Here is a 54913-nt window from a genome sequence, read left to right as displayed (position 1 = left end):
TGGAAGATTTTTAATCACTGTTTCAATTTCATTACTTGTGATTGGTCTGTTCATATTTTCTATTTCTTCCTGGTTCAGTCTTGGAAGGTTATACCTTTTTAAGAATTTGTCCATTTCTTCCGGGTTGTCCATTTTATTGGCATATAGTTGCTTGTAGTAGTGTCTTAGGATGCTTTGTATTTCTGTGGTGTCTGTTGTAACTTCTCCTTTTTCATTTCTAATTTTATTGATTTGAGTCCTCTCCCTCTTTTTCTTGATGAGTCTGGATAATGGATTATCAATTTTGTTTATCTTCTCAAAGAACCAGCTTTTAGCTTTATTGATCTTTGCTATTGTTTTCTTTGTTTCTATTTCATTTATTTCTGCTCTGATCTTTATGATTTCTTTCCTTCTGCTAACTTTGGATTTTGTTTATTCCTCTTTCTCTAGTTCCTTTAGGTGTAAGGTTAGATTTTTTATTTGAGATTGTTCTTGAGGTAGGCTTGTATAGCTATAAACTTCCCTCTTAGAACTGCTTTTGCTGCATCCCATAGGTTTTGGAACATCGTGCTTTCATTGTCATTTGTCTCTAGGTATTTTTTGATTTCCTCTTTGATTTCTTCACTGATCTCTTGGTTATTTAGTAATGTATTGTTTAGCTTCCATGTGTTTGTGTTTTTTATGTTTTTTTCCCTGTAATTGATTTCTATTCTCATAGCGTTGTGGTCAGAAAAGATGCTTGATATGATTTCAATTTTCTTAAATTTACTGAGGCTTGATTTTTGACCCAAGATGTGATCTATCCTGGAGAATATTCCATGTGCACTTGAGAAGAAAGTGTAATCTGCCTTTTTTGGATGGAATGTCCTATAAATATCAATTAAATCTATCTGGCCTATTGTGTCTTTTAAAGCTTGTGTTTCCTTATTAATTTTCTGTTTGGATTATCTGTCCATTGGTGTAAGTGAGGTCTTAAAATCCCCCAGTATTAATGTGTAACTGTCACTTTCCTCTTTTAGAGCTGTTAGCAGTTGCCTTATGTGTTGAGGTGCTCCTATGTTGGGTGCATATATATGTTTATAATTGTTATATCTTTTTCTTGGATTGATTCCTTGATCATTATGTAGTGTCCTTCCTTGTCTCTTGTAACATTCTTTATTTTAAAGTCTATTTTATCTGATATGAGTATTGCTACTCCAGCTTTCTTTTGATTTCCATTTGCATGGAATATCTTTTTCCATCCCCTCACTTTCGGTCTGTATGTGTCTCTAGGTCTGAAGTGGGTCTCTTGTAGATGGCATATATATAGGTGTCGTTTTTGTATCCATTCAGCCAGCTTTTGTCTTTTGGTTGGAGCATTTAATCCATTCATGTTTAAGGTAATTATTGATATGTATGTTCCTGTGACGATTTTCTTAATTGTTTTGGGTTTGTTTATTGTAGATCCTTTCCTTCTCTTGTGTTTCCCACTTAGAGAAGTTGCTTTAGCATTTGTCGTAGAGCTGGTTTGGTGGTGCTGAATTCTCTTAGCTTTTGCTTGTCTGTAAAGCTTTTGATTTCTGCATCGAATCTGAATGAGATCCTTGCTGGGTAGAGTACTCTTGGTTGTAGGTTCTTCCCTTTCATCACTTTAAATATGTCATGCCACTCCCTTCTGGCTTGTAGAGTCTGCTGAGAAATCAGCTGTTAACCTTATGGGAGTTCCCTCATACGTTATTTGTCATTTTTCTCTTGCTGCTTTCAATAATTTTTCTTTGTCTTTAATTTTTGCCAATCTGATTACTATGTGTCTCGGCCTGTTTCTCCTTGGGTTTATCTTGTATGGGACTGTCTGCGCTTCCTGGACTTCGGTGGCTATTTCCTTTCCCATGTTAGGGAAGGTTTCGACTATAATCTCTTCAAATATTTTCTCGGGTCCTTTCTCTCTCTCTTCTCCTTCTGGGACCCCTATAATGTGAATGTTGTTGCATTTAATGTTGTCCCAGTGATCTCTTAGGCTGTCTTCATTTCTTTTCATTCTTTTTTCTGTATTCTGTTCTGCAGCAGTGAATTCCACCATTCTGTCTTCCAGGTCACTTTTCCATTCTTCTGCCTCAGTTATTCTGCTATTGATTCCTTCTAGCGTATTTTTCATCTCAGTTATTGTATTGTTTATCTCTGTTTGTTTGTTCTTTAATTCTTCTAGATCTTTGTTAAACATTTCTTACATCTTCTCGATCTTTGCCTCCATTTTTTTCCTGAGGTCCTGGATCATCTTCACTATCATTATTCTGAATTCTTTTTCTGGAACGTTGCCTATCTCCATTTCATTAAGTTGCTTTTCTGGGGTTTTATCTTGTTCCTTCATCTGGTACATAGCCCTCTGCTTTTTCATCTTGTCTATCTTTCTATGAATGTCATTTTTGTTCCATAGGCTGCAGGATTGTAGTTCTTCTTGCTTCTGCTGTCTGCCCTCTGGTGGATGAGGCTATCTAAGAGGCTTGTGGATGTTTCCTGATGGGAGGGACTGGTGGTGGGTAGAGCTGGCTGTTGCTCTGGTGGGCAGAGCTCAGTAACACTTTAATCCCCTTGACTGTTGATGGGTGGGGCTGGGTTCCCTCCCTGTTGGTTGTTTGGCCTGAGTCAACCCAACACTGGATACTACCTGGGCTCTTTGTTGGGGCTAATGGTGGACTCTGGGAGGGCTCACGCCAAGGAGTGCTTATTATTTCAGTAATCAATAATTATGAAAGCTATTAATTTTATATTAAAAACTGAACAATTTTCAGTTATTGAGTAGGGAAAGAGATTGACAGTTAATATGAATGTTGAAAGAGTACAAATACTTGATAACTTTATGATGAACACATATCCTTGAGTCAACAAAAAATGTGTGGTTGTTCTGTGGCATTATTTTGTTAATAGATTACTACAAAAGTTAATACATACAAGTGGGGAGCTGTTCAACAAAACCCTGAAAATATGGTATTGGCTTCAGTAGGGAGTTGAGAAAACTGTTAGCAGAGGTTGAAATAATGACGAGGAAACTGCTTTATTAAAAAGCTTTCATGAAACATTTGATAAAACAGCTGCCTATGGTACCTTGGAAAACAGAAAATACACCTAATTAACTTTGGGGTTTGGGCAAGTTTATCTCCAGGCAAAATGTAGAAACCGCCACCTGGTGGCTTTTAGCTACATGGAATATACTACATACAAGAAAGAGTTGAACTTTAAAAAAAAAAAAAAGATGGTTAGGTTGCAAGCAGAATTTAAAGGTAACATAGAGAGCCAGAACTGCTAAATTGGAAAACTTGTCATCTTATCTCCAGCCACCCCAGTTAGCAAAGTCTCAAAGTGAGATGTGAACATGTGTCAAACATCAAATGAACACTGTGACTATCAGATATTTTGATAAGACTTCTGAGAGAGTTAAGGTGGTGCTGAGATCTTCTGAAGTGGACAAAAGCCTAAGGGTGTGGTTGCACAGAAGTCAGATCCAAAATTAGCCATAGGAAAATCTAGAGAAGTATATGTTGGTACCAGTTATGGGGGTGTGGCTTTTGAATATGTAATGGACCATAACCAGACAGTTACAGAAAGCTCAAAAGTTTTAAAGAGAGTACTACTAGCAAAAACACCAACTGACTGGATGAAAAGAGGGGTCAAGCTATACAAAGGTCTCTGGGCTCTTGACTTTTGGGGTAGGAAGTATCCTGAGAAAGTTATTCAGCTGCTAACAAGGATCATTTCTTCACAAAGAATAAAGGAGGGTGATGGGAAAAGGAGGGCATCTCAGATAGTGTGACAAAAAGCTGGAGAACAATGAGTCAGGGAGCAGCTCCCAGAGAGCAGGGTTGGGTCTAATCAGGGAGCATTTCCCCGTCATCAGAATGGCAGGCCCAGTGGGATATCAGAATTGTTATGAACCAGTGACTCTATGCTTCCCGTTCTTCCTCCTTTCCAATGGGACTATTCACTGTGGTTATCCTGTTCCTTTTCTATTATTGTATATTGGCTGCGTGTGTGTTGAGGCAGAGGGCTAGGAAACTTGTTTTTATTTCATAGGTCTTTGGACCAAGAGAAGCTGCATCTGGACCTGATATATATCACAAAGTTCTAGACTTGAAGTCTGTTACTGTGATTGTATGAGACCTCTGTGGGTCTTGGGAATGAGTGAGTATATCATGCATGTGGAAGGAATGTGATTATGACCAGAGGGTGAAATGTCATAGATCAGCTGAATTAATGGTCTCACTTCTTCACCTCTTGTATTCATACTCCTTTACCATGGGACTTTACAGTTTCACTAAAAAGGCAGATTCTATTTCTTTGCTTATATAGGATTACAAGTTTGGCGGAGTGACTTGCTTTGCCAATGGAATGTTAGACTTGAAAAACACGTAGTCTTTTTCCACCTCCAGGCAAGGCTGCTGGAGGATGGAGACTCGAAGCAGAGCTACGTCACTCCAGTTGTTCCAGCCCAGGCCATCCTTTATCGGATGACCCACAGCCGTTTGCCAGACTTAAGATAAATAAAGTTAATTGTATGCCTCTGAGGTTTTATGGTTGTCTATTAAACATCATTATTGTGGCAACCAATAGCTATACAATAATTTACAATAGTATATATAAGTCATCTTGATTTATGAAAAAGATAAAGTACGTGAGAAAAATGTTAGTGAAAAAAAGTGGTAGTGAAAAACAACTTATTTTGTTCAACCAATTAAATCCCCAAACAACCTTCAACTGGAGGATAAAATTTAAAGCAACTTATTAAAGTGATTATTGTAGACTGCCATTTTGCTAAAGGAATTTTAAGGTTTGCCAAAGCTATGAATCCTAAATCGAAGTTCTTTTTTTTTTTTGCGGTACGCGGGCGTCTCACTGCTGTGGCCTCTCCCGTTGCGGAGCACAGGCTCCAGACGCGCAGGCTCAGCAGCCATGGCTCACGGGCGTAGCTGCTCCGTGGCATGTGGGATCCTCCCGGACCGGGGCACGAACCCGTGTCCCCTGCATCGGCAGGCAGACTCTCAACCACTGCACCACCAGAGAAGCCCCCAAAGTTCGTTTTGAAACTCACAGAACTGAAGAAACTTTTCCCAGATTTTATGTCCAAAGGAGTTAGTAATATCATTATGTGTGCCACTTGAGGCTGTGTATTGAAGGGGTACAATATAGTGACTGTAGGTATAGTCTAGAAACTGACAATACTGAGAAATTATTTTTCCCTGCACACTATTGTCAAACTTGAAAATGTAGACTTCTAAAAATTTTAAACAAAATTATAATACATATTTTTTGATAAAACTTCAGATTTATCCTTATGTCCCAGTTCATTCTATGATGGTGATAATAGGAGCTGGCCTTGATTTGGACAAATACTGATTTTAATACTCACCTGTTTGACCAAAATGTATATTTAATTCAATGTACTTCTATTTTTACATAGTTTAAAATTATAAATTTATTCTATTGTTGTTAGATATCTTAAGACATGAAAGACATTTAGGATGAAGCTCATTTTCGTTGACAGTGGATGCAATTTTATATTTCAAATAGTCTTGATAATTTTTCTAACTTCTTATGAGATCTAATTACATATATTGTTATTGTTTACTTTATAATGTTGCAAAGACCTCACATTAATGAAATGTCAGCTCTGCTATATTCTCGTTTTTGCTTTCATTATTTGCATTTTCAATCCTTAGTTTCTTTATAGAAATCTTTTAAATTCACTTCTCCATTTTCCAAGGGTTTTTCTTTCATTAAAACTGTATCAACTTAACTGTAACCCTAGAAAACCCAATTTGTCAAAATATACTGAAAGCCAACAATCACTTTCAAAACTTCCACATTGTTGAACTTATTCTTACTCCTCAGAATGTCTTTTATAATATGTCTCAGGACCCTTTCATAACTGGTGAAGTGTGACACTGTAGGCAAGGTACACAGCATATATTAGGAATTGATTTTTTGAAAAAAATGAACATAAGTAGAAGTTGTAATATTTTATTTCTGCACCCCAGTAGAACTTCCCTTTTTCTTTTTCTACTACAGATGCTAGAATACCTTCAGATGCCAGGCCTGGCCGTGTGTTCCACTCTTGGCTAATGAGATGTGAACATCTTGGATTGAACGTGGAGGTTTCCAAAAAGGCTACGTACCAGGATGAAATCAGCTAAAATGTCTTTTAGCTTTTACCCTTCTTTGTCCTGCTTGGAACCCTGAGACAGTGCCACTGGGACAGAAAGACAGAAGCTACAATCGAAGCAGAATTGAGTGATGTAAAGAGCCTCCCCGGTCCCAATTATTATTAGCTCTGTACTGCACACTCCCAGAGTTCCTGTGTGAGAGCAATAAACCTCTCAACATTTATGTTCTCTGAAAGTCCTCTTTTTTTGCACCCAAATATTTTCTTAACTGATATAATCATGTTGCACGGTTCTGGTTCATTAATGTTATATGTCCAACATCACAGTTAGATAAGATCCAAGATTTGAAGGTGCATAGGGAATAAGCATTTCATTTGATTAAATATAAACATTTTGTTTTGGTAATTCCAGTAATGTCTGAATATCTGAAATTATTAGGAAAGCTGCATGATTAGAAAGATTTAAAATATTTAAAGAAAAATCTAAGTTTAGAATTAAATTATTTTTATTTTTCATATTACTTGGATGACAGTATTACCTTCAAACTTTTGCGTTATATAGGATTTTCGTTATTACAGATGACACCTTCCATAATACTTCTTCATAGGGTCTTTCTTAGAGCATACATTTTAAATTTTGATGAAGATTAATTTGCTATTTTTCCTTATATGGATCATACTTTTGGTATCCAGTGTAAGAATTCTGCCTAGCTGTAGGTTCTGAAGATTTTCCTCCTAGGAGTTTTGTAGTTTAATGTTTTACATTTAAGCCCATGTTCCATGTTGAGTTAGTTTTTGTACAAAGTGCAGGATTAGGCCTTTGGATGTCAGTTACTCCAACACCATTTGCTGAAAGGCTGTCCTTCCTCCAATGAATTGCTTTTGTACCGCTGTCAACCATCAAATGTGATTTAATATACTCCTGAGAATAGCATATGACATTTGACATTTTCACCTCTTTTTACCCATTCTGATGTTCTTCTTTCCTTTCCAAAGGACTCTGGATCCTATTGAACCTTCCATCTCAGCAGGCAGTCTCCTAGTTGAGCTGTAATGCGAGGACTGGTGGGTATGTACATTCAGCTCCCCACTAGGCCCTGCTCTCACCACCCTGGTGAAAGTAGAGCACTGACCGACCCTCATTGCAGATGTGAGGGGGCAGCTCAGCTCCCCTTGCTGGCAAAAATGGGCACTGATTTGCATAGACTTGTTGCCTCCAAGTGCAAATATAAGCTCAGCTCCCCACTGGGCCCCGATGACACCAGGGAGGGGAAGGGGAAGTGGAGTGCTGACTGACCCCATGTCCCACACCTTGCTTCACCTTGTTGATGCAAGCTAGGAGCAGAGGCCCAGATTCCCACTGAGCCCTGCTGACACCAGTGAGGGTATATTAGTTTCCTATAGCTATTGTAACAAATTACCACAAATTTGGTGGCTTAAAGGAAGAGAACTTTATTCTCACAGTTCTGGAGGCCAGAAGTCTAAAATTAAAGTGTCGGCAGGGCCACACTGCCTCTGAAGGCTCTAGGGGAGAATCTTTCTTTGCCTCTTTCAGCTCCTGGCAGCTCTAGGTGTTGCTTGGCTTATGGCCGCACAACCCCAATCTCTGCCTCTGTCTTCACATGGCCTCCTCCTCTCCACATGTCTCTCCTTTGTGCCTCTCTTATGAGGACACTTGTGACTGGACTTAGAGCCTGATAATCCAGGATGATCTCATTCTGAGGTCCTTAACTTAATTACATCTGCCGAGATCCTTTTTCCAAATAAGGTCACATTCAAGGTTCCAGGGATTTGACAAGGATGTACCTTTTGGGGGTCACCATTCAACACACTAGAGAGGGCAAAACACTGATGCTGGGTGGGGATGGAGGCTCACATCGTGCTGGGCCGTGGTGGCGCCAAGGATCAGGGAAGCTGACTGGTGACTAGCTCTTCCTTGACCTAGCTGGTTAAATCTTGCTGCTGCCAGGTGCGGGTGGAAGCTCACTCTGCCACTGAATCCCACTAACACTACCCCAGCAGGGATATCAAAGCACCATACCTGCCTCTGCCTGATGGAAAGTGGAAGATGAGCTCCCTGCTCAACCCTGCCGACACCACAGGCTGGGGGTGTCCAGGCACCACCGCCTGCTTCTGCGCCGCAGAGATGAGGTGGGGTGGAAGATTCGCTCTGCTTTGCCCACACGGTGGGGTAGGTGCAGCTTTTCGGTTGATGTTTGGCTGGTGTTCTGCGGGGCCACCCTTTTGTTTGCAGGCACTCCTATGGCAAGGAGGAGAAGGCTTTTTCCTAAAGCCTCCCCCCTCTCTTTTTTCTTCTTTCCTGTCAGCAGTTCCAGATTGGAGGCTTCGGCAGCGCCCTGTCTGGAATATATGGATGGCAATAAGGAAACCCAGAGAACTCGCTGCTAAAACATTCCTCAAGTCTCCAGATCCTTGGCCAGTTCGCCTTCTTCTTGCCACCTATGCTGGAGTCTTCCTATGCTTGTCTGTTGTGGTAAGTGCAGGTCTTCTAGTTTTACGAGGAAGGACTTGGGAGGAACGGGCTACTACATTCTGGCCAGACCAAAAATTGACTCATGATTCAGCTGCAGATTCTGGATATCAGTTGTCAAACATTCTAGTGGAATTCTTTTCGATTTTTATGTTCATGCTTCCTACAGTTATCAATTTAAGCAGTAAGTGAAAGAAAAACAATTTAAAATATATTTTAATCTTTAATTAATGCTGACCTCTGCCTGTATATGCTTTCTTATTGATGTTTTCTTGCCGGGCATTTTCCAGGGGAAAAAAGCAAAAGATAAAAGTGCATTAAGATCACTTGTTGTTTAACATTATTCTTACATGAGATTAAAAACTATATTTAATGCTTCTCTTGTACAACTATGAGCTCTTATTTTCACAAAGTACCTTCAGTAGTTTATTCAAGAATACAGTTTAGAATAGTGTAACAGTATTTATGCATATTGACTTAGAAGTAAAAGGCAGTTAACTGCCACGCATGATTTTAAATGGCCTCATTTCTTCTTTAGGAATGACGAATGCCCATCATGATGACATCCACGTCCTGATGGAATTTTGTGTCTTTACTCCATCCTTTACATTGAGGAGGAAGCTTACTAAATTGGAAGGCATGGTTGCTTCAATTATTGATGGGGCCAATTTTCCTCTCATTTCTGTCTGGATAAACATCACTAGTTTGGAATATGCTGGGTTCCTGTAAACAAAGGAAGAGTTAAAAAATATAAAGAATTTTTAAGTTTATCTATGGAGTGTACAAGTTGACAAGGAGCAGGAAGCTTGTCTTATTCGCCAGTGATTGCCCACATAGCGCTTATGACAGTGTAGACAGCTACTGAAGGAAGGAAGGACAAAATGTAGAGTGAGTTGCACACTCATAAATAACTATTTTACATAAAAATATTAAGTAGTCAGACTATATCGTAAAGTCTTCAGTTTTAGTTATCATTTCCTTTTTGTCATTTTATTGACTTTTTAAAATTATAAAAGTAATATATGCTTATGAAAATTTAAACTGTAGAGCATTTTCACAATTCCCCCTCACTCTGTTCACCAGAGATAATCACTATTTATAACTTTGACTGTATCTTTTCAGGTTATTGTCTATGGATATACAAAGATAGCATGTATGTACATATATGTATATGTACCCCACATATACGCACATGTACATTCTTGGTTTTACAAAAATGAGACATATTTATTTTTCTGGAACTAGTTTCATTTTCCTCTTAGTATGATATCATGCACCTCTTTCTGTGTCAATCTATATAGATCAGCTTAATTGTTTTTCATGATTGCACATGGTATTTCATACTCTATTAACCAGTCCTCTATTGACCGTCATGGGGTTGTTTCTCACTTTTTGCCACTGTAAATAAAGCTGCAATAGGGCTTCCCTGGTGGCGCAGTGGTTGAGAATCCGCCTGCCGATGCAGGGGACACGGGTTCATGCCCCGGTCCGGGAGGATCCCGCATGCCGCGGTGCGGCTGGGCCCGTGAGCCATGGCCGCTGAGCCTGCGTGTCCGGAGCCTGTGCTCTGCAACGGGAGAGGCCGCAACAGTGAGAGGCCCGTGTACTGCAAAAATAAATAAATAAATAAATAGATAAATAAAGCTGCAATAAAGCATCTTGTAATGTATCCATTTGCACTTCTATAAATACTTGCATTGAGTTTCTAGGTCAAAGTTTTTGTGCATTTAACATTTTGAAATGTTATCTCCAAATTGCCTTCCAAGAAGACTGTAGTATTTTACATTCTAACCCAGTGATCTTCAAACTAGAGTATATGAAGACTTGCCAAGGGGTATGAGAGACTGAATAACATTTAAGGGAATAAATTTTCAAATCTCTAACTTCCATGTAACTTTTCCTTAAACTGATCTGAGAATACGTCTCTGATGGAGATGCTGGCTTTTCTCTTGCCACCAGCCTGTTCACACCACCCTTCTATTGCTTTACAGAACCAAGGGATGCCTGTCATTCCCCACTGAATAATACTGAATGGTACCAAGGTGCTTTACTCCGGCATATAAAAATCTTTGAGATGCTAAAGGGAAAATTCAATCTATTGGAAGTGAATTGAGAAAGTGAATGACACATGACTGGGTAATAAAACCTTACCAAGTCACGTCAATTCTTTGCTTTCAATAAAATGTAAGGATCTAGTTGAGCTGTCACCTGATAGGTCGTTAAAAACAATTTTTGATTATAGGTCACTATGTAATTCACAGCACATAACTCAGAAGAATTTCAAGGGATTGAATGACAGTGCTAGGGTTGCACTCTCTCCATTTTAACTCACTCATTTATGTGAACAAAGTATCCTATGCTTATTTTATAAAAATGCAAAGTAGAAGTGGACTTGATAGTCTCATTTTATTAGATGGGACATCTAGATCAGCATTTTTGTCCCATGTTTTTTACAGTTAAATTAGTGTAATTGATAGAAGCATGGACTCTGAAGCCAGTCTGCATAGTTTGAAGCTGAGCTTTGCTATTACCTGTGTGTAACCCTGAGAAAGTTACTTAATCTCTCTGGGCTTCCATTTTCTTTTCTGCAAAATCGGGACAGTAATACAACCGACTTCATGAGGTAATTGTGAGGATCAAATAATTGACTTATTTGGTATATGTAAATTGTTTGTAATGGTGTCTGGCACATAGTAAGTGCTAAGTTTTGCTAATAATATGTGTTTCCAATAACAATTTGCTTTTTTTTTTTTTTTTTTTGGCGGTACGCGGGCCTCTCACTGTTGTGGCCTCTCCTGTTGCAGAGCACAGGCTCCAGACGCACAGGCTCAGCGGCCATGGCTCACGGGCCGCTCTGCGGCATGTGGGATCTTCCCGGACCGGGGCACAAACCCGTGTCCCCTGCATCGGCAGGCGGACTCTCAACCACTGCACCACCAGGGAAGCCCAACAATTTGCTTTTATATTGAACAACTATGTAATATATTTTTATTTTTATCAATGTGTAGTAATAACAATTTAAACCAGTACACATATATATATTTTAACATTTAGATACTTGGGGTCATAGAAAATAAAACAAATTTTAAAAATTAGGTACTTACTTTTGCTGAGGTATGATTGAAAATAGATAGATAGTGATTAATAAAAGAACCCAAAGCATAAGATATATTCTATTAGGATAAAATTATGCAAGGGAAAAAGAGTAAAAATATGGGATCAAGGAGAAAAGAAAAGAAATGACACAAACTTTCTGACTGTTAAAGGTTATATGTATTTTGAAATTGATAATGTAATGGTGGGTTTCAAGTTTTTATGGTATTTAGATTCCATTGGATGCACTTAGAAGGGTGATATAAACATTTTTTTTAAATGTCAGGATTTAGAGTATGCTGGACATTGCACCCTCTTAATATAATGCTATGAAAATTTTTAATATCAACTTAAAAATGTGCAAGGCAGTATACAGTTTTACAAAATTCTCTTGGGGGGTTTGAAGACCACTGCTCCAACAAACCGTGAGTGTCTATATTCTTACACCCTCTCTATGCAGAGTTTAGACTATTTTTACATTGTGTCAAATGGCTGGACTCACTAGCAGTTTGTATAGTCTTAAATCTCTATTTGAGTTTACTAGGGCTTTACACACTTAACCAAGCCTTTCCAACATTTACTGTAGAGTACCTTTACTACAGATACTATGTTTTATAAGTTTACTATAGGACTTGGGCTGCATGGAAAGAGAAGGTACAAAATTACTTTTTTGTCAGTACCCTTCTCCAGCAGGATGCTAGAGAGTTTCCACCCTAGGTGGGATATCTAAATCAGAGCTTTTATCCTATGCTTTTTGCAGTGGAAAGGGAATGGTGACAAGGTGCAAGAAGGGGACTTTGCCTGTGAAGCACACTTTAGGTTGTGTAGCTTCCCAACTAGAGTACCCACCAGCAGCTGATGTACCTAGCTGATTTGGAGTAATAATCCTTCTCTGTTTTGTTCTTTCCTGCTGTGGAGAATAAAGTCCTGGCCATAGACACAAAACTGATGGATGGGCAGAAAGGCCATATCGTCATCAACATCATCATCTGCATCAATGATCCTGTCCATTAATGTAAATATTTGTGAATATCTTTTAGTTCTCTAATTCAGTAGAGAAAATATTAAGGAGTACGGAATACGGAATACGGAAAATATTAAGGAGTATTAACATTAACACAAGTAAATGTAATTTTATTTTGACTTCCTTCACAAAAATATTTTTCTCATATTGAGTGGTTTATATCTGACCACTATAAAGTTTTACACCTGTTTCTATGTGTCGATATCTTTTATTTAATATAAAATCATTTACCAAAAATTAAAATGTAACGAATTTGTAGAATGATATACATTGAAATAATATATAGGCATTTAAAGACTATGTGTATTGGATGTTACCATCTTATCCCGAGGCTGGCCACCTGTGGGCAGTGACTCTAATTTCTCCAGCTCTTCCCTTTCTGAATTTACCTACTGGATGTCTCATTCTGCAGGTATCTGTTCTCAGTAGGTAGTCCATTAGAAAGAATTTATTCAAGGTAAAGCATTCATTGCTGATAAACGTAACTGCATTATAATTCTAGAGAATTTATTTTTAATTTGCAAAAATTCCCTAATAATTCACAGAAGTGACTCTAATGGAGAAACATAAAACATCAGGTTAAGGTTAATAGGAGGGGGTGAGGATGTTTGTATATATGTGACTAGTGCCAGAAACCTCAAATCATACTTTATAGGGAATTATCCATTCTGATTATACTTAAGACAAAAATGCTTAAAAAATTATTTTAAAAATTGTATTTAGGGGCAATTTTTTTCCCAACAGAATATACCAGAACATATTTCTGGTGAGTTAGTTAACAAATTACAAATTGAACTAAAAAACTGTTAAAAAATAAATATATGGAAATAAGACTTACTCTTGCAGAGGTGAACACATATAGCCACAAGCATGGTTACAACCACGGATATAATTTGAAGATGGAGGATATGCTGGAAAATCCACACTAGTAGCTAAGTGATTAAAAAAAATTAAAATGAAACTTATTCCACAAAGATGAAAAATTCTGTTTCCAGTAGCATATTTTAAAAAATGTATGACATAGCACTTGATTTCACTTAGTTATTATCAGCAGTGACATTAGTTTTATACATATGTATGTATGTTTGCACATTTGAATGTGTACATAGGCCAAAAATGAAAGAATATCAGTATGATCACTATTGTCCTCTCACACTTTTTCATGTAGAACTTCGAAAGATGCTGTTATCTTTCACGTACAGGAAAAACTGTTAAAAGTATTGTTCAATTACTTTCTGAGATTTGAAGCAGAAATCACAAAGAAAGAGACTATTCTATTAGGATAGTGGGTTTATAGATGTTTTGGTTTATAAATTTTTAAAATAAAATATTTGATGTAGTTATTTGGTCTGTCAATAGAAGTAGTTTAAATGCCCCTTTCTGCCAATTCCCTGTAGCTAACTTCAATATATAAGTAAAAATCAGTAGATTTTGTTTTAGGAATTATGCAGCATAACTGCATATTGTATGTGAAGTTAGAAGGGAGGTGATCTGATCATGATTATGTTTATGATAATTATATATACTCTTCCAAATATATTTGTTTACTCTGTGCAACTGTTTATTCTGTGCAACAGAATATACTGTTTATTCTGTGCAACTGAATCCTGATTTTGTCAGAGAATTTTCCTATATGATTTTAACACAAGCAATCACTTCTGTAGAAATATAACGTTAAGCACTAGCTTAGGACTAGCTTAGGAGACAAATGTGGTGGAATCAATTTCCCATTTTCATGACCTGTTTCATCATCTTAACAGAGCCAATTATGTTGGCAAAATGGTACTGCCAGAAGTGATATTAACATATTTTTTCACTGTTTAAAATATGGAGATTATATTTGTCTTTATTTTTAAAAATTTTGTTATATTCCACAAACAAGTATGGGTCTTTTGTGAGGCACACAGTATGGTAGTTAGTACAGATTTTGGAAAATCAGAAAGACTTGAGCAGCTTATTAGCTATGTAACTTGATTTCTGTGAACTTCGGTTTCCTCGTTGGTGAGAAAATGCATGCAAAATATTTAGCTCAAAGCAAGACACACAGTAAGCTAGACAACAACAGAAACATTAAGAAGAAAACTATCAGTAATCATCAAAAACTCATTCAAAGAAAATCACTTAAAGCAAATTCAGTAGTGATCACTGAATGACTGATTATAACTATTTATTGATTTTATCTTCCATACTTTTTACCTTCCCTCTGACCACTAAAAATGAGATACAAATTGAATGCTTTAAAAATATAGATAATAACAGATCTATGATTCAAATGGACAGCATTTTGTGTTATAGGCAGTGAATAAATTTTTATGTGCCCTCATTTAAAAATGAGATGACTAAATGACAACTGTATGAAACTATACGAGACGAATATGTGAAACTGATGAACAGCAGTCCCCAGTGTTATGGGCAAGAGAGCTAACTGTGCGCATGAGTGCTATCAGCAGAGCAATGACTCAGTCCTGGACTCGGAAACTTAAGAGTCGTACAGATATATCAAAGTAACTGCAACCTTGTTCGAAAATAATAATTAACAACACTTAACTGTCCCTCCCCAAGTAGTTTACAGTAGGGGAAACTATTCACATAGGAATAGTGAGATTAAATTGAATTACAGGGAAGAAAAAGGCTCTAGGTCATTGTCCTACCAAAGTCCCTTCACCATGAATTATCTTGAGTTCTTGGAGTCCAAAGATCTTTGGGGTGTGAACTGGTATGTTTTAAGTGAATAACGCAAATTAGGAAGTGGTTATGTATTTGTATTTTACAGAGTGACACTTTTTCTTTGGGCGGGGGGTGGATAAGGGTATATCAAAACCTCCAGTTTTTAAAAGAAATATAAGCACATTTATGAAAACACCTATCTATTGAAATTTTCTTCATGAGTTTTTTCAGTTTCTAGATATACCCATTCTATGTAATTTAAATACAAAAGTATATATCCAAAGATCAATTTTGTTTCTTAGTAGTTTTATAATGTATGCTGTGACGTTTTAGCCTGCAAGTATCTATCTATACTGAGCGCTGCAGGGTATATGCTGCAAAAAGGCCAGGAGATGCCATAATCATTGACTATGATATAAATGGCACCTCTAGAATTAGGTAAAACTTCAGGCTTATCTATATTAACATGCATTTATTGGCCTCACTAAGTAAATACAAAAATAATTAATTGAAAATATTGTTTCTTTCAAACTGTGAGTTAAAAGTAAAAAAATTTATTAATGACTCACAGTAATTCCAAAGTGTGGGCAAAATGTTTCAACTTACAACTGATAATATCCATATTCCCTTCGCAGTGCTTCAAATACACTAAGTCGATAAAGTCTCAGGGGGATATTGAGCCCATGGCAAAACTTTGTGTAATGGTAGGACATATGAATGTGTCCTGAAACAAACTGCATAAGGTTGGACTGTATTTGGAAAAAGCAGGGCTTTGAGGTTTTAAGAATTTATCACCAAGTCAACTTGCATTTTCAGTGTTAAAGAAACATTAGATGTATAATTATAAGTGTAAGGCAACAAAAGCAAAAATAAACGAGTGGGACTACATCAAACTAAAATGCCTCTGCCCAGAAAAGGAAAGTATCAACAAAATGAAAAGGTGAACTACAGAATGGGAGAAGATATTTGCAAATCATATATCTAACACGGGTTAATATAATCATAAGTGTGCCAGAATCAGAAAGGAATCTTGATATTATCTAACCTTTGAATTTTTTGATGAAGAAATTGAAGCCTAACATTAAATTACATGTAGAACTAGAGATATGTATAGAACTAGAACCTGGATTTCCAGTACAATATTGTGTCTACTACCCCACACTGACTAGGTAATATATTCTGAAAAATATATTGACTTAGCAGCTTGTGGTGTAAGGCCTAAAATTAAAGGCCAATATATGCACTGCTTTGACATCTGGTAAAACTGGGAGGGTTGTGAATGGCCTAACTGCAAGTTCCTCTCCCCACTCTGTTCCCTCAGATAAGAACCCTTAGTCCAACAACCCTCCTTATCAGCAGGATCAGACACAATGCCTACTTATACCTGAGTAGTGCGTTTCAGTTCCCTGCTACCCTGCAGAATTATTCCAACAACCAATCAGATCCTCCTGCAGGAATCAGGGGTCACCTCAACCTCTTGATACTACAAAGCCTGCCTTGCACAACCCCTAGTTATTCACTCTGTTCCTGAGTGCAGCTCCCATGTCACACTGCATGACATGGTGCATCCTTGAGAGTTTAGCTAAGCTACTCCATGTACTGCTGCCTCAGTATCCGTTTTGTTTGTCCGAGCAGCCTGCAGGGGCCTTAAACTAACACTAGTCCTCTCATGTAAGGACACCCCCAGATAACAGCCCTCAGAGTCACAAGCAAGTGTAAGTTCCTGATATGACTTCCCCAACAGCGCTTCTGATCAACTGTCTCTCCCACTTCCCAGGGCCTTCCCCTTGTGAGCACCTTAGGTAAGATGGCCCCTGTGGAGCTCACCAAAACCCTGCTCTTTTTGGTTCCAATTGATCAATCTGGCCTTAGCCCAGGAACCCCAAAGCACTCCACCCACAGACACTAATAAAGGCATGTGCCTCAGGTCCTGCCTCTCTTGTCTGCAGCCTGCCTTGACCTCCCCACATGGGGCCCTTGAGGCGTGCTGTACACTTCCTCCTTGACCTGTGAGTAATAAACTTCTCTATTTCAATTTCTCTTGTGGTCATTTGTTGAACCTGGCTCACTATTGGCACCCTGTGCTCCACTAACAAATGTTAATTTAACAAAGTCTTAACAGTCCTTCCTGGGCTGTGATTAAGGATTAACAAAGTGCTGTGGATCTCATTTGTCTAGTGCTGGTGTCATGTGTTTGACCACCACCATAACCCTAGAGCAGGAATCCCTTCCTCACCAATGGGGTGAATGAGTCAATTAAAATGCACCCCTGGAAGTGAATGCTACAAACATTCACTGCAAGGCAGACTAATTCTTCTCACAGTATAATGTGATTCAGAGATACTGTGGTATACTGGAAAAGGCATCAAATTTGGAATGAGGAGATCAGTATAAGTCCTGGTGATACCATACATTGGCTGTGGTGACCTTGGGCAAATCACAAAATTCCTCTATGTTTTCAAGTTTTTTGATGCCAAATCTAGTATACTTTCCATTATTACAGCTGACTTCAGCAACAGCAGAAATATCTGAAATGCTACTGAAACTGTATAATTAGTATCATACAATCATGAATGAAACAGTCCAATGTTTGGATTTTCATTTGTGATGGGCCATGTTCAAATCCCAAGAAGGTCACAGACAGGCGTTCTTTGTGGATAAGAACTTCAAGGCCTCTCTACAAGATGAAACTGCTTTACCTTTCTGGGCTTTTCTACAATCTCACCCCCATCCCAGATTTCAAAGTCAGTTTAATAAAAGGCGGTAAAGTTAACCTACAGAGTTCTAAATACATGATAAGGTGATGGCAGATATGTGGGCCGTTTGTTTTGATGAGTGAAATGCGGCTTGGAGACTCTAAGAACCAAAGACTCAGTGATGTGGAATTTTACCAATGCAACTGTTTAAGTTTGCATTACTCCAACAGTCACATTTACCAGCTCCTTCTAATAAAGTTATTATTAGCCAAACAGTAGGACTCAATTTTTAAAAGCCGCTTATGAGGTATAATTTACATACCGTGAAGTCTATCAGTCTTAATAAGTGTCAGACCTATACTGCGCTGTACCAGAGTTCAGAATCCCTCACCCCACTCCTGTCTTCTTCCTGGTTCCTCCTTCTTTCTACCAGCTAACAGTCTTTCTCATTTCATTCATGTTTTTCTCCTCCTGAGCTTTCACTCTACCCTCAGCTCACCCTGATCTTCTCTCCCCTTTTAAGCCCTATTTGCCTCTTGCATTCTGTCTTTCTTTCTCTCACCTCTATGACTTTAGATTTCTAGTCCATTACCTATATTTTTCTTTTCTGTTTTTATTCTCTCTCTTCATTTCTGAGATAATGTATTTGAAAGTGTTTCTAAAACCACAATATAATGTTATTTCACACTTACTCTTTAAAAAAGTCACATGATGTTTGTTCTTAAGTCCTTACAGTAAGTGTCTACGATGTTCCTGTTATCTAGTGTATTATGACTAAGATAAATCTACTGACTTCCCATCAACAAGGCATGCTTAATCTTTTTATTCCACCTAATGGAGGAGGTGAATCCATGAGTTCAGTCCCCTCAGTAACCGAAGGCACACATCTGCAGGAGAGCTGACCAAGTTCAGAATGTGGTATTCATTTAAAACAGAATAAAGGTAATTGGAATTGAACTCTTGACTAATAAAGAAGGAAGTTTTAAGCTTTTTATAAAAATTTCAACTTGGTTTGAACCTATAAAATACAAAGTGTCCACATAATACAGATTTAATAAACTCAAATCACTAAGATAGAAAACTAAAAGTGTACTCATACAGTGAAAGTCCAATATTAAACAGTAAATTACCAAATCAATTTTTTGTACCATGCTGTACATTTTCAATGATTTGTCCCATGTGACCCTGTTTTCAGGTTTGTAGAGGAAATCAGATAGTTTAGATGTTGATTCTGGAATTATTCCTTCAACATGATATCTATAGTTAACAAAATAAAGAAAATTCAAAATTTAATAAGTTTAGTCTAAGTTGAAAATATAATGCTATCACAGTATAAAGCACACTAATTTAGCAAATAATGTAAAGAAAACTTGAAGGTAATATCAGCAATTTAAAATACTAATATTCAGGCTTCCCTGGTGGCGCAATGGTTGACAGTCCGCCTGCCGATGCAGGGGACACGGGTTCGTGCCCCGGTCCGGGAAGATCCCACATGCCGCGGAGCGGCTGGGCCCGTGAGCCATGGCCGCTGAGCCTGCGCGTCCGGAGCCTGTGCTCCGCAACGGGAGAGGCCACAACAGTGAGAGGCCCGCGTACCGCAAAAAAAAAAAAAAAAAAAAATACTAATATTCAATTGGAAGTAGCCAGTTTATAAAAATATGCACTGTAATAATTAATATAAATTATTTTTCTACATTTTCTACAAATTTTGTTTATAATGTTTCTATAGTTGTCTTTTTAAAGGGGCTACTTTCATTTAGAATTTTTCTAAACTCTTTCTCATAAACATTTACCTACTGTATTTATCATAAGCCAACAGTAATTGATGAGAAGTTTGTGTGGTTGTGCAATATCTTGTGGCCTTAATTCTTAATTGAAGGATGTAATATGGTCTAAAGCAGTAGTCAGCAAACTTTTCAGTAAAGGGCCAGATGGTAAATAATTTAGGCTTTGCAAGCTTCATGTTCTATGTTGCAACTATTCAACTTTGCTAGTGGATCAGTGAAGCAGCCATAGACAATATATAATGGTCACTCTTATGTTACAATTAAACTCCATTTATAGACATTGACTTCTGAATTTCATTTATTTTTCACATGTCAAGATTTGGAGAAGAAACTAACCTTTCTGTTAATCCATCAATAGAATTGGGTTGGGCTATCACAACCAATGAAGTTAGGACAATGTGAGAAAACTGGATTAAAACCCACAATTTAGCAGTAGGTTGTTAAATGAAAATGAAATCTGAATAATATTGGCCATACTTTCTCTCTCTGTTAATCATTCTTTCTAAACTAAGGAGATAGGTTTAGGTAAAATCAAAATTTTAAACCTCTAAAAAGTTAAAATTTTTGGAGGAAGTGAGGTAAAAACTAAATGCTATTATTACAGAAAATAGTTGTTATATTTATGAAGAGTTCTTCCTCTGAACCTTGTTTTTATGATTTGGTAAACACGTAAATCATTAGACTATTTTTTTGTATGTTAGTCTCTCTTTAAAAGCTCAACTGGTCCCTAGTTTTCTCTGTGAGATATCCTAAAATTTTCTTAGTATGTAAGGTTTCCTTCCTTCAGATCTACAAAGTTTTTAAGAGCTTATTATTAAACTCTATAGAAGACAGTTGCAAAACAACCTGAATAATTATCAGGTCCTTTGAAAAAGAAGGCAGATATAAAACAGTTAAAATTTAAGCACAAAACTATTGTTAAGGGGTTTGTACATACCTCCCTAGATTGCTTTTTTTTATTAATTTGTTCTCTAATTATATTGTAAATTTTGAGGATAAAGAGTTTTTGACCTTTTTGTATTTCTAACTAACATCGAATTAGGTATCTTTTATTAAGCACTTACTATATATTTACTGATAATGACTACCCTTAATCTTTTAATAGCATTCTTTTATTGACTGAGTGATCAAACATTTACTATTTATTATGTTGACGCTTGAAGAACATGAAAGTTAGCAGTACTGAGCCTCATGCAGTCAAAAATCCGTGTAGAACTTTAGAGTCGGATCTATGTATCTGTGGTTCCTCCATAGCCACAGTTCCACATCCAAAGATTCAATCAACTGCAGACACTGCGGTACTGTAATATCTATTTATCAAGAAAAAATCCACGAAGCTAAAACCCGTGTTGTTTAAGGGTTAACTATATATATACTTCAGCCTAGCAGAGAGTCAGACATATAATCAAAAATTATTATATGGTTTGATAAGTGTTGAAGAGACAGAAAGCAAAAAAAAAAAAAAAAAAAAAATCAAGGTAAGAAGGGGAATAATGTGCTGAAGCTCTTTTTGGAAGGTTTGCCCAAACCCTTTCATAGTTATTCACGATAAAATTAGGGATGGACAATATTGAAATGGAGGACATTTAGGCATCAGCTGCTTTGTTTCTTCTATTTTGGAGAGGAAGTTTCGATTTTTAACTTTAAGTAACAGTACACACATTACATATAATTTACAAAAGCATTTTCTTTCAAAACTTTGTTTTAAAATTTTATGCATATGGATAGCTATCCTTCTTGTATAATATTTTAAATGCTTAGTATAGAAGTTCTCTATATTTTGAATTAAAATCCTTTATTAATTATGTATATTGCAAATATTATATCTCTGGCTACAGCCTACCTTTTCACTTATTTCTTTTGCTACAGAAGTGTTTCACTTTACCATAGTCAAATTGACCAATATTTTCCATTATGGTTTGTGCTTTTTTATGTCTTCTACAAGATATCCTTCCCTACTTCAAGATCATTAAGCTACTTTCATACATTTTCTTCTACAATTTTATAGTTTGTATTCATATTTAGGACTTTAATCTACCTGGAATGGATATTTGTGTATAGTGTGAGGTCAGCATCTAATTTTACTTTTTACATATAAATAATCACTTATGTTAGCACAACTGATTATAAATAGTTCATCCTTTTCCATTTTTTTGTAATGCCTTATGTTACATATCAAGTTTCCACACATGTGCAGGGCCTGATCATACCCATATGTTATTGCAGAGCCTCCCTGACATTTGAAAGAAGCTCCCTAAAAGAGACAGGAACTTATTAAAAACTCTCTTGATTGAAGTTAGCTTGTAATAATTCTAATAATACTTTACACCTGTATCTGCATAGTTCTTTACACTGAGATACTTAATATTTGATTTTGCTGATGTTTCATAGTTGCTAGTACACACAGGCAATAAAGTTAAAATGTTAGGAGAGTAGCATATAGAGTCAGCCCACCTGTTTTCAAATTCTAGCTCTTACCAGTTATCTGACCTTAGGCAGGTTACTTATTCGAAGTCTTGGGTTTCTCATATGTAGAGAGAGTAATATTTACCTCATAGGGCTGTCATGAGGACTGAATAAATTAATATATTTACAGGATAGTACATGGCATGTATTAACTGTTCAATACATGTTAGCCATTATTATTTTACATATATTGAGTCTTTTATGATAGACATCCCATTCTGCCTTGTATTATAGGTATTTATGTACTTTTCTCTCTTACAAAGACTAAAAACTCCTTGAGGAGCAAATCTGCTGGATAAAATCATGAAAAATTAACTTTAAGAGGTTTTTTTCTTGAGAATGTCAAGATTATAAGCTTTACAAGTATATGCATTTTGTTTTGATCATCACTATACTACCAGCACCTAGAAAGTGATTAATGAATAACTGAATATAATGAATGAACAACATCATTTTAAATAAGTCTAGATACCTTGCTGAACCTTGCCAACTCCTGGTTTAGACTGTCTGTCTACTCAATGGCTAATTGTTCATTTTCCAGTCATTTGTAAAGGTGAGAGAAGTTTGAGTTATTGGTATTATATGACTGTAAGGCAGAAATTATTTATTTTGCTTCCTATAAGATTATGAAATATAATTAAAGTTGTGTCTTGGGTAGAGGGTAGGTTACTAGTTTAAAAGTACCTTACCTTGGCCTTCCCTGGTGGCACAGTGGTTAAGAATCCGCCTGCCAATGCAGGGGACACAGGTTCAAGCCCGGGTCCGGGAAGATCCCACATGCTGTGGAGCAACTAAGCTCGTGCGCCACAACTACTGAGCCTGTGCTCTAGAGCCCGCGAGCCACAACTACTGAGCCTGCATGCCACAACTACTGAAGCCCGTGCGCCTAGAGCCCGTGCTCCACAACAAGAGAAGCCACTGCAATGAGAAGCCCACGCACCTCAACAAAGAGTAGCCCCCGCTCGCCGCAACTAGAGAAAGCCCGTGGGCAGCAAAGAAGACCCAACGCAGCCAAAAATAAACAAACCAAATTTTAAAAAATGAATAAAATCTATCTTTAAAAAAAAATACTTTATCTTAATTCACTAGTTAGAGGTGTATTGGAGTTACTGGCTTTTAAAAAATATGTAAATATCATGCCTCTTTGAAAACATAAAACATCTCTATGTCTTGAATAATTGAATCTATCACTGAATGAGCAATTCAGTATCTACTGTGTTCAAGACTCTTCAGAGATATCAATTTTGTCATATTTGAATCTAAGAACTATATTTTTATATCTATTGATCATTAAAATGATTGGTTCTTTGGATATTTTACTAAGATCTATAATAAAGCTTCATGCTCATTATGAATAAAGTGACCAAGTCAAATTAAAAATATTTTAATTATTCTCTCTTGTCTCTCACAGTTTCTGACAAGCTTTAGCTGGTATGTGGGATAATTGATACATAAAATTATGTTTCTTACAGATCATTATTTCATGAAGCAATGAACACCTTTTAGTAAATGTGCATTTGTTTCAACATGCTAATTTGAGCATGTATCTCTAAATCATTTTATAGCCTTTTATGGCTTCTGTGAATGAGTACTGCTGAACAGTAAACTAGGAGGATAAGGGAGGAGAAAAACAGTGGAAAGCGCCTGTTTTTACATACTAGAAATTTAAACCTGGGGAAGCACCTGTAAGATGATAGGCTTTTTAGTGATCTTATTTTTGGCATTTCCTATGTGATAATTAGAGTTGGGAGTGGGACTTCCAGAGTGGCTATGTGAGGAGCTAAGGAAACCCTCTTCTACAGTCATTGAACTGGGGAACATTACTTTTAAAAACTACTTAAATTCCCTAGAAATTGACCTAACAGCACACAGGAAATGAAGAAACATTTATTCAAGAAAATCTACTAAATCTAGGTAGGAAAAGTCAGAGTCTGTAGCATTTGAGCCACGACCTCCTTCCAGCCACCCCCCTCCCTCTTCAGTAGCTCTGCTCCAGCTGGGTGCAGACTAGAAGACAGGGGCTCCCTCTCCCCATGAGATCCAGGCTAGGGCTATGGTTTCATCCTGGGATCAGCAGGACACTGACATCTCTCATCACCGAAACTCTCAGCTCATGTTGTAGAAGCTCTATTCCCCACATGCACTGCTCAGAAGACTAGGGTTTCCTGACACCCTGATCTCACTGGTAGGGTGAGGGCTTTGCCTAAGGCACAGTAGGCTGTGAATCCTGGGGCCTAAATTGCCCCTCACCCCTAGAATAACAGGAGCAAACTGAGAAAGTCATGGTACCATCCTTCCCCTATGCTACCCACTTGCTCATGGAGTAAAAGTGTTACTTGGCTTCAGTGTATTAGTGCATAGGTCCCTACTCAGAGCAATCAGAGTGAATGTTAGGCTGCCCTTAATCAGAGTAATGAGAGTAGATATACGAGGTTGCCCACTCAGGAGAAATCAGAGTGGGTGTACTAGGCTGCCCCTACTAAGGAACATTCAGAGTGACGTACAGTCCCGGACCCGGGCTGTCCCTAACCGAGAAGCAATGGGAGCTTTGTACTAGGCTGTCCTTACTCAGACAAATCACGCTGGATATGCTAGGCTGCCCCTACTTAGGAGCAATCAGTCCAATATGTGGCTTCACTGACTTGCAAGCATTCCCCAAGCCATACACAGATTAAGTAGCGAAGGGCTGAAGTCTTACTGGCTCAGGAGACTTAAGCATAATCTCTGAGTCATCACTGACTGAGCAATAAGCTATTCTGACCACTTTAAAATAAAATCATACTCATCGCTGGTGGTTTGGAAGAATGTGTGCACCCCAAGGCTATGTCCTGTGGGGAATGACTGGTGACACAACTTCCAAGCTACCGGCCCCCTGGCTACATGCAAGGCAAAACCACAAAACTCTCTGAACTGTGCAAACAGTTTCCAAGCCACACACAGAATTGACAGTAAAGGGTAAAAATCTTACTGGCTTTGGGTGCTAAGCACAACTTGTGACCAATAATGGCTTGTGTTAACCTAGGGATGACCTACAGGATGCCAGGCTGAAAGATAAAGATAAGGACAAAAATCAGGGCAGGTATATCTGAGGCTGCAGACTGGGGGGGAACAGACTTCATGGAATTAGCCCAGACAAATCACTAAACAAATAAATGCCCAAGCAATAAGAAGCCCTGGGTGAGTGGGTGGGATCTGTATCCAGAGTTGCTATATTACCTAAAATGTTCAGTTTTCTTTTTTTTTAAGGATTAAAAAAAAAAATTGATTGATTGATTTTGGCCGAGCCATGCAGCATGCAGGATCTCAGTTCCCCGACCAGGGATCGAACCTGCGTCCTCGGCAGTGCAAGTGCAGAGTCCTAACCACTGGACCTCCAGGGAATTCCCTAAAATGTCCAGTTTTCAAGAAAACTGTGAGGCATGCATGCAGAGAAACATGGAAAGTGTGATCTATACACAGGAAAAACAACAGGCAATAGAAAGTATTTGTGGGATATATGGGTTAAATTTAAAAATGAAATTATTTAGCTTAGTGTGTGACATACAGTAGATTAATAGGGGAATTAATAGGGAACATAGGGGAATGTGTCAGCTGAACTGTGTGCTGGTAGGTCTGTATTTCATCTCTTGAGAGTAGAAAGGAAAAAAATTCCAACCAAAGAACTGGCCCCCTTCTCATGCATATAGGCAAGTGCTCAAAGCTAACCACAAAAGGAGCTTTTTGGGTGGGAAATTAATAAGAAAAGGTGAAAGTGCTGAGAAAATATCTTCAGGTTTTGTTGTTGTTGTTCTGTAGTTATAATGGAAACAAATATGTTTAAATGCTTTCTATTTGGCAGCCAATATAACATAACTAAAGTCCATAAATTCATTCAGGAAATATTTATTAAGTGTTTATATGACAGACACTGTTCTGGTGTTAGGGATACTACGATGAACAAGAGTTTATTTCTAGTCTGCTTCTTGTTCAAGTTCCTATTCTCAAGTTTATATTCTAATAAGAGAGACGTAATAAATAAGACAACAAATGAAGAAGATAAATTTCATCTAGTGATAGATGCTATGAAGAAGGTAACAGCAGAATAGGGTAGTAAACAGTGGTTTGGTGTATTTGAGAACTTTGACCAATTGGCCAGGAAGGTCACTCTGAAGAGAAGCAATGAAGCTGAGATCTTGAAAACAAAAATGACATCAGCCTTCATTTGGGTGAAGAGCACGCTAGGCAAGAAAAGAGCAACTACGAAGGCTCTGAGATGTGCATTCATGCCAACAGTAGTCCTACGTGGCTGTAGCATAAGGAGAGCAAAGATGCAGTGGTAGGAGAGGTCAGAGAGGTAGGTGGGGGCCAGATAGTGCCTTGCAGAGCATAATAAAGCCTTTAGAAGAGTTTAGGCAGGGGAGCAACACTGAATTATATTTCAAAAATCTACTTTAACCATTGTGTGAATAATAGGATGTAGTTGAGTAAAGCTATATATGAGGAATCCACTAGGAAGTTACTGAAATAATCCATGAGATGCGAGAGAATGATAGTAGGGAGATAATGAAAAATAAATCACTTCTCTCTGTACATACCTAGTCAATTAGAGCTTCTATTAGAATCCAAATCTGAGATGAGTGACCCATTATCTATCTAGGTCAATGTTTTGCAAGCATGTTCTTTGTTGAAAACATTTGGAAGAGTCTGAATTACAGTTTGACAGATGGCTTTACTTTAGGACTTCTCCGAACCTTAGAGAAGAGAAAATAGTCTAGAGTGTTTTGAAAAACTTGACAATGCAACCCATTTTTCCCACAGGGCATTTTGAAGGATAATTTCTCCCAGACACTAGCTTGGCAAACCATATTAGACCATGCTACATATCCCCAAAGTGTGCAATGTTTACACTTGGTTGTCCAGTCTAAATTAACATGCATATGTTTCTTGCTTTGATTATTTATAACCCTATAAATAAAACTGTGAAGCTTGAAGTACTGGAAAATTTTAAGCTTCCCTAGCTTTTTCCCTTGATTTATTTGACGGCAATCTCACCTTCTTCTCATTCCAAGCTGGGGGAGGTAAACGTTTCGACTGAGGCAGACCAACCTGATCAACATGTTCAGATTGATTTCCTTTGGAAGAACCTAAATATCTGCCCCAGCTGATTTAGAATAATATAGATATTTTGAAAAATATTAACTGCTCCAGTCACACTCTCCTTCTGTACATAAACATGCTAAACTTAGAAGGGTCAGTGGGCCGTGCTTGACAAAAGAAGCATGCAAGATTGAGATTCGTGTATCTTCTAGCAGTCTTAATTTTGAAGCTGTGCTTGATATTTATTGGATGATAGTTCAACTGTAAAAAAGAATTAAAAGAGAGTTTGCCAAAATCATCGTGTGATAGGCAGCCTCTAAAATGGCCCCCAGTGATCTCCACTTCTTGGTATTGACACACTTATGTAATCCCCTTCCCCTGAGTCAGGGTTGGATCTAGTGATTCACTTCTAATAAACCGAATACTGCCAAAATGATGGGGGGGTGGTCCCTTCCAAGATTAGGTTACAGAAAGACCCTGGCTTCTATCTTGTTTGCTCTTTCTTTGGCTCTCTCCTAAATCCCTCCCTCTGGGGGAGGCAAACTGGCATTTGTGAATAGCCCTATGGAGAGGCCCATACGTCAAGAACTGAGGAAGGCTTCCAGCCTAGAGCTGGCAAGTAGCTGACGTCCCCAGTCTAACAAGCCCACGAAGAACTGACTGCCGGTGACTGTGTAAGTGAGCTTGGAAGCAGAGCTGCCTTCAGATGCGACCTAAGCCCCAGACCACACCGTGACTGCAGCCTTGTGAGAATCCTTGAGGCACAGGCACCAAGCTAAGCTACACCTGGATTCCTGATGACATAAACCATGAGACAGTGTCTGTTAAATCACTAAGATTTGGGATAAGATATTACTATTAATAAATAAACTAGTATGCAGTGCATATAAATTTCTCTTAAAGCAAGTGCAAAAAGTTTCAATTTTTTTTGTCTGCGTAGTATGGCATGTAAGAGTACAATATCGTTGATGAAATATTTGAATAAAGCTTTAAAACAGCCTTATTGAGGCTATTTTTTGAATGGCTCTAGGCATTGTGTAGAGCACCTTGTATAAAAGTACCCAGCAAGTATTTGTAGAATAAATACCTTCCAAGGTTTCTTTGATGCATAGGTTGCTGTCCACACTGGTCTGACCTGGAAGGCACCAAAAAACTACAACATCCAAAAGTTTATTCCCATAGTGTGCCTGGGCTTGACGTTACCCACTCCCTGCTCAATCTCTTTTTTCAAGCACCACTATTAGAATCATTAATTATTTAGATAACAAAGGTAGGGATTACCTTCCTGATAATTATTAAAATGAATAGGAGAAAGTATACCAGCTTTGTCCTACAGTAAAAAAACTGAAATGAAACACAAGATAGATAATTATAGGCAGATGAAAACAAGAGCAATAAGCACAAAACAGAGTAGTGAAAAGAAGGAGTGGAACCCTACCCCTCAAAAGCAAACTAAATAATATTTGGTTTTCTCAATAGCATATGATGATCTGATGGCATTAATGTGATATCACGAGCAACAAAGGAACAACTCTTAAAAAGAAGGTTAAAGATGTCAGCACAATTTCCCTTAGAGTACTTGTATCTGAAATAATAGGATCCTCAAAAGTATCCTTAAAAGCAGCTTACAGAATAAATTATATATGTTAGCAAGAGGAATATATTGGGAAAATAAACTTTATCTTTAAGTGGTTCATTTAATGGAAAGGTGAAGTTTTAAAAGACCACGAAATACTGTTAGAAAGAAAATATCAATCTAATTTTATAGTAATTATTTCTTGAAGTGGAAATTTCCTATCTTAGTGAATTATTCACTAGAAGTGATTTTCTTTTCTGATTGTCTTCCGATTTGGAAATTAGATGGTACATATTGCTCATTTTATTAATTTTGCATTTCAAACAAGTGGCTTTATAATTAATTTCTACTTCCTGTTCACTATCAAATAATGTTTTATAGCTAATGAAGTAGCATTGAACTCTAGATACATCAATGTCATTGAATTCAAAACAATGATTGTAAACAGGAGATTGTACTTACAGATCTCCATGGAATTTCTTAGAAGCCTTGCTGGAAACACTTACCTTTTTCTCAAAGGGGAATAAAAATCCACAAATACATTAACTGTCAGATACAGAAAAAATGAAAAACAAAAAATAAAGCAAAAGTAAAAACTTTTTTTTGGTTTGTAGAAGAAAATATTTTTAAAAATGTCCTTGCAATGAATTGTTTCTCATTAAAAAACAAACTCTTGAAACATATTTAACTTCTCTTCTTACTGAAGTCTTAACCACTTTCCAGCCTGATGTATCTTGATAGTAACCTAAAATTTCTTGAGCAGTTTGTTGGGCAAGTGCCTTATAGTCCATCTACCTGCAAAGTTTTAAAAACAAATGACTGATGAGAATGTAATCATACAAAACTTTTTTAAATGCTGTGTTACATTTTAATACTATTTCTATGTCTGTCACATAGCAATGAACAATAACTACTTTTGGAATGCATGCATGCATGAATCTCTTCCTTTTTATTCATAGTCTTTCAAGTGAGAAAATGTGATATAGTAAAAAGAGCAGGCTTTGGCTTTGGAGTCAAAGAGACCTGGGTCAAATCCTGTCTCTGCCACAGACTAATTGTGAACCATGTTATTTCATATTTCTCTTTCCTCATTTTCTCAAGTTGTAAAGCTGGGACAATACCTAACCTGGTAGAACTGATATGAGGATTAAATGAAATAATGCACTTAAATGTCTTACCCCTTTGCCTGGCACATAATAGTTATTCAATAAATTGTTATTTCTAACAGCTAAATCATGCTTCCTTTCTCTTGTAAAGCAGCATAATCTGTTGATCATGTGTTACTGGGAATTCATCTTTTTAAAGTGAGTGGCAGTGGCACTAAATGATCTGACCCCTGCCTTCCTCTCCAAAGACAATTCCTACCTGTCTCCTTCTCTCCCACTTAGCTCCACTCATACTGACCTCCTGGCTGTTCCCCAAATACAACCAAGCAACTTCCTACCTCAGGGTCTTTGTACTTGCTGTTCCCTATGTTTTTAATGTTCTTCCCCAATATGTTCAGAGGACTGACTCCTCTTCATTGGTGTCTTTGCTTAAATGTTACCTCTTCAGAGAGGATCAAATTCACATCAGTTCAACTCAAACACATTTACTGAATCCTTGCTAAGGGTTAGATATTGTGGTAGATGTGGCAAAAAAGGTTGAGTAAGATGCTGTTTCTGCTTTGAATGAGCTCAGGAAGGTAGAGTCTCATTGGTCCTTTGGCCCATCACCCAGTTTTCAATTAAGGGAAGCTGGCTGGTGTGGTGGAAAGAATATGAAAACACAGAGCTGGATTCAAATCTTGGTTTTGCCACTCACCACCAGCTTTATCATTCTGAGTAAACTGCTTAAACTTTGAACTTTAATTTTCACTTCTATAGATTGGGGATAGTAATACCTATCTCATGGGGTCATTGTAAGGATTAAGTGAGTTAATATATGTAGAAGTGATTGAAACAGTGTCAGGCCCCTTCTTGGTGATCAAAAAGTTAGGTTTTTTTCTTAAAATGGACACATTTAAATCTACCTTAAAAAAAACTCTCCTAAGACCTGCCTGAATAAACCTTCTTAAAGTTTAATTATCAGCACACGTCTTCCTTAGCTCTCACCTAAAGGCCTTCAGGTGGGATCATAAATCTATTTTCTCGTGTTTAGTTCTCCAGCAAGGCACAGCACGTAGTTGACATGTGTATTTGAAAAGCATTAGTAAACCATTATAATTTCTCCTTCCTAGTAGACTCATGGTTACTTCACCTTTCCTAGTAGATCTAGTCCAGAATTTTAATAATTATTAGGACTCTTCTCCAAATCCTTGTGGAGATCTCCATAGCTTTCAACCTGTGAAGGAATGACGTGGAAGTAGAATTATTTTGATCCATGAATTAGGTAAATATATTTGATAATTTCCTTAATATTTTCTCAGTGTCCTTTATTTATACTTTATGTACTCATTTGGAAACATTTGATATATCTTTCCTCAATGAAGGAAAAACGTAGTAAGAGATACATTAAAGATAATGTTAATGAAAAAGAACCTTTAAGAAATTATCTTTTAAAAGAATAGGTTAAAAAGATACTTATGTGGAATGTGGATAAAAATGTCGAAGTTTTTAAGGTCACGCCATTAACAATCCTAGCTGGTCCCTGACCTGGGCTTGTTCCAGCATATATAACACGGTTCTTTATTTCCTACCAGCAACATACTTGATACTGAAGGCTCAAGAAATTGCAGATTTTTGGAACAAACCACTAGCATGTAAACTTCCTGCAGGGACTTTGTCTTACTCATTTTCAAAACACTAGCACTACTTACTGCCAAAATAAACATGTGTTTAATTGAACCACTCAACTAAATTTTGTAGCTTCTGGACTTTTTCATTTGCTAAGAAAAAAAGGGAAGGTTAAGCTTACTGGGCTAGAGAGGGTGAAGAGAAGAAAAGAGCAAACAGCAAGACTACAGTTGTATTACCTGGTGATGTAACATCGGATGAGCTGGAACATATTCAGATGGAGTAATGGTCAAGGATATCTTCACCCATAGGGTCAGTGGAAAATAAACACAAACCAACACTGAGATGGCATCTTTTTCCGATACACCACTCGGTTGAAACTGGATTCTTCGCAACTCATATCCCGTCCCAGCCTTGTAGACAGGTTCACACATGTTGTTAAGTGGGTCTTTACATCTGTTTGTATAATCTCCCTGTTTCTGGGCTGCCTGCCTGGGTTCCCAATCCGTGCTGGGTCACTGCCATTGTTCCCTGCGAATCAAGGTCCCCAAGGAGTTTGTTAAGTCCCATCCCTGGCCAAACTCCCTCCTCCAATCCCGCGTCTGCTTTGAGGGTGAGGGGCCGGCTGGAAACCCAGGAAGGCCGGGCTCAGGGATGGGAAGGGGAAGGCCCTGAAGAGGAGGGAAAAAAGTGGTCGGGGGATCTGCCCCCCCCACGGCCGAGTCGGTGTCTTATCCGGGGAGGGGGTGCTCTGAAAGCGGAGAGGCCGAGCGTGTTGGAAGGACTGTGGCTGTAGAGCTGGCTCTCAGCGACCGAAACGGCAGCCGCCGGGGCCCCAGTCCCCATCCCCGCCCCGTCCCGTCTCGAAGCCCCGGGAAACTGGCCGAAGGAAGCTCAGCCTGTCATATGCGCAGACCGGCCGCGCACAGCCGTGACCGAGGTGGGGAAGGCACGCGGGGTAGCGACGCGGAGGTAGTCGAGAACCTCCCCGCCCAAGAAAGACCGGGAGGGAGAAACTACACTTCCCAGCAGGGAGAGCGACCTAACGCCCCGCCCCGCCCCCTGCCCCTCGCCCTGCTAGCCCCAGCCCCCGAGCGCCACGCATGCGCACCGCAAGCCAGCGCCATGTTGGGTCAGTTTGAAAGGGAGCGCGGGATCTGCGCTCGGCTTTGACGGCGGAGGAGCCTGCGAGCTAGCGGAACCTGAGGCCGGGCGGCGTCCGGGTCTGGGTGCTTTGTTACGTTTCCCGTCGGGTGGCAGGACAGGGCCTTGGGTGGAGAATTGAGGACGTCTGCGCTTTTCTCTCTTTCCAGGCCTTCGTCGGTGAGTTTGGCCGGAAAAGGGCGTGTGTTTTCGAAAGGCGTCCCATCTTTTGACAGCCCGAGGGGAGGGGTGGGCTGTCTCCCGAGGGAGGGGGCGGGATGAGAGTCCCGGTGGAAAGCGGGCAACTTTAGGGGGAGGGTCGCGGAACGGGAAGGAGAGGACCTGACCTGGACCTCGAGGCGCTGTCGGCGATTGAAGCGGGCGGGGAGGCAGGGTCTTGGGCCTTAGGGGCCGTCACCTCGGCAAAACTGGCTGCTCGCTCTTGTTGTCTGATGAATGGTTTGTGAGAAGCCTGTGTCTGGGACTGCGGTGGGGGGTGGGTGGGTGGGTGGGTGGGTGCTGGAATCCCCGAGGGAGGTGTTTCCTAGTTAAGGGCGGAAGCTTTGAAGCCGAAGATGCTCCGCTGCAGGGGCGCCAGCGATCTTCGCTTTCCAGGGTCATTAATTCTTGTCTTTTTGCTGCAGAACAAGCACATGTTCATTTTCATAACATAAATCAGAGCTGTTATTTCTAAGAGTTGTTCTTCATTTCCTGTGAGCTATTCTCATTGGTAATTTAACGCTCTACGTTCTGTTTTTGAATGAAAGGTAGTAGAGATCTCTGGCCACTCGTGCTAACGTTCTATTCGTCGGAATGATGGATTTCCTTTTGGAGATACACCCGGAAGTGTTAACGGAAGAAATGGTAAGATGCAGGGAATTTGCTTCCAGATAATTCTGTGGCAGAAGTGAGGAGAAGTGGGTGGATAGAGTTTCGTCGTGTTGGTAGTTGAAGCAGGATGATGGGTGCATAGGAGTTGATTAAACTTTTCTTTCTTCTTTGGTGTACTTTTGGAAACTTTGCACAATAAAAATTCAGTTGTGGATTTTCTTTTTGCCTTTTGTGAATTAAAATAAATGTTATTACCCACTTACTGAGAACTGTAATCCAACAGCTTTCCTTTTTAGGGTTTTGTTTTCGTTTTCAAGGTTTTGTAAAATAAATTATAAAATCGGTAACCTGTCCTGTGTTGGAATAAGGGAGGAAACGTTTGGTCAAGTTTGTTATCCAAGCAATATTTACTTGAGAAAAGTTAAAATCATTAGTGAGAGGGGTGAAGAAAGGGCAGAGCTGACTTGGCCTAGCCATTCTTTAGAGGTATACCAATAGCATCACAGCATTCAGGGAAAGCAGAGGCTAAATAACCATTATCTTCTGTTCTGCTGCTGCTTTGCACTGACTAGTGTCAGCTCTGACCTTTTACTCTTTTCTTCGTAAACGGAAAACTTTCTCAGTATTTTAAAGTCAAATTTGACAGTTATTAAGATTACATTAAAAGTTGTTAAAACTTTAACATTCCAAAAATTATAGCCAAAAATTAAACATTAATTTTATAACATCATAGCATGTGTTAAGTCCTAGACATTAAGCTTTCATTTTTACTTCAGAAAATCCATTGATTTAATTCTAAAAGAATGTCATATTATTTACTGAAGTAGTACCTGTTCACTCTGTTATTTCTTAGGTTTTCAAATATAGATCCTATTGTTTCTATATTAAGGTAGACTGGAATTCTCTCAATTTTAATAATGGAAAAACAGATGAATACATTAAAGCAATTTCCAAACTATTGTCTCCTTTGAAAGAGAGGTGGGCTGAATCCATTTTACATAAGAATTGAAAATAGTGAGGATAGTATCAAAAATGAATGTCAGAAAATGATTATTGACAGTGTTATTTTAGGAAAAGAACATTTTGCTAGCTCATTATATGGTAAGACTTGCAGTTTATTTCTTTATAAATGAATATTGTAAATTGTTTTGTTTTCTCAAGTCTTGGGGGAAGGGGTTGGCTAAAGTTACAAATTGGCATTTAAAATGTTGAAGGTGGGTATTCTCCATTGTTCCTTCTTGTTTCAGCTACGTCATTTGATGCCTTTTAAAAATTTATCAAGCACCTACTATGTGCAGCACGTGGTGGTAGGCTTAAGAATTGAAAAATATTTTGTATAGGGGAATGTTAGGTATTGTGATGTCATAGCCTATATCAGCATAAGAAAAGACTGTGCATCGTAGTTTTTAGGACTTTAAAAAAAAAGTGAGTATTCTTCCCTTGGTACTTTCTATACATAGTCTTAGATGATTTTTGTATACATAATTCCAGGCACATAATAGGTGATCAATAAATGTTTTCTAAATTGATGATGAAGGAATTCACAGTAATTAAAACAGATAATCTATAATGTGCATTACCTAAAAATAATTTATAGATAATGGATTTTATTTTTTAAAGAAAGTTATAAAACGTTTACAGATTTAGTAATTTCTCTGTGTATAGCTATTATTCCTTTTAATTGGAACTTTAACCTTTTGTTTTTGTATTACAGTTGTTTCTAAGAGAAATGAGTGGAAATAACCCATTTTGAGGAAGCCATGGCAAAATTAAATACAAAGCGCAGAGTTTGTTCTCGGGAATCTTCAGTATCTTCTCTGTTAGCAAGCTGCAACCTGAGTGGTAGTAATTCCCCTAACTCTGATGGTTCTTTTCAGTATAAGGATAGACTGTACGGTTCTGCATCTCAGGCTCTACAGGCCTATATTGATGATTTTGATCTAAGCTGTATGTATCTTGGTGCAAGCACTGGAAAGATTAACATCGATAAATGTTCTGCTAATATGCCAGAATTCTCCAACTATGTTTATAAACCAAAGAATGGTATGCTTTATTCTTTGTTTTCTTTTTGCCTACCGATTTAAAGCATTTTGAGAGATGTATTGCAGCCTTGGAAAACTAAATGCTTCTTTTGGGGTAAAAATGACTTGTAATATTGAGATCTGGTTATATTTCTTAAATGATTCTGTAATTTTCTGGTTCTCAGGGGTTTTCAGGTAAGATCCCCTTTTGACCTTAGAGGAGAAGCTCATGAAATGTAACTAATAATAGTAGATGGCTGATCCTAAACCCTTAAGCCGTTCTATTATAGCGTAACAGAAATAGCATTGACTTGGTGGTTCTAGCTTCCATTAATTAGCTTAATGACTTTAAACAAATCTCAGCCTTTCAGAATTTATACTTGATCAGTTCCAATTGATGGACTAGGGCTATATTAGTCTTCCTGATCTGTATTCTGTAGGACAGTAATATTCACAAGATGTTAAGGGTTTTTCCTTGGTAAGGTTTCCATGAATACAAGTTTGGAAAATGCATCTGTTGATAATCCAGTTAACACTTTACTGAGCACTTACAGAATGGCCCCTAGTGTGGAAAAAGGTTACATTCTACTTTTAGAAGTGGAGAATATATTCCAGAAGGGAAAATGGCAAACATGATTCTTAATTCTTAATTTTCATTTACTGTTGAATATTATAAAGTATTTTTATATGTGATACAGGAAGGTAAATAGACCTATGCTTTGTTTTTCAGCTTTTGAAAATCTTGATGACAAAAAAGATTTGTCCTTATCCTGTAGAGGACAGACTATTAATGACATGGACTCCATTAGCCTAACAACTGATGATCTATTAAAACTTCCAGCAGATGGATCATTTTCTTTCACTTATGTTGGAGCAGGTCATGGAATTAGTAAGAAAAGCAAAAAACATACTGGAAGACTGAGTTCATCCAACAGTGAAAAGAATCAAAATTTTCAAGAACCAGCCACTCTCCTGGGCAAGGATAACTTAGTTACCCCGGTTGTATACACAAATGTAAAAGGAAAGCAGTGTGGTAGGCTGAAAAACCCAAAACTTGTGAATAAGGTTAATAAATGTGTTTCTGTACCATCTTTATCTTTTAACAAGAAATCATCTTTTAGGGACAGTTCAGAACACAAACTTGAAAAGAATTACCCAAGATGGCTCACTAGCCAGAAGTCTGACCTTAATGTTTCAGGGATAACGAGTATACCGGATTTCAAATACCCAGTCTGGCTCTACAATCAAGACTTGCTGCCCGATACAAATAGTCAAAGGATTTATCAAATATTTAAAGAAGATCACTGTTCCCCTAGGCATAGTTACCAGGCACAAAGAACTTCTCAGCTAATGAATAAATTAGATTGTTTTGAATATTCTTTTGAACCGTCAAACAGTTCACATTCCTTGAGTGGTGATAAAGGATTAGTTAATGAATATGAATGTGATTCTGAACATAGCCAATGTCAGTGTGACAATCCACTTCTCCCAGGATCCAAAAAGCCATTCAGTGGTAATTGTTTTGTTGTTGTTTTTAAGAACCAAAGAAAGTGCTATAAATTTGACCTCACATCTAGGAGTTTTTGTGTCATATTCTTGATGTAACCATCAAGTGATATATCTATTTTGAACTCTTAATGGTCTTCATTTACGTAGCATTTTGTGACTGGAAAATGTCTTTTCTGTTTTTCTTTGTGTCACAACAGATGTCACATTTTTTTTTGTGTGTGGTACGCGGGCCTCTCACTGTTGTGGCCTCTCCCGTTGCGGAGCACAGGCTCCGGACGCGCAGGCTCAGCGGCCATGGCTTACGGGCCCAGCCGCTCCACGGCATGTGGGATCTTCCCAGACCGGGGCACGAACCCATGTCCCCTGCATCGGCAGGCGGACTCTCAACCACTGCGCCACCAGGGAAGCCCCAGATGTCACATTTTAACATAGCTTGCTATTACAGATATGTGTGTATTCCAAATTATCTGAATTCTTGTTGCCTTTGTGAGGTTTTGCTGTGCTTTGCATTTATTTCTTTTCTTAAAGAATTAATGTGATCTTTTAAATTAGGTGACAGAATTGAATTGCTTATCCTGAAGGCCAAGAGAAATCTAGAGCATTGTACTGAAGAATTACCAAAGTCTATGAAGAAGGATGACAGTCCTTGTTCATTAGATAAACTTGAAGCAGAAAGATCATGGGAAAATATTCCTGTTACTTTGTAAGTAAGTTACAAAGAAAAACTATTCAGTTTTCCAAATGAAGAATGTCATGTGAACATCTGATTTATCTTTTAAATAACAATGATAATTAACAGTGGTAATAACATGGTAATTCTGTAGATCATAGCTTTCAGTGTTGCTTGCTTTAAATTGCATTTTTCATTTGTTACCACAAGATGGCGTAATATTTCATAATCTTAGGTACATTATATAATTTTTGTCTTTGTTACATGGTCCTTTTGTTGCACTGTAAAATATTAATATATATTAAATATGAGGAATTAGAACCAAAAGCAACTGTTTTGCAAATGGAGAAGGCTTGAAATTCTTGTTACTTTTTTTACTTTAAGTTTTTTCTTCCTCTATATTCTCTCCATGTATTAGAGTTATTCATTTCTTTTCATTTACAGTTTACTTTCTTAGTCATTATTTTCTGTAAATAATGGTGCATTTTCTTGTATGGTAAATGTTTGCAGTTTCTAAGATTGTTTTCATTTGTGTACTTAACCTTTCTATGCCATAGTTTCTCAGAATAATTTAAAAAGTGTTTGCCTAGATACTGTGAATATGAGTATAGAGGAGGAATCGAGAGCTTAGGTAGGAAAGTTTCTTTTAGTGATATTATTACACGTATATTCATCAGAAATGCATTCTTGGTAATCCTGTGTCCTGCCTTAGGCTCTGATAATTTATTATCTTCAGTTGTCTAAGCCTTCATTCTGTTACAGACAGTCTGTTAATTCCTGAATCCTTTTTTTGATTCTTTCTCAGTTGAACATCTTATTCTTTTGTAAGTGGACACTGACTAATTCTAGTTTGGAATCTTGGCTCTGTCACTTCCTTGCTGAGACTCTGTACAAATCACTTCTACTTTGGGGTTGTGAGGATTCAGTTGATTAGAAAATAAATATACAGCACTATTTACAATGGCCAGGACATGGAAGCAACCTAAGTGTCCTTCAACAGATGAATGGATAAAGAAGATGTGGCACATATGAACAATGGAATATTACTCAGCCATAATAAAAAGTAAAACTGAGTTATTTCTAGTGAGGTGGATGGACCTAGAGTCTGTCATACAGAGTGAAGTAAGTCAGAAAGAGAAAAACAAATACCGTATGCTAACACATATATATGGAATCTAGAAAAAAATGTATGGTTCTGATGAACCTAGGGGCAGGACAGGAATGAAGATGTGGAGAATGGACTTGAGGATAAGGGGAGAGGGAAGGGTAAGCTGGGACGAAGTGAGAGAGTAGCATTGACATATATACACTACCAAATGTAAAATACAGCTAGTGGGAAGCAACCGCATAGCACAGGGAGATCAGCTTGGTGCTTTGTGACCACCTAGAGGGGTGGGATAGGGAGGGTGGAAGGGAGACGCAAGAGGGAGGGGATATGGGGATATATGTATACATATAGCTGACTCACTTTGTTATACAGCAGAAACTAACACACCATTGTAAAGCAATTATACTCCAATAAAGATGTTAAAAAAAATAAATAAATATAAGATACTTAGGACAGTTTCTGATTTATGATGCTCTCTTAAAAATTTTAATAGTGGCGATGATCATCCAGAGTATTTTTTGTTTGTTTAGCTTCATTTCGCACTTGTTGGTTCATTAATATCTTTTAAAAAAAAAAAAACTTGGGTTAGTAATTAGCTCACTTAATTCTTAAACTTATCTTTCATCTTTACTAATTTCTTATCTTCTTATCAGTTGGTTGTATTTGTATCTGTATTTGTAAAGTCCTATAGCTGCAATACTTTGCTTTCAAATGGAACCAAAATGGGTGAGCAAATCATATCAGAGATGCTTAAATTAAGAGTAAAATTTTTGAATGCATCAAATGTATTTTGTAATTAGATACTATGACTTCTAACTTGTATAATTATTATTAATGATTTGCCCTAGTACCTTATGGTACAGTAGTTGATTTTTGGAAGATTAAATTCATATTGTGATGGATATGTTTTACATTAAATTAATGATGGTGTGAGAAGAAGGGATAGACCTTACTTCACTGTGATAATGACAAATTATTATCAATCTGTCATCAGAAACAAAATTGACTGGGAAATACTCCAAGTAGTGTACTGAGAGATAGAATAACTACAACCAGACAATTTTTTTTTTTTGGTTTAACTTTTTATAATGGAAAATTTCAAACAAATACAAAAGTATAAGAATAGTATAATGATTCCCTGTGTATCCAGCACCCATCTTCTATAATGAGGTAAATGCTTTTTTGTTGATAGTTGGTGGATGTACAAACTCTTTGGTAAAGAATGGGAGAAAAGACTACTTGGAAGCGAGAAAAAGTTCCTAGTAAATTACAAATCAAATGAGTCAATAATGAAGTGCTGCTAATTATTGAGAAAAAAGCATTATTACATTTAAATGTTTTAAGAAGATTCTTAGATATCTGAGTATCTGAGTTAGAGATACATCTTATATTGATATATAAATGAAAAAGATAAAATGAGTTTCTTTATTCTCTGTAACTAATAGAATTTGGTTTGGGGAAAATTTTTACTCTTGCTGGGGATCCCCTTTCCTTCTGCTTGAACATCAAGATAGAAACTATTATTTATTGAGCTCTATTCAATGTACCAGGTATATTGAGTTAATTTATGCAATACTTCTGTGACATAAGTGGGGCTACAAATGTAGAAACTGAAGATAAAGTTTTGTGAAGTCATATAAGTGAGTGGGACTGGTATTTGAACTTAGGAATTTTAATTTCAAAATTGATCCTTCTCCCACTTTAATCTATCCTCTATATTAATATGTGCCAGTTCTGGGGGAGAAGTCTGTCCTATTGCTTTGACGTAGAAGAGCATGTAACTGCCATCCCAGTAGAAACTGTTAATAAATTTCTGGCAGTTTTGTGTATTAATATTGAGTAACTAACAATGTTTAATTGGAAAAATGCACTGCTTATTTCAAGCAGATGAGCTTTTGGAGGATACTTATATTTGAAGGCTTATTTGTTTAGTTGAAGACTAATGTCTTCAGTTTCTATATAGTTTTTCCTTAAAGCTTTAAAGGAGAAGCAAGGAGATAGGGCGGGATGAAGGAAGAAGTTTAGGGAGAAGGTGAAGGAATCACTAAGCAGCATCAATATGAATCCTAATGGTTATTTAGTGGTGACCACTTTAAATGATAACCATCAGTTATATACTGTCTAATTTTTGTAAATTGGGAACTTATTTGCTGTCTCGTATCCTTAAATCCTAGCAAATCTCCTGTTCCGGTTAACTCTGATGATAGTGTTCAACAAACTTCAAGGGCAAAGTATGCTGACGGGTTCCTTGAAGACTTTTTAAATAATGATAATCAGGTGGGTGATGTTAAATCTTTTTAACTTATTAAAAGAATATTTATGACTAATATATATAGATAGTAATTTCTAAGTTATTTAGATAGTGTAAAACAAAAAATGAGTAAAATCCCTTCTTCCCCAACACACTTCCATAAAACCATCACTCCTAGAATTATTGATAATTTTATTTTAGTATTCTAAAGTAGAGTGACCTGGGATTGAACTCTACAGGGAGCCTAAATTGTTATTACAATGGTTTTTTTTTTTTTCTTGTGAAAAACATACAAAACAGAATCTTATAGAGTAAATTATATTTTCCCATAGGGCGGTTGCTTATTGAGAGTTATGTTTCTAAGATGCAATTATCACCCCTATGATTTAAAATGGGAAATTTATTATCCAGTTTTATAAAATCAGCATATGTGTATCTTGCAAGTAACTCTAAAATGAAGTGTAAATGTGTATATATACACATAAGGAATGATATATAATATGATTTAGAAGTGTAAGACATGGCTGTTAAATATTGAAATACACTTTTGATATTTCAACATCTGGAAGATTTGAGAGATTGAACACTCAAAACAAAAATTAGCTAAAATTTTTAATACAATATATATCTTTTCCTTCAGTGAAATTTACTAGAGAAAGTAGAGGCTGTCAGAATATGTCTGACCTTAGAGCTTTTTTTTTTTTTTTTCAATATTTATTTTGTCCGTACCTGGTCTTAGTTGTGGGATGCAGGGTTGCAGACTTCTTAGTTGTGGCATGCATGTGGGATCTAGTTGCCCGACCAGGGATTGAACCCGGGCCCCCTGCATTGGGAGTGCAGAGTCTTACCCACTGGACCACCGGGGAAGTCCCTGACCTTAGAGCTCTATATAAGATACTATAGCAGATGCTGATTAAGTGAAGCTTAATTATCAAATATTTATTTGGCAAATATTTGGATACCAAGCACTTTTCTAGGAACTGTATTCCTAATAGTAAATAAGAGAGAAGAAACCTTGCATCTTGGATTTTTTATCCCAAATTGGAGAGATAAGCTGTATCAAAATGTAATATATAAGGGGATACTACAAAATGTTATAAAGAAAAATTACTTGGGATAGAGAAATTTTAACTAGAGTAGGTAGGAATCGCCTCTCTAGAGAGGTGATATTTGTGCCAAAACCTAAAATGAGTGAATAAGCCGTGTGTGTACCCATAGGGAAGTAACTTTACATGTAGAGGGAATAGTAAGTGCAGAAACCCCAAGGCAGAAAAGTGTTTGGCATGTTCAAGGAATATCAGAGTCCAGTCAGTGTAGCTCAATCAGAAAGAACAAGGATGAATAGTTAAGAGATAAGAAGGAGAGGTAACCAGGAGTCAGATCATGTAGCTATGTAAGTAATGGAATGAAGATTTTATGTTTTATTTCAGCGAGATGAGAAGTCACTGGAGGACTTCGGAGGAATGAAATTATCAGATCTACATTTTAAAATATAAACAGGCAGCTGTATGGAACATAGACCTTGAAAGGAGCTAGAGAAGGACAGGGAACCCAGTTAGGAGGCTTTTGCAGTCTTCCAGGATAGGGATTGTAAAGGCTTGGGTTAGGTGGGTACATTGGAGATGATCAGAAATAGTTAGACTTGGGATGTGTTTTGAAGGTGACCTCGTAGGATGGAGATAGAGAGGATTCAAAGGATGAGTCCAAGATGTTTGAGCCAAGCAACTAAAGGATTGGGTGGTGCAATTTACTTGGGTAAGGAGAGCTGGTAGAGGCACAAATTTGCATAAGTTTTTCAGAGTTTGAGATGAATGACTGTTGAATACTAACCAACTAATCCCTTTTCTTATGCCTTTACACACACAGCCTCACTACCACGGTGTTTTTTTATTTTTAAATAATTTTAGATGTACAGAAAGTTGCAAAAATAATACAGGTCCTTCCTGTCACCCTTCTCCCAGCTTCCCTAATGTTAACATCTTATATCATAATGATCACATAGGCCCAATACTGTTACCTGAACTACAGACCTTATTCTGATTTCACCAGTTTTTCTACCAATGTCTTGTTGCAGGATCCAGCATTGCATTTAGTTGTCATGTCTTCTTAATTTACTTCACTCTGACAGTTCCTCAGTCTTTCCTTGTCTGTCATGACCTTGACACTTTTTCAGAGTTACTGGTCGTTGGTTTTTTTGTAGATAGTTCCTGAATTGGGTTTATCTGAAGTTTTCTCATGATTAGAATGAGGTTATGAATTTTTGGCAAGAATGCAACAGAAATCATGCTGTGCCCTTCTCAGTGCATCATATCAGAGGGTTCATGATATATTGATATCATTGGTAATATTGATATGTTCCTTAGTTCAGGCTGCTGTAATAAATATGCCTTAGACCAGTTGGCTTAAACAACAAACATTTATTTTTCGCAGTTCTGGAGACTGAGAAGTCCAGATGAAGGTGTCTGGTGAGATCCTGCTTCCTAGTTTGCAGATGGTCATCTTCTCCTTGTATCTTCACATGGCCAAGAGCAGAGAGGGTGAAAGCTCTCTGTTTCTCTTCTTATAAGGGCACTAATCCCACTCATGAGAGTTCCACCTTTATGACCTAGTTACCTCACAGAAGCCCCTCCTCCAAATACTGTCACATTGAGATTAGGCTTCAACATTTGAATTGTAGGGGGACACAAACATTCAGTCCAGAGCAATAAAATAATAATTAATAAATTAATATGTAAATAATTAATTTACATATTAATTAAAAATAATTTTAAAATAAATAAATAATTAATAAATGAAATAAATAATTAATAAAATAATATGTAATATATAAAATTATAATATATTAATACTTGTGATGTTAGTCTTGAACACGTGGTGCCTACTGGTTTTCTCTTTAGTAAAATCATGGTTTCCCCTTGTAATTAATAAATATCGTAGGGGAGATACTGTGAGACTATGCAAGTAGTCTCAAACTTGCATCTACTAATTTAGTATCCATTGGTGGATATTGACTTTTTGTCTGCATTATTGATTGAAATTCTTGTGTAATGAAGAGCTATTCCTTCTCCCCCATTTATTTATTAAACTATTTATATTAGGACTCATAGATATTTATTTTATTCTAGGTTTAACACAATACAATATTATTACTTATTTTGTTGCTTAAATTGTTTTAGTTTAGGCCATAAAGAGTTGCTTCAGGTTGGCTCCATGTGTCCTTTTGACGTGTCCCTATGCTTTTTTGAGCACTTCTCTGAGGAGCCATGGTTCTTTTTATTGGAAAATGGTATTTAGAAACTAAGATCTAGGCACTAGGTGTGCTTATTGCTGCTGGGTTTTTATTCTAGACTTTCTCAGCAGGCAGACCTAGGAAACGTAAGTTTACTAAGCCATGCATACACACATACTTATTTGTATATCTGTTTACATATATATATTTTATATGTAGGTATAAAATTATGAGTTCGTACTGATACTAATTCTAGTCCAATACCACAGGCTTTGTTTTAGCCCCTCTGTTCCTTATTTGTAACTTCTTTCTCATCTGGTGAGAATCTTTACTCTTATTATCTATAATAGGTTTACTTATTTTTTCAGTCTTAGCATATGCATAGTTTCAGAATTGCTAACCCATACTGCTGTAAGAAACACATTTACTAATTAGATTATATTATTTGTGTATGGTTCTTTTTGTCTTTTGCCTTGCAATATCCAGTCAAAATATTCTTTTCCAAGGTTACCGTGGTTAATTATTTTCTGCCCAACTCCTTTCAGTGTGGTCATGTTGTTCATTTGTAATGCTGTTAGGTGGCTCATTTTTTTTATTGTGTAAATTGGGTTATTCCCACATTTTATGTGGTTTAAATAATTGGTTTTTGAATACATGAAACATTACTATAGTTCCTAGAGTCAGAGCTATACTATACAAAAAGACATACTCAGAGACATTCACTACAAGGATTTAATGAGAAGTCTCAGAACAAATTCTATCAAACATGCCAACGTTTATTAAACATTCATTCGTGAGTGGCACAGAACAGTTCATATAAACTGTTTTGTAGTTTTCTTTTTTGGTACTCTGACCAGAATTTTGCCTGAAAAGTTCACTCAAGGCAGACATAGCAAATTGCAGAGGCAAGCTTTTGTAACTTTTATGGTTGGCATTAGGCAACCTGAATTTCTTCTAAACCAGTGGCTGGATGCAGATCATTTAGAGATAATGCCTCAGGTGCTGTCTCCGAGGTTGTAGGAGTATAAGTGGAACTGGATCCTTATGCCCTGTTTCTTTTTCTTTCTTTCTTTTTTTTTAAATTTTGGTAAAGTATATATAATATTTACTATTTTGACCTTTTTTTTTTTTTTTTTTTGCGGTACACGGGCCTCTCACTGTTGTGGCCTCTCCTGTTGCTGAACACAGGCTCTGGACGCGCAGGCTCAGCGGCCATGGCTCACGGGCCCAGCCGCTCCACGGCATGTGGGATCTTCCCGGACCGGGGCACGAACCCGTGTCTCCTGCATCAGCAGGCGGACTCTCAACCACTGCGCCACCAGGGAAGCCCTGACCATTTTTAAGTGTATAGTTCTGTGCAATAAGTACCGTACCTTCACATTGCTGTGCAACCATCACCACTGTCTATCTCTAGAACTTTTTCAACTTTACCAACTGAAACTCGACCCACTAAACACTAACTCCCCATCCTCCTTTACCCCCAGCCTCTGCTAGCACCATTCTACTTTCTGTCTCTATGAATTTGATTATTCTAGGAACCGTATATGTTTTAGTCTGCTGAGGCTGCCATAACAAAATACCATAGGCTGGGTGGCTTAAACAACAGATATTTGGTTCTCACAGTTTTGGAGGTGGGGGAATCTAAGATCAAGGTGCTGACTGATTCTGTTACTGGTGAAGGCTCTCTCCCTGGCTTGCATACAAGCCACCTTCCCACTTTGTCCTCACATGGCCTTTCCTTGAGCTCTTAAGTGTCTCTTTATGAGGATATTAATCCTATGGTTTCAGGGTCCCACCCTTATAACCTCACTTAACCTTGATTACCTCCTTGTAACCTTATCTCTAAATACAGCCACATTCAAGGTTAGGGCTTCACCATGAATTCTGGGGTGGGGGACACAATTCAATCCATAGCATCTTATAAGAAGACTCATACTATATCGTTCCTTTTGTTACTGGCTTATTTCACTTAGCATAACGTCTTCAAGGTTCATCCATGTTGTATCATCTGTCAAAATTTCCTTCCTTTCTTAGATTGAATAATACACCATTGTGTGTATGTATCATGTTTTGTTGATCCATTTATCTGTTGATGGACACTTAGGTTGCTTCTGCCTTTTGACTATTGTGAATAATGCTGCTATGAACATAGGTGTACAAATATCTGCTTGAATCTCTGCTTTCATTTCTTTTGGGTATATACTCAGAAGGGGAGTTGCAGGATCATTGTGGTAATTCTGTATTTAGTTTTTTGAGGAATTACCATACTGTTTTCTACAGAAGCTGCACCATTTTATTACGTTCCCACACCTTGTTTCTTATACCCTGTTCATATAACTGTGGAGAGTGCCTTTAAAATCTTTTTGGCCACTGTGCTTAACTTCGTATATATGTTATACTGTCCATGTTGAAATATTTTAAATTATAGACATCTTAAGAGGCCTATTTTCCACTTTGTGGATGATTATCAGGACACAGCAACTCATTTGAAAGATGTAAAAATAAAGGTAAGACTTTAAAAAAGAAGTTTAAAAATATCCTGTACAGGTTCTCTTAACTGACTACCTTATGTGGCTAAGTGCTGTTGCCTTCTTTGGATGCAGATAAGATCAGTGGTAATCGAGGTGTGCGTGTTTTTAAGGTAGCAAGGAATGTGTGGTCCATAAAGAGGTGAAAAACCAGCATTCCCTGTGTGAAAACGTATTTGGAAGTGTGCAGAGAATATGATATTTGAAATTCTAGTCCTTGTTCAGCTGATAACCAGCGTCATTTACACACTTGAAAAGAGCATATTGACTTACCTGCTCTCTGAGGACCTTTCAGTTCGAAAAATCTATAATTTTAAATGTACTAAGTGAACGCATTGCAAATGTAAACATGTACCATTCATTTTAAAAGAACAAGGACTGGGAAGCATGTGCCAAGCTGTTAATAGTGATTGTCTTTAAGTGACTGGGTAAGGAGAGGTTTATGAGTTACAGTTTTGATTTGTTGGAACACTTTATTGACATGTATTGTTTGGATTTTGCATTGATTTATATTGTGGGGAAATAATACAAAATAGAACTTTTCCCCTTCTGAATTTGGATGGTTCATCATTCATCTGTTTTAACTTGTAGAGCTGTACCCTTTCTGGAGGGAAACACCATGGTCCTGTTGAAGCCCTGAAACAAATGTTATTTAATCTTCAAGCAGTGCAAGAAAGTTTTAATCAGAATAAAACCACAGAGCCAAAAGGCGAAATTAAACAAGTAAGCACAAACTTAATTTATGAATTGAAATCTATGAATATGAATTGAGATCTGTGAAGGATAAGATTTCCTCCTAGGTCTTTCTTAGCCTCAACTCTAATTTTATGTTAATAATCATGGTATATAACACATGTCGTAGAGTTGTACTGTTGTTATTCTTTTTTTTAGAAAGTAACTTACTCAAATTTAATACTGTAAGATTTTTGCAGTTGTGTACCCCTGAATGGATTGTTCTATTAAGTTTATGGTTATAAATACAACATTGTATTTAGATATGATGTTATTAAAACTGTAGATGAAAGGATTGTAAGAGTTGTTTTTTAATGACCTACAAAATTATTCTGTGTAGTCCAACTTCCTGTGTTTATATTTGAGGTGGCCTAGAGAACCTTTCGACATTAGACTTCTCCCCATAACCTTTGTCATCTGAAGTTTCATTTTGTTACCATGTGTTTATTGACTCTTAATACGGTTATGTAAAGTTTTATTTTAAAGTAATTGTGTTTTTGTGTATTTCCTAGGAATTTGGAAATCTGTTTCTGCTTTGGGCTGATATTTCATAGGGGTCGAATTTTCCTCACAGTAGTATAGTGTTTACAAACCTAGCTTATGTTCTTCCAAGCCTGATTGTGAATTCTAATTCTGCCACTTACTAGCAAGTGCAGTATTTGTACAGATCATTTAACCTCCTTAATTTCAGTTTCCTCTTCTGTAAAATGAGATTGTTGAGAAGACAAATTGAAACAAACTATAGAAAGTACTTACTATAGTCCTTGGCATCTGGTAAAAACTTAATACCTGGAAAATACTTAATACATTTTAATTGATATTGTTTATTTTGTTATTCAGTAGAGCTTTACAAAATTCAGTTTTCATTACAAGTGAGTGTACTAGATTTTAGGAACTATCACATGCTACTCACTTAAGTTGTATTTCTTAATTTTTCTCCTTACATTCTAATGATCATGACACTAACATACAGTGCAATCCATCCTTCTTTTCCTTCCCCTTTTAAACATTCTTGAGATAAAGCCTTGTTCAGTAAAGTCATAATTTCAAGCCAAGATTTGATATTTAATGAACAAACATTTTGAAGCATACTTTAGGACAGTTGCAAGATGAAAAAGTTGTAGTATTTTTAGAATAAAAAAATATATATATATATTTAATGCTTTACTGAAAATTATTTGCTTAGAATTATTTCCTTGGGAATGCGGACAATATTTTTAATGTTGTTGTTAATCACACATATTAAATAGCATATAAGTTTATAATTATATAATATTTTCACTGTTTTATTATATTTGGTGTTTTTAATAATAGGTTTCAGAAGATGATTTCTCTAAATTACAGTTGAAGGAAAGTATGGCTCCTGTTAATAGGTCACTTCAAAAGTAAGTGTTCTCTGTTAATTTCTGAGTATGTTATGGATACAAACATCTCTGATTGAAATCAGAAGGTTACAGAATGGAATTAAAGTAGCTGGAAGAGGAGGTGTGCTAGGTATATTTAAGATTCTTGGAGCATAATTTTTAATCCTGAGATTTTCTCTTAAATTTGCGCTATTTTCTATTGAAAATGTTCTTAGGACCTAATGAGATAACTGTAGACACTAAAAATATAATAGATGTGAATGGCCTAGGGAAAATATCTTTTCATTTCTGAGTAATACCAACAATTTGAGATAGTATTGGTGTGGATATTCTGGAAGAACAACTTGTGCGTGAAATGTGTTGTCATATATTCCCTCTAGAAGAGATAAATAATCCTAAGTAAGTATATCATTATTTGACATATCGCCACAGAAATTTAAGTGGATATACTGTCCTGGATATAAAGATAGGTCTAAATGCCCTAAGGTGTTAATCTACTTATTTTCTTAGTTACATATCTTAAAAAGTTGGGAAGAATTTCCTATAGTCATGATATTGGTAGAAGAGACGGGTATTTATTTTATAGATTTGATTGTGTGAATATGAAGCGCCCTTACACATATGAATGTGTAAGATTTTGTAATTCTCAATACTAAAGGCCATGCTGTGAAAACCAAACTTAACGATAGCTGGGAAGTTGTCTCATTTCTCAGATCTCTTTTCTTGCTCAATTTTCTGGTCTTCGTTCTACACTAGGGATAGACAGAATTAGCTCTCAGACTTGCAAAACTTGACCCTAAAGCAAACATTTTTCTTTATTCTAATGTGCTCATATTTTACTTAGATCTAGGAAAGAGTGGGCAGTTTGTTCTGAAAAGCCTTTCATTCAGTTCTTGCTGGATTCTAGGCTGAATATAGGCCAGTAAACATAGTATTTAAGAGAACAGCCAGTATAGTAGTACTAGTAGAAAAACAAATGTAAGATGTCAATGGGTAAAGTATAGCTAAATTGCCATCACATAATCAGTGTTACTGAGTTTCTGTGGGTTGATTAGTATTTACTTGAATGATCATCAATAGATACATTGTCACAATAAGAAATGAGTTTTTTAATTTCAGTTTTTAAGGTGAATGACTATTCAATGTTGTAATACAACCCTTAGGTTGATGTTTTCCCCATTAGCCTGCTTTTTCACTTTTTGAGAGAAGAAAATCAAGAATAATTTCCTTCTACAATTTTATCCTTCCCTTCTCCCTACACTTAACTTTGAAATACCAATCACTTTTGATAGACTCTTCTCTAAACAGATTGCTTTATTCTCAAAACGGGAGATAGAGGTTAGATGAAAGGAACTGCCAAATGATTGCGTAGCTGAGGTAGGGAGACTGAAGATTTCACACTTATACTTAGCGTTTTTATTCCTTCCCATTATTACCCACTCCCCTTTCTACCTGACATTTTGTTTTAAAGACATAAAATATACTACATGGGATTAGAAAGGAAACCAGTTATAGTGAATTAACTATGAAAATATTAAAATACATTTCTAATTAGTAAAATATGCTTCTCTTTATTGCATTTAAAATAAGACAATACATTTAAAATACAGGTAAGTTAAAATTCATTTTGTAAAAACATGTATTAGTGTGAAGGCCTTTTGCATAACTTGAATAAAAGCATTAAACCATGGTGTGCTCTTTTACTTACCTTTCACATATTGATCAGCAAACGATTACAGAAAGGGAATATTGGAAGGCATTGATGTCTGGGTTACCAGTGAGACTTCACTATTTGGAGGATGAAAACTAGACTTAAAGTTGTCTAATAGTTGGCCAGTTATGTCATATGAACTTTTGGACTGTAGACAGCAAGACTTAGAGGACGTATGTTTTAGCAGTGGGTTTAATAACTGTTGTAATTTTGTAACTATTATATAACTATTGTAATTTTGAAGTAGTGATGGGTATAAAACATGCTTGCAATGACTATAATGTGATATCAAAATACCTCTGATTTCTATGGCGTATGAGGTCACAGATTTTGGCTGTTGCTTACATTCATAATGGAAGGAAATGCTAATTTAGAGATAGCATTTTGTGAAAATAAAGATGATTTTTTTCCCCATCCAATTTCATAGACCCTCTAAATCTAAAGGATCTGTTGACCCTCTGATTTGTAAACAGTAACATCAGATTCTAGCCACTTGTCATCTTCCTTCTCTTGAGTCACAGCCTGAAAAGAAAAAAGGAAGATAAGCCCCAAGTATATTTACAGATTATCTTCTTCCTCATAAATATGTCTGTAGGAAGAAAATAATTCTTTAAGTAGAGAGATATTAGGATGTAGAAATAATAAAGTCTAATTTTACCTCTGATTGCTTAGTAACTCTGGGTGAGTTATTGTCATTTAGATAATGAAGATGACAATCTCAGAAATTAACAGAAGCTGCCAAAAGGATGGCAGAATTCAGATTCTTAATACATTTGAGTAGAAGTGTCTAGGAAACAGAGTACAGGGAAATAGATGTAATGCAGTAATTAACACTACTAATTTCCTCCCTCTCCTTATCCTTGGTAAAGTGGAAGATGTATTTTATTTAATATACATCAATTGAACCTGTGTTGGAGACTGTAGAATAAGGTGTTGTAGTCACCACCTTTCAGTAACTTCTCACTAATTTCTCACTTTAGAGATTACTGGTATATTATTTCTGTTTTTCTTGGTCTCTTATTTATCAGAGATCTGAAATATGGTTGATTAACTGATATTTTTGAGTGATCCTCAAGGATCTGAAGGGTAAGGGAGAAGGAAAGCTGGAAGAATACTTTTAGAGGAAGACTGGAAAGTTAAGGGCTCCTATCTTCTTGGTTTGTCTGAGGGATGATTGAGAAAAACCAGGGTGTTGGTATAATACTGCATTATTCAATGTAATTGTCATTTGTTTTCCCCCATGCTCAGTAAAAATGAGTTTTCCTCAATTGTAACTGATTGTTTAGTGCTATTTAAATTTAGCTCTCTTGATTGTACATGTTAAAAATGAATTATGTCCTTTATTTCTTAAATGATGTACACAGTATATCAGAAGGTATCATTTCATTCTGCAAAGTACATGAAAAAGATGCTTTAAGTGTGACACAAGTGATACCTATTATTGTTTCTTATTAGGCTACTTGGCACACTTTCAAAAAAAAACCCTTAAATGTCAAACATATAATTTTTTTAAGTAAGTGTTTATAGAATTTTAGATGAATTATTTTAACCCTCAGTTATTCAGATTGCAAGGTTTTGTAAAGAAAAATTTTCAGTTTTGATACTAAAACTATTCCATAAACTTATCTCTCATACTAATTTTGAAGTTAAGAAACAATATAATCACCATTTCTTTTTGCATTACCTATTCAGTCCTTAATATTGGTTTATAATGTGTTTTATACTTTTTAATGAAGGGCTTTGCACCATTTATCTCGCCTGAGAGACCTGGTTGATGATTCCAGTGGGAAACAGTCACCGAAAATACGAAGAGGAAAATAAAACTCTAACCAATAAGTAGTCACCACAGAACAAAAATGTATTTTTTTTCCTATTGCTTAAACTGACAAAGTAATTAGAAGCCATATATTATTCTGTGATTGGTTCAAGTATTATATGTTTTTTAAAAACCAGACTTGAAAATGTTCATAGATTTTTGTGATCTATCCTCATTTTGTGCCGAAATACCAGGAGGTGAACTAGAAGGACTCACACTATATGGCCTAGTCTGACTTTGGTCTTCAGGCTGTCAAATGTCTAATATTCAAAGATGGATGATTTCCGTTCTTGAAGCTTACATGGACTTAACCTTCTTCAGCATCCTCATCATTTTATCATCTGATTCTGGATCATTAAGAAGCTTTTCCTGGTTTCTATCCAAAATCTCTTAAATAGACTCTTTTATAAAGTTAGTATCCACTTAAGGAGCTTGAGGAATGTCAAAATTGTTATGGTGTATCTTATCCATATGGAAGTATGTTACTTTCAAGTTTCATAAAGCAAACATTTAAGAATATGTTATATTTGCAAATAACATTAACTGGTGCAGTGCTAAAAGGATGTTTTATATTGTGAATTCCAGGAAAACCTCATTTAATTAATGCTTTGATTCTATATGTAAGATAATCTTAACAGTACTTGACAGTTTATAAAATATTTGGGGGGGATATTTGAGATTTTAATATTTTGATATTATTTCCCAGATTTAAGTTTTGAGGTTAGCTCAAACTAGTAAAAACTATATCAGTGGCCAGTTGCTTTATGGAATTTGATAACTAAACTTAAATGAATATGGAAAATTAGAAAGTAACTGTATTTTAAAGCTATTTTGTAAGTGCTGAACTTTCTTTAAGGTTTGTCACTAGCTAGGACTGAACAGAGCTCTATAATTTTGCAACTTCTACCAAATGAGCGTCTAATAAGCAGGAAGCATCTTTACCAACAAAATGAAGGAATAATTCATAAGACATGGCGAAGCATATTAAAAAAGCCTGATGAAATTAAAGAATTGGTATGCATACAAATAGTACAAATTAACACTACCCAAATTGGAGCGCTTTTGCTAATAAGTAGCTTCACTGTCAAATAGGAATTTCTAAGTACATTGGGTCAAAGAATTTTTTCCCCCCAATTTAAAGCACTATCTAAGGCCTTTGTTATAGAACTTACATGTCAGAGACTGTGGAGTGAATCCTGTCTTTCTTTTCCTTGCCTAGTGAGTCAGTCACTGTACTATTCTTTTTGCCCAGTTTGAGAGTCACTTGCTAATAAGTTTGTTGTGTTTACTCTGTGGAGGTGTTTTTGCCGCAGACATTCTATTTCTGATTATGGTCTTCTGCTTCACAGCAGATAGTTTGCATACAATCAAACAAGACATTACTTTGATGATTGAAATGTGGTTGGCTGTTAAAAGTGCAGATAGATTTCAAGTGGATGAACATAGATCTGAGCGGAGCGTGTTCCAGTGAAATCCAGTATCCAACGAATTCTAAAGGCAGAGCAGACAAAGATAGCAGATAATTACATATTATCTGTTGATCAGATATAATATGTTTAGTATACCTAGAAAGCATCTCCAAAGGGATTATTATGCTGTGTTGACTCTGAGTAGCACTGATTTGGTTAGTTCTTCCATTTGCAAGAACATATATCCAGTACTAAATAAGATAAGCCTGTTTTAAAATTTTGTTATAACTAGTATTTTAAGAAACTTGATTATACTTACCCCAGAGTATTTTTCCTTTTGTATTAAATATGGAAGTTTAAGTTTTTTAGCAAAAAAGAGAACTTTAAATGATTAATTCTAACCTTTCAAAAAATATATAGGAGATTCAAACAAGAAAAAAATGTAAATGATAAATGTTCAATAAATTCTTTAAGGAATTGATTTAATTAATTGTTAAATATTTCAGTATTTTTTATTTTGAGATTTCCAGAGGAAAAAAAGGAGACAACAGTATTGAGACTGCTGAGTTGGGAATTTAAAGCAGATGAGAACAATTAGTTTTAAAAATAGGATTGTGAATATAAAGTTTTATCAACCTTTTTCTCTCTTTTAGGTATATTGAAAAATATTAAATAGAAAAAGTGATAAAATTTTAATAAGACATTTCAGATTTTTAATTGAGCATGAAAAAATTTAACCTAATTCCAAAAATTATTTGAGATCAATCGATAAAAGTGTGATGCATATGTGAAGACTTGAAACTCAACTGTATTTTCTTTGTTATCAGTAAGAACTCTCAGTTTTTTCTGGGACAATTCATTTCAGCTTCATAGAGATTTCTGACCAAAC

The 54913-nt window shown here is 36.7% G+C and overlaps 2 protein-coding genes across 2 annotated transcripts; one reads left to right on the top strand and one right to left on the bottom strand.

The window, feature by feature from the left end:
• Positions 1-8479: 8479 nt before the first annotated feature.
• Positions 8480-31130, bottom strand: STARD6 (StAR related lipid transfer domain containing 6). The gene is given in 8 exon segments (XM_082852521.1): positions 8480-9326; positions 13559-13652; positions 15994-16051; positions 16055-16111; positions 19214-19340; positions 29451-29500; positions 29690-29783; positions 31082-31130. Coding segments are annotated over 7 exon segments (645 nt in total). The 5' UTR covers positions 29780-29783; positions 31082-31130; the 3' UTR covers positions 8480-9157.
• Positions 31131-32919: 1789 nt separating this feature from the next.
• LOC309970865 (lung adenoma susceptibility protein 2) lies at positions 32920-52620 on the top strand (the record flags this gene model as incomplete). Its single annotated transcript, XM_082853552.1, has 9 exons — positions 32920-33025; positions 33613-33709; positions 35391-35719; positions 36428-37210; positions 37759-37909; positions 41159-41261; positions 47584-47715; positions 49039-49109; positions 52536-52620. Exons 3-9 carry the CDS (start codon positions 35437-35439, stop codon positions 52618-52620), a joined length of 1608 nt encoding a protein of 535 aa, XP_082709678.1. The 5' UTR covers positions 32920-33025; positions 33613-33709; positions 35391-35436.
• Positions 52621-54913: the final 2293 nt, after the last annotated feature.

The sequence above is a fragment of the Leucopleurus acutus genome, assembly GCF_964270905.1.
Source record: "Leucopleurus acutus genome assembly, chromosome: 13".
Classification (NCBI taxonomy): Eukaryota; Metazoa; Chordata; class Mammalia; order Artiodactyla; family Delphinidae; genus Leucopleurus; species Leucopleurus acutus.
Note: the sequence above shows the minus strand (reverse complement) of the source record. Positions and strands in the feature narration are given on the sequence as shown.